This window comes from Aricia agestis, chromosome 17, assembly GCF_905147365.1.
Source record: "Aricia agestis chromosome 17, ilAriAges1.1, whole genome shotgun sequence".
NCBI classification, from domain to species: domain Eukaryota; kingdom Metazoa; phylum Arthropoda; class Insecta; order Lepidoptera; family Lycaenidae; genus Aricia; species Aricia agestis.
The window spans coordinates 10,537,154-10,606,254 of record NC_056422.1 but is presented as its reverse complement, the minus strand read 5'-3'; the positions used below and the strand labels follow the sequence as shown (position 1 = coordinate 10,606,254).

Sequence of the window (69,101 nt, the reverse complement as noted above, 5' to 3'; positions counted from 1 at the left end):
TATTGGTACTTCTGGTACTTACATAATAATACTTTTTTTATGAATTAAGGGGGCAAACGAGCAAACGGGTCAACTGTTCACCTCCTACGTATTTAATTTATTTTCTCTACTAGTTTAAGCCCTTATATAAATATTTAAATTATTTATAATACAATAAATTAATGTTATTATCATAATATTTTCTTATTTAGCATACTATTTATAAACTTAAATCATCTTGCAAGAATTGCTATATCAATCTTACGTAAGTTTTTTTTAATTAATTTGGCCCAACTTTCCAATTCGGGTCACTCTGATAAAACACTGCAGTGCTCCATAAAAATAATTGTCTATGTTATAATAGGCCACATTCCTAGAGATTACGGTCACCACAACATTTAATGATGTAGGATAAAGATGGAATTAGAACTAGAGTGATCTAGATTCTAAGTGACATTTTTACATCAATGTTTAACACAACTGCAAAAAAAAAACTCAAAGAAATAATATTAGGAAGAATTATCATCAAAATGATTATGAATTTTCCTGCAGTTTTATACAAAATCCATTTAATACCTAAAGTGTCTAATTTTTTAAAAGATGTATAAAAACGCTGTTTCACATCTATTATATTAGTAAGTAGGACAGCGGGGCTAAAATGGTCACATTTAGCAATTCCTCTCAATCGATTCAGCAAATGAATTGTCAAAACTGATAAACTGACAAAATAAATTGTCAAATTAGTACAAATTGCTAGACATGAATTGCAAGCAGACTTGCAATTCATTTTTAAGTTTATACTTAAACTAATTAAAACAAAATGTCATATTCAGCGGGGCTAAAATGGTCGCTTTTATTTTTATTGGCACATTCACAGTTTATAGTAATATACATTTATATGTATGTTACTATAAACTGTGAATGTGCCAATAAAAAAAAAAACAAGATGGCGTATTGGTTCTATATGTATTTATTTTACAACAAAATGTCATAATAACAATCTTATTTCCATAACGTTAAATTAAACATGCGAAAGACACACTCTGTTTACTTACAGTCATAACAGATGTTTCAATACTTCTGTAAATAGATGAATTTGGGTCAAAAGAAATGTGATATAACAAACGTATTGCATAAAATTTTGCGATGCTTACATTTTCATAATATTACATTTTTATAAAATCCGTACCGCTCTTTCTGTTACAAGTTACAACCAAATTGTAAACAAGTTATTTTGTGTTAATATAAATTATAATGTTATTAAGTATAACGTTTACATCACAAGAGCTTCCGCCTATGTTATCCGCCTAAGTTATCTTAATTCTAAAAATCTTCGTCAACGTAAAATCTAAGTAGATAAAAATTTTGGATTCTTGACACAGATGACACTTGATATTAGCTTTGTGTTGTTACTAATCTTTTAAGGATATAAAACTCGGTATTTTTCTATATTCCTTAGCAGTGCAAAAATCTGTTTGATAATAAAAAAGAACATTGTTAAAAAATACATCGAAGAAAGCAGTATCCAATGCATTGTCATCACACAAAAGAGTGTCCACATCTCAGTATACAATGGGACATTTAACTTTCAACCAGTTCTTCGACATCGTTACAATTGGTTACCCTACACGGGCAGGATAATTCGATTAAGTCCTGTCCTGAGTCCTTTGTCCTTTGATTGGATTCCTTAATCCTCACTAGATTCACATAGTCAATGTTACTATTATTAGTGCACACTATATTCTTGTGTAGTAAGTCGTAAGACGTGTTGTCCTGTATTGTTTGTTTGCTACTGTACCATCTTTTCTCTAGTTTACCGGTTCCGAAGGACGCTTAAACAGGTTCCTTTCATTTCGTTGAAGGTTATTTTGATTCAAATACCAACAGTACCTTTGCCTGGATAAACAATTGAAGACCTATAATATGTCTAGTGTTGGATAAGATTTTCAAGATTTTATCTTAGTGTCAGTTTTAAGATATAGATTTTTATTATGTGCCAGAATAGCACTTCGGGTTATTATTAAAGTTTTCTCCAGATTTACCACTCATTCGCGCTAACACAATCTGTTGGTTAACGAAACAAACAAAAAAATATTCAAATAAGAAATTGATATGCGTTTTTACTGTAACCTTAAATATTATTTCTTGAATGTATTACGATTTACGTGTAATCAATTGTTGACAAACCAAATTAATTAAAATAAGAAATAAATACTTACTAAATGACCCGCTAAACTTCGTGTCCTTTCCTGCCTATTGAAATATAAATTTTCCCTGGACTTTGCCAAATAGTTTCACCCGTTCTCGAGTTATAAAATCTTAAATTAGAGCGAGAAATTTAGAATTAGCAAGAGTAATTTTTTTATTAATATAGAAGATACAACACAATTTAATAATTTTGGTTGTGTCTAACGGACTACGGTAAATAAAGACATTTAAAATTACTACAGGCAATATTAATTTTGCCATAAAATACAGAGCTATTGTGTAAAATGTTGTAATAATGTAATTGCCCGTGTGGGAAAGTCAAAATAACAGAAACATTTTAACTTTTGAATAGGCAAATTGCGAACGCACAAAAAACTTTTTGAATCGACCCCATGCTGAACATTATCGCTACTCATTTTTCGAATAAAATTAATATCGTAGTGACAACTTATTTCAAAATAAGTAGGTAATATAGAGAGGGGACCGAGAAATCTTAGTTATGGGGTCCCTAAAATAGTTTTTTTAATATTCTTGAGCGCGTCAGATTAAGGCGACGCCTTGATAATTTGGCTGTAGCGATATCGATTTTTCTCAGCAATGACTAAAGCTAAGAAATTAAAGTTTATTGTCAGTATTCATCATGATTACCCATAGCATAACTCGATTGGTCAACTTTTATAACACAGAATAATCAATCAAAAAGACCTCTGTAAAAAAGGGATTCCTATTTTGCCAACAGAGGAGAGTGATTTAAGCTTCCAAAATTTGTACATAAATTGGTTCAAACATGTACACTTTAATTTGCCCATAGCTTAAATAAAATATATTTATGGTTTTTATATTACGGTATAATGTACACCGGCCATAACAAAAAAATACTATTTTTCTGTGGCTATAACTCCGTTATCGGCAGTTCCTTTCATTTAATACCAAAAGCAATTTACAATACCAGTAACCCAGATCATGCAATTACATGTAACGACACGATCGCATGTCCAAACTAACCTTTATCCGGCCTTGTCCACCAAAAAACTGGTCACATTCACTCCGGTGTCCGGACAAAACTTAGACGTGGTCACACTACGATGCGCCTTTGTATACGAAAAGATTTTCGTACTTAAGTATAGATTTTTATGCAATTTTAGCCGACTAGTAAACTACGTATACAGGGTGTAACAAAAATAAGTTAATAAGTTAAGTAAGAAACTCGTGACGCTCGGACCCTTGCCCATACAAAAGTGAAAAAAAATCTGCTACTTTCACAGTGAACTCTCTACAAGGAACAAGCACACACCCTAAAGCATTATCACTTATTTTTGTTACACACTGTATATCTGTTCTGTGCACTGTTACAACTGTTAAAAATATCGTCTTTAAACTCCTATAGACAGTAGAAACGTTTATACGTGGGAGAGCCATGCTTCGGCACGAATGGGCCGGCTTGACCGGAGAAATACCACGTTCTCACAGAAAACCGGCGTGAAACAGCGCTTGCGCTGTGTTTCGCCGAGTGAGTGAGTTTACCGGAGGCCCAATTCCCTTCCCTATCATCCCCAATTCCCTTCCCTTCCGATCCCTACCCTCCTCTATTACCCTATTCCCTCTTAAAAGGCCGGCAACGCACCTGCAGCTCTTCTGATGCTGCGAGTGTCCATGGGCGATTTTATATATTTCATTAAACTACTTAAACAGCTATTATAGGAAGCTTTTAACCAGCTATATACTTACCACATAACTAACAATACTACTTACTTATTAGCAGGAACATTGCGAAGTCCTAAAGTCCTCCAGTCCAGCCCTCGAAGGTTTACAACCAACGAAGCGCAGTTTAAAAGGAGGCTAACTAAATGTAAATTTATTCTTTTTGCCATTTCTACAGATTTATGATACAAATGAAATCGAAATTGGCAGTTAATAAAACCGGTTTAATTTTTATCTGCGATTATGATTGACTTTCTTCCATCATTAATTTTTATGAAACTTTTAAGTATCTTACGTGGACGCCTAAGAACAGTGCTTGATCTAGCCTTCTAGGTTATATCCTAGATTATTCTAGTTCATATTTAAATCTAAAGAATAATTTAGACTTTATTAACTTGATTGATGCTCATGCTATACATTGATTTTATTTTAAACTAGCTGTTGCCAACGACTTCGTCCGCGTGGACTTTATAGTTGTGCCCGTACATCGATTGAGTCGCTTACGCGCAAATCAGAAAAGTATATTGTGTGGAAACCGTACATTTTTCCGGGACAAAAAACATTCCTTGACCCAGATTCAAATTAGTATCCTTATTTTCCTGTTCTGAAGTATATCCAATCTCCATGCCAAATTTAATCAAAATAGATTAAATAGTAGTAGGCGAGAATCATAAAAGTTTATTGTGCGGGAACCGTATATTTTCCGGGATAAAAAGTATCCCTTGTCCTTTCCCGAGACTGAAAGTATTGCCATACTAAATTTCATCAAAATAGATTGAATAGTTTAGAGTTAGATTTTAGGCGATAGTCATAAAAGTTTATTGTGCGAGAACCGTACATTTTCCGGGAAAAAATTAGTATCCACACCAGAGACCAGCCATACATATATTTATTACTCTATGCTCCACACCAAATTCCATCAAAATAGATTGAATAGTTTACGCGCAAATCATATAAGTATATTGTGCAGTAAACAGTTATTTTTCCGGGACAAAATGTATCCTAGATGTTCTTTTTCGGGACTCAAAGTATCTTTATACTAAATTTAAGCAAAATGGGTCCAGCCGCTTACGCGTGATGTCATGACTACCCGAAATATAACATTCCGCGCAGCTTCGCCCGCGTAAATTAGATATTTCACAGACAAATTAGTCCACACAAAATAGCATATGATCCTTCACGTGGTCTACTTCTTACCTGTGCCAAATAACAGACAAAATTCTCCAGTAGTTCGTGAGTTCCCTTTCAATAATTTGCCCCGTTTTTTTCCACATTTTCCTCTATTTCTTTGCTGCTTTTAGTCTGAGCGTGATAAAATATAGCCTATAGCCTTTCTCGATAAATGGGCTATCTAACACTGAAAGAATTTTTCAAATCGGACCAGTAGTTCCTGAGATTAGTGCGTTCAAATAAGCCATTTCAAATAATTTCTCCCGTTTTTTCCACACTTTCCTCTATTTATTCTCTCCTATTAGTCATAGCGCAATAATATATAGCCTATAGCCTTTCTCGATAAACAGCCTATCTAACACTGAAAGAATTTTTCAAATCGGACCAGTAGTTCCTGAGATTAGCGCGTTCAAACAAACAAACAAACTAAGAAATTCTTCCGCTTTATAATATTAGTATAGATAATCCACTTTATAGTCCCCGAGCGCTACCTGTCAACCTTCGGCGCCTTTACGTTTTTTTTCTATCTTTTTTTTTTTTTTTCGGGCTAGAATTATCAGGTGAGGTAGCTTTCATTGGACACGACCGCATTCCAGCTGCTAATTTGGTAGAGCTTTTAGGGTTGCTCCTTCAACAACTTTGTTTGTACTATTTTATTAACCGACTTCGAAAGGAGGTGTCTTAATTCGACTTTGTTTATACTTTTTTATCTTGTTCGCGGTAACTTCACTTATGAACCGATTTTGATGATACTTTGTTAAAAAGTTCATGAAAAATAATGAAAATCTAACAAACTAAGTACGCCTGAAAAGTCAAAAGACAAAAAAACTTTATTTTTCCATAGTTTGTTGTTTATATTATTTAAATTATATATTATAATAATATAATAATATCATTACATAACAATAACATAAATAGTAGGCAAATAGTTAATAATCATAATATTTTATCTAAACGAGCCTGATTAGAATGACGACTTTTATGGAATATTCGTTTCATCTTAAATCTTAAATTTATTTTGTATTTAAATTTAATAATTTCAACTACGTTACCAAGTAGTATTCAAAATTTTAATTAAATATTTTAATATTACATATTATGTAGTTTTTTTTCAGTTTTACTACTTACTTTAATCTTTATTATAATCAAGATTTTAGTTAAAAGTAGCTGAGACTGTTTTATTAGTAGAGTCAAAAACATAAATCGAAGGCTACTTATTTAATACTTTCAATAAAAGTGCTAACAAAGGTACTTTTGTACCAATTATATCGTATTTTTCGCGGGTAGGCGATCAAAAAAGACAGACGCAATTTTATGTGCTCTGATAGTATTTATTTTCAATTAATATAATATTTGAGTGTTTATGTAAATATCCTAATGCAGTAATTAATTATAAGTTACCTGCGCCCCCTTTTCATAATCACACAATAATTTTCCAATTAATTTCATCACTTTCACATCATAAAATTTTTTCGTCAAGAACACTTAAAATTGCCACAAAATGGAGTCAATTAAGCAGTCAATCATGGATATGACCGAAATGTTTAACTCAAGAATGACAGATTTCCAGAAGGACCTTGAAAGTTCTGCACCACACTCAGAAAGCCCCACATCTAAGTTGTCATCGGACTTCAATATTTTCAAGGAGTTTGTACTTCAGGCGCTGAAGAGCTTGCAAGCCCAGGTAGAATTGTTGACAGATTCTTTGGATCAAATGGAGACAGCACGCAGAAAGAAGATGTTGCTCCTTCATGGCATCCCAGAAGACAAGGAGAATCTTCAGCAAAAAATTGTGAATCTTTTTGTGAACAAACTTCAAGTCACAGGTATAGATGTTTCCTCCATTAGCTTTTGTTACAGGCTGGGCCGTCCTAAGGAGGCAAAGTGTAGGCCCATTTTGGTTAAATTCAAGGAGTTCAGCCACCGTAGTAAAGTATGGGATTCAAAAACCAAGCTCAAACAGACTGGCATTACTTTAACCGAATACCTAACCAAGAAAAGGCACAACTTATTCATGGCAGCTCGGCAACGTTGTGGTTTGACCAAATCATGGACACGGGATGGCAGTATTTTTGTAATAGGTCCGGATGGGTCACGGCACTGCATACACAATTTTTCTGAGCTTGATAAGCTGCCAGGTATGACTGGTAATGCATCAGATGTGTCTAGTGAAGTTGCTCCATTGGGAAGTGTGCCTAAGTTTAAACAACCACCTGCAACAAGGACAAGGAAGAATATTAAAGGAAAATAAGTTAGTACTTACCATATTTAATAAGTATTCATACTACTCTGCTTATAGTATTTGCTTAAATATTTAATTAGTATTCATTTGCTATTGCTGATTACTGATTCATGCTACACTGCTTAAAATATTTGCTTTCAATCATATCAAAGCTTTCAATAATATAACTTTTAGCAGGTATATTTCATACAAATTTTAAATGTTAGAAAACATATAATACATTAGGATCGGTGCTATATTTTGTAATGAAATATACTTGCTTTTTCGCAGATTTCATGATTATAATATTATGATCATTATGTATTTGGCAATGTTTATACCTACTGTTATTAGTGCATGCTAAGTTGCATACTTATTCATTTCCTCTCCTGCATCTCATCTATGCTTTTTAATGCGGGTAGTATAGAGTATTTCACTGTGCTTTAATTTCTTTTTATCTGTAAATATTTAATAAGGTATTTGCTAAATATTTGTTTGGCGTAGAGATTATTTTTAGGTCAGACAAAATTGAACTTTGAAGGTTGTTAGCTTGACAGGTGACAGCTCCGTTGAAATATCAGTGACCACAGATAACATCAAATGAACTGTCAAGCTATGACAAGTGATGTGTTATAAGAAAGAAGAAGATTTCAATTTTGCATGTTTGGATTGATTAAAATATGTTTAGTTATTGTTTAGTATAAATTGTTATAGAAAGACATTTGAAGATTTATTACGTAGACTAGTTTACAAATAAAGTTAAGCATTATATTTAATGGAAATAGTGTAAAATGTAAACAACATTTGCTTCATCATTGGGGTGGGCCCTTGGTAGCTTTGCACCTAACCAGAAACGTATTTAGAGTTTATTTTAGTGTTATTGTATACTTTTTTTTTTTTTTTTTATATTATTATTTAGTATTGTATTATATTTATTTTATTATTATTTATGGATTTAAATTCAAGTAGTGAAAGTATTGATTTTACATCATGTTCCTCATCAAATTGCTCATTTTACAGCACAGAATCTTTAATCTCTCTTAATGAATCTTTGGCCTTAGAGTTTCAACAAGAATATAAAAATTTAAATGTTGTCCACATTAACGCACAGAGCATTCCAGCCCACTATTCCGATATGTTGGCGTTATTTACACCAAAATTAAACATTCATGCAATACTGATATCCGAGTCATGGCTTAAACCATGTCTCCCTTCCCAATGTTATGACTTACCCGGTTATCAGCTCATTCGCAATGACAGAACTGGTCGAACTGGTGGTGGTGTTGCAATTTATTTGCGCTCTGATATTTCTTTTTCCCACATAAGCTCATCCAATCAGCCACCACCAGTAAATGCTCCAGAACATTTGTTTATAGAAGTAACACTGTGTCACACAAAGGTTCTACTTGGTGTTCTGTATTGTCCTTCTTCCCAGATTAATTATTTTACAGCTTTTGAAAGTTTACTTGAAGAACTAACACCGGCATATAAGCATACAGTCATCATGGGAGATCTGAACACATGTTTACTCAAAAATGATACCAGGTGCAACAAGTTAGTTTCTATCGTAAACTCATGTAATATGCAATTACTACCTTTAAATGCAACCCATTGTGCTCCCAACAGTAAGCCATCTCTTCTAGATGTAATAATTGTAGCATCCTCGACAGCTATTTCCAAACATGGTCAGTACAATGCTGACATGTTCTCATGTCATGATCTCATTTTTGCATCATGCAAGATAAAACCGCCCAAACTGAAACATAAGATACGTATGGTTCGTAGTTTTATCGGAATCGACTTGGACAAGTTGCGTGTTGATGCAAAAAGTCTGGATTGGTCACCGGTTACTTCAGCTGATAACATCGATGATAAGATAGAAACTTTTACATTAATGATTACAAAACTATATGACATCCATGCACCACTTAAGCCAGTTAAATTAAAACATCTACCTGCCCCTTGGTTATCTAATGAAATTAAAGAATTAATAACTAGCAAACACCGTGCTAAGGCTGCTTACAGACGACATAGAACTGATGAACATCACGAAAAATACATCAAAATTCGCAACCGCTGTAACACTATGTGTCGAGATGCACAGAGGCGCTACATTCATTCGTCGGTAGAAAGTGGTGGGACAGCTAAAACTTGGAAATTTTTAAAGTCGCTTGGTATAGCTAATCGAAGTGGGCAGGTTCCAATCAACACAGGACTTGAGGAACTTAATAAATTTTTCTCATCGCCATCAACAGCATTGAGTGCGACTGACAAGACTAAGACCTTACATCAACTATCTTTGCAGCCTCCTGAAAGTCATTCTCCTTTTTGTTTCAGTCCAGTTACTTTCAGTGAGGTTAAGAAAAATATAATGTCGATTTCATCCAGTGCTGTTGGTAGCGATGAACTTGGTCGAAACATGATTGTGCCAATAGTAGACATAATTTGTCCCATTATAACAGATATACTAAATCACTCATTAATAACAGGTACTTTTCCAGAATCTTGGAAAAGAGCTAAAATTATCCCTCTGCCCAAAAAATCTAACCCACAATCTTGTAAAGACTATCGACCAATCTCCATTTTGCCATTTTTATCAAAAGTACTGGAGCGTCTAGTCCATCAGCAGGTTGAAAACTTCTTAAACAGGTTGGAATTTTTTAACCCCCTGCAGTCTGGATTCCGTCCTGGCCATAGCACCTCAACAGCATTAATAAAGGTTTAGAGGACCGGTTGGTCTCTCTAAGAGTTCACTAGAGGTCGGAGGAGTATAGAGTAAAACTCGATATACTGTGGTGAACTGAAGTGCTTTATTTACAAAAATGCGCTGCTTATATACAAAAAAATGAGTTAATTATTATTATTACAAAATGTGCAAAGGTTAAAAGATTGATTGTGATTGGCTATCAACATTAGAAAAGGACATACAGAAAGGGATACAAAATATTTACAGAAACATGAAAGAGAAAAAAATTGAATAAGAAATATTTACAAGGTTTTACGATTGCCGCGCGGGAAACTGGACGCACCGCGGCTCGCGGCGCTGGCATCGCCCGAGTATAAATATGGGCTCTCGCGGGCCGCGAATTCAGTCCGCGCGCGCATTCCATACCGACGACGTCTCGCTGCCGGTCGCCGCCGTGCCGGTAATAATTATAGTAGTGCCGCCATTTTGTGAAGATGGAAGCTCTGCAAACGCCATGAAGACCGTAGCCACGCTGCGAAGATCCCTCGCTCGACGTAGCCGCGATGTGAAGACGCGTAGTGTTGTTGCGAAGAATTCTTATTAGAAAAATGCCTTTTTCAAGGCCGGTTCATGTCCGGTATTATTACACGGACAGCTGTTTCTCTTGTCATTGCGAACGTACGTTCTTTGCAGAGCGATTTTCTTCTGTGTTTCAACTTCTATAACGAACGTATACAAAGACGGCGTGCGTTCTTTTCAGAGCGCGTTGTTTTCTTTGTTTCATCGGCGAACGAACGTAGGTACTGCTACAGTGCTCCCCCTCAAGCGAAGCGTACCGGCAGTCTGACGACACGGCCTGTTCTTGTTGTCTTCTGTGCTGGACTTGCTGGTAACTTCTGCTTGATCGGTGTTGCACTTGGTAATGGTTGTGAGGTAACAGGTAAAGGTAATGAGGTAACGGGTAAAGGTAATAAGGTATTTTGAGGTAAATTATTGGTATGTGAAGGTAAGGTAACAGGTAAATTGGTATTAGGTAAGTTGAGAATTACCGGTGACTGTTGTACATTGCTCGTTGACTCGCCGAGGTAATCTTCACTCAGTATGTAGGCGGGCTTCAAACGATCGATGGATACTGTTGCTGTGCGATCGGGTAGTTGTATTACGAAGTATTTTTCTTCTCGTCGGAGAACTTTGTACGGCCCGTCGTACGGTGTTTGAAGTGGTTTCCTTACGGCGTCGTTACGTAAAAATACGTATTCGCACGTAAGTAGATCACGATGTATGAAGATGTTGCGTTGGTTACCGTGGCGCTGTACATTGTTTTTCGGCTTGAGAGAGTTGATGTTTTTTCGTAGTTGCTCGATGTAGGTATGATCTAGGCTCGATGATGATGTTGTTTCGAAGAAGTCGGCCGGTAAACGTAAGTTACGACCGTAGGTTAATTCGGCGGCGCTGACTCCGGTGTCCTCTCGTATGGCGGCGCGTAGTCCGAGTAAAACTGTAGGTAGCTCGTCGATCCACGATGTATTACTGTTGATGAGTCTTGTTTTCAGTGAATTCTTGAGACTTCGATGCCAGCGTTCGATCATGCCGTTAGATTGCGGGTGATACGGCGTTGTACGGGTTTTTTCTATTCCCATACATCGAGTTAGGTTGACGAACAGCTGACTCTCGAACTGGCGTCCTTGATCGGTTGTTATTGTAGTCGGACACCCGAATCTCGCTATCCATTGTTCGTAGAATACTCTTGCGACGGTTTCGGCGGTGATGTCGGTGAGTGGTACAGCTTCAGGCCATTTTGTCGAGCGATCGATCATAGTAAGTAGGTATCTATGACCACTCGCTGTTGTAGGCAGCGGACCGATGATGTCGGTGTGTGTATGTTGAAAGCGATCGACTTGTGGGAATGTCGACACGGCGCTCGATGTATGTCGTTGTATTTTGCTTCGCTGACATTGTATGCAGGTTTTCGTCCACTCGCTAATGTCGGAGTTCATTGACGGCCAGAAGAATTTTTGCGCGATGAGTTTTCTTGATACTTTTGTTCCAGGATGACTTATGTTATGAATGGAATCAAACACGGCGCGTCGAAAGTCTTGCGGAATGTACGGCCGAACGTATTTTGTTGAAGTTTCGCATACAATCTTGATATCGGAGTTAGGTAGCGTAGTTGTTTTGAAACTTAAGTTTTCTTGGCTGTAGAGTGTAGGTAGCGTGCTATCTCGCTCTTGCGCGCGAGATAACTCTTCATAATTTACAGCTGACGGCGTGTTGATTGTTTCGATGCGGCTGAATGTATCGGCGACTATGTTGTCTTTTCCACTGATATGACGAATGTCGTGCGTGAATTCGGAGATAAAAAGTAGTTGTCGAGTTCTTCTCGGAGTTTCCGATGTCGATGTTTTCTTCTGTAGGGCGAATGTCAATGGCTTGTGGTCGGTGAATATAATGAGTTCTCGGCCTTCGAATATTTTTCTGAAGTATTTTACTGACATGTAGATAGCTTGAAGTTCGCGATCGTAGGTGCTGTACTTCGTTTGCGCTGTTGTAAATTTCTTCGAGAAGTAGCCGAGTGGTTGCCATTTGTTATTGTTGAATTGTTGTATTACAGCTCCCGCTGCGGTGTCCGAGGCGTCGGAGAAAATAGCGATCGGTGCTTTGTGATTCGGGTGGGCAAGCAAAACAGCGTTTTTGATGCTATTTTTGCAAGCCGTGAATGCTTCCTTCGATGTTTCGTTCCACTCGATCGGTGTCTTGTCTCGCTTTTTCGCATTATGTAGGTATGCGTGTAGCGGGGCTTGAATAGTGGCGGCGTTCGGTATGCTGTCTCGGTAGAAATTGAGCATGCCGAGGAAACGTCGCAATTCTTCTATGTTTTTTGGTAATGGGAATTCTTCTATTGCTTGTAGTTTGTCCTGTGGCGGCTTGATTCCGTCGCTGTTTACGGTGAAGCCGAGGAATTTTACTTCTTGTTTTCCGAGTACACATTTGGCTGGGTTTATCGTGATTCCGTTTTCTTCTAGGCGTTGAAGAACACACCGCAGATGTTGGCGATGTTCTTCTTCGCTGCTGGATGCGATCAACAAGTCGTCGATGAACGAGAAGACGAAGTCGTAGCCTTGCAGTATTTCGTGTATAAAACGTTGAAATGTCTGGCCTGCGTTCCTAAGGCCGGGACACATTCTCGGGAATTCGAATAAACCGAATGGTGTGATGATTGCTGTCTTCTCTATATCCTCTTCATGGACTGGTAATTGCTGGTAGGCTCGGTTTAAGTCGATCGTCGAGAAAATAGTTTTTCCGGCGAGTTGGAAGGTGAAGTCTCGTAGTCGGGGAATCTCACCAGGCCCGGACACCGGAAGGATTGACAGATTAACAGCTCTTTCTTGATTCGGTGGGTGGTGGTGCATGGCCGTTCTTAGTTGGTGGAGCGATTTGTCTGGTTAATTCCGGTAACGAACGAACGTAGGTACTGCTACAAAGGTAACAGACGATATTCGTCGTGCCATGGACAACGGCGAATTAACAATTTTAACACTGTTGGACTTTACTAATGCTTTTAACACCGTTGATCATGATATTCTCCTGCAACTCCTGGTCTCTATGAATTTTTCCCCTACCGTAGTGGGATGGTTCCGGAGCTATTTGAATAACCGTAAACAGCGTGTTGTGGTCGAGGATGACGCCTCTGAGTGGTCAACAGTCAAGGATGGAGTCCCTCAGGGCGGTGTCTTATCACCTTTATTGTTTAGTATCTTTATTAATAACATAATAAAAATAATTATTTTCTCCTGCTCTCACATGTATGCCGATGACCTGCAAATTTATCTTCACGCACCTGTTAATGACTTGCCATCAGCTATTGCAAGAACTAATGAAGACCTTAAAAGTATCTGCGCTTGGTGTAAGTCTCGTGGACTGGTTATTAACCCTGTCAAATCTCAAACAATTATCATTGGCAGTCCAGGGCTTCTGACAAGGGCTCAAGTTCATAACCTTTGTCCCGTAATGGTTGATGGTAAAATTATTCCATTCTCGCAAACCGTTAAAAACCTTGGGATTCATCTTGACTCAACGTTGTCTTGGAACAAGCACATTAGTGAGACCAGCAAAAGAGTTTTTGGTGCGTGGAGTGCGTTGAGGCGCTTCCAGAATTTTTTGCCGATCCCGACTAAAATCCTGCTTGCAGAATCACTCATATTGCCCATACTCGATTACGCTGACATATGCTTCACAAATATTACAGAAGAGCAGCTAAATAAACTTGAGCGCCTCCAAAACCTCTGCATTAGATTTATTTTCGGTTTGCGAAAGTATGATCACGTTTCCCAATTTCGTGTCAAACTCAAGTGGCTGCCAATCCGACTTCGGCGGAATGCTCATATACTGTCGTGTTTATACAGTATTTTATATGACCCTAAGACACCACCCTACTTAAAAGAAAGGTTTACATTTTTAGATGACAATGTTAAAACATTTCGAAACACTAATTTGTCACTAATACCACCCACTCGTAATACAAAATTTTATGACTCTTCATTCACAGCTCGTGCTGTCAGTCTGTGGAACAAATTACCCACATCTTTGAGACGTGCTCAGTCCTCCTACGTTTTTAAAAATGGCGTGAAGGAACATTTTTTGTCACAATTAGTCCATATTAACTCATAATTACCGATATTGTATTATTTCTATTTATTTTTTATTTGTACTTATGTATTATTTTGTATGTATGTATGTATATATATTATATTATATGTATGTATGTATTTGTAATATACTTATATATTTTAAAAAGTTTACACTTAGCTGTCTATGTAGTCACCTACCATCTATTACTACTGTTACTTTATAGTTTTACAATAAGGGTTGTCTGGAAGAAATCGCTTGTAGCGATAAGGCCGCCTTTTGTACTTTTTACTTTTATAGTTATTAAGTATTGTATGTCATGTTTGTTTTGGTGCAATAAAGTATTTTCATTCATTCATTCATTCATATTTTTGCCTAGCCATATAGAATTTCCACTTACAATGTTTAAAAAAAGGACATTATTTTTTGTTAATTTTTTTTTGTCGAAGTGGCACTGCACCGCGGCCCTGCGTCCGTTGCATACGTCCGTATCGTATTTTATAATAGACTATTCAATAATGAAAGGGCGAAGGGCGAACAAGAGTAGGATCTCGGCTTACACTTTTAACGTTTTATAGTAGTTTTTATGATCCTTATTCTATGCTTTTGGTAATTAAAATGAACCTTGTAAGTTGTAGCTCCGTTGTTGCAGCTTTTGACATACATATTGAGGAAACTTTTCTGCAAGCAGAAAAGTGGGAATATAGACGAACAATAAAGACATAATATAGAATCATTTGATTGAGCTTTGAATAATATAATTAAAGCTGTAACATTAAATACTTGCCAACTTACAATACCAATATAGTAGGCACCAAGGCTTCCTACTCCTACTTCTACCTTTCTTTTTGTTCCATGCGTGTCCTACTCCTAACTCCTAAAATATTATTTTTGGCTTGTCCCTTGGGTTTCCTCACCTGATCATATAAAAGGGTTTTCATTGTTGGATAAGTCATAAATTATTGTTATTTATAATTTTAGAGACAGCTGTTGATATTGTGAGAATATACGAAAACTAAAATATGACTAAATCATAGGACGCTTCCGTCCGTAGATAATGTCTAATGATTCATTGTACTTTGTCATCATTTCCTAATTAGTACTCCATCTGTTATCAGCACAAACATTACCTTATCTAGGTATTTTGGAATCACTGACCGTCGTCAAGGAATACATTGTTTGAAACGGCAAAAGTCGAGATGTGGTGAAAGTTTGTTTTGGCCGCAGCTGGTTTCTAATTTCTGGTTATCACTACCGAAAAAGATTTAGAAACTTGGTTTTGTGCATAGTATTTTTGTCTAAATGTTTCTCCTTCTGTTTAAATCTGGTATCTGGATAAAGTTTAACTAATAAAGTCATTAAATCTTTGAATCTTTGAAGTTAAAGCCTGAGCATGGAACACTTAGAAATTGACCATTGTACTATGTCTTTTAAAAGCCAACAAATCTATATGTATATATGTTTTTACAAGTATGCGATAGGAGTAGATAGCGTTATTTTCGCTTCTTTATGTTCCAATGACCAAACTACGTGTTCGATGACCGAGCTTTAATATCTATAATCTACATAACTTACTTCAAATGGTTAATGTCTGTCAGAACTGCTCCACGATCCAGCCCAAGTTTTGCAATACCATGCAGTATAGCCTTGTCGAAACCTTAGAGTTGGCGATTGACGTACTTTATTATATAAAGCGGACAATCGTTTATGCAATGACCTATGTTCCGTTCAAAATACCGACAGCCTTTCAGCGCGGCATGACGGCAAATCATAACTTGATTGGTTTCTAATACCGCTAACAATTTAGCGCTAACGGCTGAAGCAATTAATTGTTATGGATGATTAATACGCCATTTATGATTTGGTGTTTAGAGTTATATACGTGGGAGAGCCATGCTTCGGCACGAATGGGCCGGCTCGACCGGAGAAATACCACGTTCTCACAGAAAACCGGCGTGAACAGCGCTAGCGCTGTGTTTCGCCGAGTGAGTGAGTTTACCGGAGGCCCAATCCCCTACTTTATTCCCTTCCCTACCCTCCCCTAATTCCTTCCCATCCCTACCCTCCCCTATTACCCTCTTAAAAGGCCGGCAACGCACCTGCAGCTCTTCTGATGCTGCGAGTGTCCATGGGCGACGGAAGTTGCTTACCATCAGGTGACGCGTTTGCTCGTTTGCCCCCTTATTTCATTTAAAAAAAAAATCCTACCACTAGAACCAGCACCTACGGATAGAAATACTTACTAAGCAGCCATCAGCATCAGAAAAAGGAGCAATAAAACAACTATTAATATATAATAAGTTCATTATATTAGTTATACTATAAAACAATATTTTTAACAGTCTTAAAACAAGCGACTTGGGGAGGAGCGGTCAACGCCATATTTACATATTTACAAAAAAAAAGATCAGGCGCAAGTGAGCGAAGTGTAGGGAGGCAGAATGAGCACGGGGCTGGGCGGCAGCACCTCCCGTTGGAGAGTGGAGCAGGCGGATCCTCGCGCGACTGCCTCGAAGAACTGCCTTAGATCGCTGACAGAGCGCGTTGGAGGCGCCTGCAGATCGTGTAGAGAAGCTGCCCGCCTCGGCGTCGCCTCAGCCTCAACAGGCCGCGACAGCTGCTCGCTGCTTCGGGCCAAGCTGCCCCCGCTCTGGGACAGCGACTCGAACAGCGCTCGCCTCTCCCGCACGGGTATATACTGAGAGACCACCTCATGCGCGCTCGGCGAACACGACCGAGCCCGACTCTCGAGGGAGACCGCCTTCCGCTTCGCCGCTTCTATCGCGTATCTGCTTCTATCAGACCTCCCTGAACCCTCCCAGCGCTTCAGGTACCGGTGTGGTCCAAGCACGGATTCACTCCTAGCAGCTCGTGGCAGCGTGTGGTGCTGAGGACTAGAGTTGAGCTTGCTGCAGTTGTCGCACTTAACTATCTCGGCCTTACGCGGAGCGTCGACCGCGTCAATGCTTTTCAGGGCGTCCAGGGAGAGATCCAGGCTGCGGTCGGACGATGAATCATAGTCGTCGTCTTCTACGACGATGCCCTCGTCCGTGGCGGCCGGGGAGTGGTCTCTTCGGGGAACGAAGGTCTCGGGAGCCGTGATCAGCCTTCTCCTCGCCCTGGGCGGAGGCCGGGGCGGGCAGGAGGCCGTATCCGAGGCCTCTTTCTTTGGTTCTCGGCTGCGGGTGTCCGTAGCGGACAGGACATCGAGGAATCTCACTTGAGGGAGGGGTGTCTGGCCGAGGATCTCGACACAGAGCGCTCGCACCCACCGGGCGTATTCCGTCGCGTTACAAGCCTGCAACAAAAAAAATACGTTATTTCATTCGAATTTCAAATTTTTTGCGCTGACAACAAAACCAGCTTTTATGACTAGCTAGTCATAAAAGTATAATTTTAATGGGACGGTAAATATGATCCAAAAAGATCAGTTGGCTCGTAAAAATTTAAATGCAAATAGCTCAACCGCTTCGCGATGGAAGGGTGACGATTTGACCTCAAAACTAGTCGCGATTGTTCATTTGATCTCGGGATATCCTGTCGACACCTTCGCTATCTAGCCCTTCTCATGGTAATAGGGCCACTAAAGAATAAAGCACAAAGGGACAATGATTTACGCGCGATGTACTCTCGTCTATTCACAATTCTCACGGAATTTTTTGAGGGGATGTCTTGAAGACGTCATATTGTACTCTAGTGGTTACTTTAATCGTAGATTCTTTAACACATGAACCGGTTTTTTTTTTGTGACAGGACCCAAATTGTGAAAGCCCTCCTTTCTAGGTTAATAGATGATAGGGTCTTATTAGTAAATGCGACGATTTTTAATCCGCATTAATTATGAAACGGTACCAGGTTATGTAAGTCCGGGTAACCCGAAAGGTTTATGCAAAAAAACTTTCAAAAACGTCAATATGTGATAAAGATTCTGGCGAAATAAAGGCCTCCTTTCAAATTTTACATCCGCAGACCGCAAACGAGTTCCGAGACTGTCTAATTTCTATCTATTACTAGCTGTCCCGTTTCTTTGCCATATAAAGTATTCGCCCGTATTATTTTATTGAAGTGACTAAATAAGTATGTCACCATGGCAACGTCCATCGCTATCCCGTCGCACATACAATGGTGGCCGTCAGTCTCGAGTTGTAATAATTTACTATGATTTATTCAACAAATGCACTTATCAATATAAAAAGTACCCAGAAGCCGATTCTCAGACCCACTGGCATCAGTAAAGCCGTTTCGGAGGAGTACGCGGCCTAACATTGTGACACAAGAATTTTATATATAAGATAATGTTTCTAGCTTTTTATGTGTGTCTTCAATCAACAGATTTACTTTGGACGGTCTACGACGTATAGTTACGAAGTAGTTTTATAATAGACGGCATGTCAAGAAGAAGTGTAGTGAACTGGAAGACAGCACTTTGGGTAAGTATGTCCTTTTAGGAAGATTTTAAGATTTTTTTCTTTTGGATTTTGAAATCTTTGGCTATAATAATAATAATTATATTTCGTATTGTAATTTAAAACATTGCAATAGATATTTCCAAAAAGAAAGATATATCTAAAATTGTTGGTTAATAGTCGGTAAAACTTAATTAAAAGCGTGATAACAACATTGATTAATTAAGACTAAGTACCTATTGTTTTAACATGCGAGTGTGACATATGATTTTATTGTCTCTGGCACTTCGCACGCTCGTGACGACAGGCCACAGACAATGACAGATCCACAGACAAGAACCGATAGAACAAACTCTTTAGATTTATTTTGCCTCCGATATAATATTTCAGCCGACAACATAAGAGCTATACTCACAGAAACTCCAAGGTAAAGTTACTTTTAACATACAATTTGTTTGTATGTTATGTTGTCACGTCTTATTTATCGGTAAACAACGAGATTAGTCAAGCATGCAACAGAATAATTACTTAAACATTACGTCAAAGATCCTTTTGAACTTCACGGTAACATAAAAACACAATTAATTCAGCATTCTGAGGAATTGTTTTTGTGTGACAAAAATCATCTATAAATATATCATGTAGGTAAGCACCAAAAAATACAGTGTCATTTGACAAATGTTCCGACTTACGAATTAAAAAAATATAAGTAGGTAGGTAATTGTTATACAAAGTCCTTTAGATAATTTTATCTCTTTCAACATCAATATTTATTAATATTAAAAGTCTTTATAATAAAAATTAATGTTTTGAACAATGTTTGCAACAGCTGTCTGCAAAAATGTAGTCCTGTAATTCTATTATTTTTTAATATTTACAAATTGAAGTGTCATAAGTAATTCTGAATTCAAATTTGAAATTCGAATGATGCTGCTTTACCAAAACACCGCTAAGCTGAGTTTGCGCAAATGGCAGCTCAGAACTAAAGTCGTTATCTATTAATACAAATAAGTCGGGTTTTCCTTCCTGACGCTATAACTCCAGAACGCGTGAACCGATTTCCACAGTTTTGCATTCGTTGGAAAGGTCTCGGGCTCCGCGAGGTCTATAGAAATTTTTTTAGAAAAAACTTCAAGAGAAAAGCAGGAAAACAGGAAAAATCATTTTAGGGCAAAACAACGTTTGCCGGGACAGCTAGTGTATTATAATACTGACTATATACTATACTGTATTAAAAATAATAATATATTACTTCTAACAGGGTCTTTATGCCGCGGAAATAAGGTCATTTATCAAAGAAGCCCTCAGGTAAAATAACTTTAAACGCGCCGTATGTGTGTCAGTGAACACTTGCATACGAAGGTGAATGGGCACGTGGTCACTATTTATTATATCAGGAATTTGCCATTGATGTGATATAACTTCCATAATAAATGAATAAATATTTTCGCTATAATTTTATTTTTATCTTAATGTAAAAAAATATATATTTGAAAGACGTTAATCTTTGCAGACTTGCAGAAAGTACATTTAAATTGTTATGGTTATTATTCTAATTATCATTTAAAACAATACAGTAGCTATTACTCGAATTATAGTACTCAAGTATATCATATAATAGAATTATAGAATTATAGTACTCAAAAGTCAAAACACTATATAAAGATAGTGTTTTGACTTTTGAGAGAACCATAGATAATATAGAGTCAGAAGAAGCACGGCTGTCCCACATTTAAGTTCCTTATCAACTTCATTCACTAACAACATTTAGCAAGAAACGTATCATGCCGCACGATAGTACACGTATGAGACAACATGACAAGTCTGTAGTAACTAGTAATTAGTTTGCGCAATCTGACACTGCTTTGTGCACCTACCGTGTAATCATGAGGTGTAAGTTATAATGTAATCCGAAACACATCAGTTAAGTAGTCAGTATATTATTTTGCTAATATTGCAATATGAAGTGCGGACTCAGTACAGACATACATCAATCGACTGACTTTTGGAGTTAGACCAATCAGAAATAATAATAATTAGGAAAACATTTTTAAAGGGTAGGGCGCTTCTGCAGGCGTAGCATGGTCGCCATAGAAACGGATTCTTTCTACGGAAGAATAGACAAAGGAAATCCGCTATTTTGTCGACAAAATCTGTCAGTATGTCGATTCTTCCGTAGAATGAAACCGTTTTTGTGGTGACCATAAAAACAATACGTGTCATCACTCATCGCCCGCAGTCCGCACGCGTATCTGGTCCGCATGAAAGTTGCGGAGATGCGGTTGAAGTCTTATAATTTCATAGATGATTTTCCTGTCTTGCGGGCAACACGCGCGCAGCAGCTAGAAGCATGACGTTATATCCAACCGTACCAAATCCGCGCGCGGATATTCTTTCCCCGGACACCTTCGATCATAATATAATATTCTCCGGACACCCATTAAAAAGTATTTACGATTACGTCTTACCAATTTTTCCTAAAACATCTTTCTTATCCAACAAAAATTTGTAAAAATGATTTTGATCAAAGAAGAGAGAAAGTGTGTATGCTAAGCGAGTTTTTATCTTTCGTTTATTGCTGCCTGGCTAAAAATTTGGATTTCTCTCAACAAAAGTGTCCGGATTTCACCCGGACACTTTTCAAAAACCCGGCCGGACGCTCCCCAGACAGTTCAGACTAGGACAAACCCAGGGAAATCCGGACGCATGGCAGCCCTAATGACAGAAAAAGCGCCCAAAAGTACTCGGGTTCCAATGGATGCTCCTGTTACTTACGTTCTTTAAAATAAGCGATTTAAAAGTGGAACATCACTTTCACTACGACTTTGCACTACTTTGCCGACCTTGAATTTAAAATTGGTTTAACTTTACTCGGACCACTGATAAAGTCCCGACGGGCTGCAGGTTGCGTGTAACTGTTCTAGTGCATCTATTAATCCTACACCGATGGTCCGTCCTACACAGCCAAGGGCTCTGATCGACGGCCGTGAAATATCACATTACAATGTCAACACGTAATGTGCAATATGATAATATGCATAGTTGCATCATGTCATATCCAACATAGGAATTTAATGACTAACCTACTTACGTACCTGGATAATAGACCTAAGACAGTAGTAGTTATGTAGCTTGTGCAGTTTCTTTATGGTTTAATGCAATGTCATAAATCATAGCTAAGTTTAACAAATCTACAACGTGTTAAGATCGCGATAAGCCAAAACTTCAAAACGGCAGCCAGCTTATTGTTTGTTAAATAGTCAATTAATGCTACCAAAATACGTCATAATTTACATTTTAAATATCCTACCGAAATACCCTAATAATCACATGTCCTAGTTCCTACTGAAACGTCCCTCATATTTCACCCAAGTGGTGTCTTTAGTCTTATGACAAAACGCATTACGGCTTACAACAATGCGCATGTCCATGTTGAAGATGTCCTACCAAAACACTATGCTATTCAGATGTCCTACCGAAACACCTTTCATTTGTCCTACCGTAATTCGTCTCCAATTAAATATCCTACCGAAACACCATGCTATTCAGATGTTTTCTGAAAACACCTGTCATAAATGTCCTACCGTAATTCGTCTTCAATTGAATGTCCTACCGAAACACCTCTCATTTGTTCTACTGAAACCCCTCACACATCCTACCGAAACCCACCTGAAACGTTGCGACCGAAGTGTCATCCCGTAGCCGCGACAGCTGGAAAGCGTTGGGCAGCTTCGCGGCTCGCAGGTGGAGGTGACGCAGCGGGAGCCGCGCTGCCGGCCGCCGGGGCAGCGTCCCGTCCCGCCACGCGAGCAGACAACCGCCGCGGACGGCGGCGCGAACCCACGCCCAGGATACATCATCGTCGTTGTAATACTGGCGGAGAACACCTGGAAAGAGGGGTGAGAGTTAGATGATGGTAGGACAGATGACAGTTTAGTGCTGCTGGTGGTTTAGATAGATGAGATACATGATAATAACATTATAGTTTCTTGGGACTATTGTAACATCTGATACGCCATAGAAAATTGGTAGGACTGAAACGGTATAGTAAGTAACCAATGACACTCTTGGATTAAGAAAATACAAGTTTTTAAAAATGATAAATTATTATTAAGTCGTTATGAAAAACCTGAAGTAAGTATAATAATTATGTAAATATGTATACTACATACTAACAAACAATAATTATTCATTCTATTGCAGTGTAGTAGTATATGTATCTAGTAATAAAATAAATTTTTCATCTAGGTTAATATTAAATTTAAATTAAGTACATCCTAATTAAATTTGAGGTCTTAATCAAAAATTCTAAATAACTTTATTGCAATTATTTCGAATAACCAAGTTACCTAAATACGATACTTCAGTTCATTGACCTCAAGTTGTTGACTACATCATTTCCTCGACCGTACTACAAAAAACAACGCTGCAAAATACTAATTAACCTTGAGTGACCGTGACAATGAAATAAGGAAGGCAAACCTTTGAATTTAACCATTTAAACTAAGTATTAAGGATATCATAAGATTTAAAATAAAAAAAATCGTTTGTTGTATTCCCATACAACAAAGTAATTTTATCGGCATTTTTATCGGCCCCCCATAAGTAAGTATGTATTTTATTTTGTTTTTAGTATTTGGTGCTATAGCGGCAACAGAAATACACAATTTGTGAAAATTTCAGAAGTCTAGCAATAGCGGTTTTTGAGTTACAGCCTGGAGACAGACGGTCAGACGGACGGACAGACGGACGGACAGACGGACTGACATCGAAGTTTTAGTAATAGGGTCCCGTTTTTACTCTTTGGCTACGGAACCCTAAAAATACGCGTGGCGGTAAAGCTATTGCAGTTAGTGTAGTCTACAGTCTACACCAGGGGTCACCAAATGGCGGACCGCCGACCCATTGTGTGCGGACCAAGCATTTCGAAGATGAACTTCGTTAAAAATAAATTTCGGTCTCGACTTACTGATGAACATCTCCAGAATTTAATGTCAATAGCTTGCACCAATTTTATTCCAAACAAGCAATAAAAATTGTTAGTTTTCCCATTGATATGTAAACAAAATATATTTTTTTACAATGTGTGTGGACCGCGAAGTACATTTCATTCCCTAAAATGGACCCCGAGTGAATCTAATTGGTGACCCCTGGTCTACACTCTACAACTCTACAAGCATACTTCAAAAGTAGAGCAAAGTGTGCGCGTACGGCAAAATCTTTGTTGGCCCAATAACATTATAGATGCGAAATTGTCTGTCTTTCTGTTACCTCTTACAAACAACTAATTTAGAATTTTTGTTACGCAGATTTTCTCAGTATACTCAGAATATCTAAAGAACTGCAATACTGCAAAGTCTACTATGATATAAAGATATAAACAGTATTGATAGAGAAGGACAAAACTTTTTTTGGCTATTTGTGCGGGGAACCTAAAACATACGAAGGTAACACTCGCAAGGAAACAGTTTAAACTTTAAACAGACCATTTTTCCCGCATAATAGTTAGCTGGAGCTGACATTCTAAAACTCCGTGGCCTCGAGAATCAAGGCGAAAAGGTTTTGTGCAATACGTTTCCGTTAGCACACGAGATTGTCGCATGTTTGAAGGAAAAGTTAGGACAATTATAATGTTCGCGACTTTTTAAGCCGAAAATACTTAAGCGCGCGGGAACCGTTAATTTTTTCAAGGTTACATTTCAATGTCCTTTCGCTGCACTTGAACAGTTTTACAGTACAATGTACATAATTATATCATATTTAGTTAATTTGTTTAATGATTTAGGCGTGAACGTTTAGGGACAGGCTGTAGAGCCCGGAGATTAAATTTTTATAATAGACTTTTTTTTAGAGCAGAACTATACAGCAACACAAAATGATTATGATGACGACGGTGCGATATTTAACAAAAGTGATACAGGTCGAGCAGATCGAGCAATATCGCCAATTTTCCTATCACGTTTGTAACGAGTTAGCGCTAAACGAAGTTTGCGTGCGCGACGATGTTAAAATTTTCCGCATACAAGTCAATTAAAGTCATCACGATATTGCAACAGCTTTACAGCTGAAGAAGAGTTAAAACTACTTACTTTTAAATGTAGGAGTGCCTACTGCCACTGATTACTAAGGGTGGGTTGCCCCAACTTACTTTAACTTTAACCATAAAAAAATGTCACATGAACTGTCAAATTCCTAGTAAAAGTCCACAATGGACGCCATAATATTTGACGATAACCTAAACGGAAATGCTTTACGCATCCCCGGCAAATTGGGGATATCGGCCGAGGTATGTGGGACTCCTGCTACCCACTACAACCCCATGGTGTTCCACTCATCGCTTAAGGCAGAGTTGCGGGTACGATAGAACCTACCGCAACGGTCCAACCCACCCTAAATAGTTACTTCTACTGCCGACTATTAAATGCTAAAAAGGGCCGCCTTGTTCTGGCGATCTAATGTTAAGGCACCCACCCTACAGCTGCAGTACTCCGCAGGGTAATTTTGTATATTGCGACACAAAATGTTTGTTAAAGTCAGATATTGTGCAATATTTATTAGGGGGGGGGGGGGGGGGTATAATTTCTTTAACCAGGTACTTATACATTGTCTATTTCAAAAGTAATTTTCGAAGGTCTTCGGCAAATCGTCTTATTACGACTTCTGTTAAAGAATCGCTCATAATTAAGTACTGGATATTTTTTCTATGAAGGTACTACATTATCTATAAAAGTACTACATGAGATACTAAGATACTTAGTAGGGATCATCGTCATCATGATCCAGGGTACGCCCATGTCAAGACTGTATCAAAGCTTGACTGAAAGTTAATGGACCTACATTTTTTCAAACAAAACTAAACTTTTTAAATTTCCCGTATTATGGCGTAAAAATAAACAAACCTGAGATAAAACACCTACCTGTTCTCGCGCGATAAGCAACTTTTTGCTTGAACTAAGTTACGGATAACACCAAGTACCTAAACAAAACGTATCTCATACGTATACTATCATACAATATTTTTCAATATTTGATAAGGTAACATTTGTTTTAACGAGGTTTGTACGTGACGTTTGTCTGAACTGTTTGATTGTTAACTTTTTGAAGGTCAGACCGGTCTTTACGCTTTACGGTCAGTGGTGACTGGTGAGTGGTGACAAAGATGAAGAATTAAGATTTTGTGTTATTTTATCCTTATGGCCAAGTTGCGCAGCAATTCGTTTTCCGTTTAAAAGATTTTCCGGGATACAAACTATTTTGTATGTAATTTTCCGGGAATCAGAGCACCTTTGTTTTAAATGTCATTAAAATGTTTTTAAACGAGACAGTACTTCAGTCCGGACCAACGCCTACAACTCTACAAGGCGCAGGTTCGGCCTCATATGGAATATTGTTCTCATCTCTGGGCAGGGGCGCCAAAATACCAACTGCTCCCTCTGGATCGTATCCAACGAAGGGCTGCTCGAATTGTTGACTGCCATAGTGTTTCAAACAGCTTGGACCCCCTGGAATTACGCCGAGATGTTGCTTCACTCTGCATCCTCTATCGGTTGTATCACGGGGAGTGCTCTGAGGAATTGTTCGGAATCATATCACCTGCAACTTTTCGCCATCGTCCCACGCGAAAAACATACCATCCTCATCACCTTGATGAGTGGCAGTCTTCCACAGTGCGTTTTTCGCGTAACTTTCTGCCGCGCACTGTAAAACTCTGGAATGAACTGTCACCAGCAGTATTTCCGGACCGATACGACCTGCAAACCTTCAAGAAAAGAGCGTATACCCAATTAAAAGGCCGGCAACGCACCTGCAGCTCTTCTGATGTTGCGAGTGTCCATGGGCGACGGTAGTTGCTTACCATCAGGTGACCCGTTTGCTCGTTTGCCCCCTTATTTATGAATTTCCCAAAGTGGGCGATAACGCCCCCTTGTGGCCGCTGTAGGCCTTAAGGGTAAGACACCCAGAAAACATGGGCGCGTTGTGTAGAGGGGGGAGGGGGTTGGTGGCCATGGTTTATAGTGACGAGAGCTGACAGACAAACAGAAACATATTTTTGAAAAATATCCAGTTAAATAAAAATTTATTACTAATTTTGTCAGTCTCGCTATAACTCGAGAACGGCTGAAGCGATTTGGCTAGATGGCTAGATTTTAGTCTTGAAGAATTCGTGGAAGTCCGGAAGATATATCGGGAGGGAAGAGATACGAAGTTCACTGGGAATATTATTTTAGTATCTACTAGAAGTTTATTAAGGTTGGGTTGCACCAGAGGTGTGGTTAAAGTTAAAGTTATGGTTAATAGTTACGGTAAATTTAACTTTAATTTTAACTTCTTCTTCTTTAACCTTAACTTTGGCCGGAGAAATTGACAGATGACAGCTGGTCCAACAAGGTTATAAATGAACGTGGGCGGGGGAGCTGTTGGTAAAGGAGAAATGTCATAAATGGCGTTTTTGTATGCTGACAGCGTTAGTTCCTTTTTTCGCCACGTGCATTTAAAAAATTGTCGAGCTCTATGGTAATGGTTAAATATGGCGTTTTGATGGCGTTCATTTTTAACTTTAACCAAAGATTTGACATTTTGCATTGTAGTTAAAGTAAAAGTTAAAGTTAATGTTACAGTTACACCCGGTTTCTGAAAGGCCGATCAACACTAAAATTAACTAATCGCCTGTTAAATCTCTTGTCAAGTAACAATTGGGTTGCTAGAAGCACGGTTAGTTAGTTTAATTTGATCAGCGCGTCAAATCAAAATGATCACAGATTAGTTAATTTTCGTCTGATCAATGTTTCAAAAAGTATCATATTTGAAATTCCCAGAACATTTTTGAAAGCAATGACAGTCTGCAATTCCTTCTTTTGACATTTAATTTGCATTTTTGATAGTTAATAGTGAAGCAATGAACGAAAACAAACAAATCGCTAGTCAAATTAAAAATGATCATAGATTAGTTAATTTTCGGCTGATCAATGTATCAGAAACTCAAACTGATTTGACATCCATGTTAAATAAACAGCAGTGTTAGTTGATCAGTGATTTGACAGACCTTTCAGAAACCGGGGGTTATAGTTAAAGTTAGTTGGTGCAACCCAACCTTAGAAGTTAATAAAACGTTATTGAATAGATTACTGCCTGTAATAAAACAGTAGTTGTAGTGTACAATAATTTTACTCATAACTAATAAGTAATAGTAGTAGTCATCGAAATTAGCATTTTCAACATGTAGGCGAACAATTGCACCTATTAAGTAATTACATCGTTTGTCATTTAAAAGCCTGATTATTTAATTGAACTGCATTCTAATCGGTTTAGCAACAAATGCTGTAATTGTTTGTTAATTTATTTGAAGTGCCATCTTTAATTTGTAAATTAGGTTTATTTTTAATGCCTAGTGTGTGCCTGTTGTTAGGTATTTTCTGACATCTACTGTATCATAATATTATTATAAGTAAAGATATTATGAAAGCATTGCGAATCGGATAAAATATGATATTTTTTTCATTTGAATGTATTCCAATTTCAAAATCATTTCATCATTCTCGTGAAATTTCCTCCTGTACCTGAGTAGTCACAAATCCCAATACAAAAACCGAAAAAATCGTTTTGCCGTCTTTTGATTTTTTATACAAAATTCTTCATCGATTTATAAATATTATCGTTTAATGGTGCGTGATTTAGGGTCAAACAGCTGAGCCCTTTGTGAAGACCATTCTTTAGGGCCCAGGGCTCAGGGGTAAGAACAAAGGGCACAAGGAACCGCAAAAGGTTTGAACTGTGAAAACCAGCGAGTTTTAAAAAGCCCTAAGTGTTAAAATGTAGTGGTTGTGTTAACTGATAAAAATCTCTATGGAAAAGCTGCAATGGTCAATGGTCGATGGTGTTAACTGATAAAAACCTCCATGGAAAAGCTGCAATAGTCAAAATAAAAAAAATTCCATTTTTTTTCTGACTAAAAACTTATTGTTTTGAGATGAGACCGCGCCAGGTCAACCTACTGTTTTTTTTTTCAAAATGAAGATTCAGACTTCTGCAAAACTTAGATCTATTTAACGCAGAGTTTTTCAAACTTTTTTAAGACGTTTTAGTATGAAATAATATTTCGCGATTATTTCTAAGGTTTTTACATTCAAGATTTTTTACTGGCTGTTGCAATGCTAACAACATTGACTTTATTATATACATATTTGATATTACTAGCGTACATATAAATCAATGGCTAACAATAATTAAAATGTCACGTACATTTATTTGGTCGACTTTTTTTTTTGCAGATCATAATGATTAGGATCTGAGTTACAGCAAATGACTGTGTTGTATTTGCGTAGTGACTGTGTTAGTTTTGATGCAAATCAATATAATAATCACGCTATGACAATGATATTTTTTGCGTGTGAATGACTGATCACTCAGATCGGCCAAAGACCTCATTGGGCTGGTCACCAGATGTGCCACCATGTGTGTTCAGCAAATCGAGGGTTTTGTAATGTTTTGTTTTAATTTTTGTGTGACGTAGGTTTACTATATTTGAATAATTATAGATTTTAAAACGTAAATACTTAGGTACTTATAGGTTTTGCTATTTTAAATTTTTACTTACAATTAAGAAGTTGTCTAAACTTCTATGGGAAAGCCTGTGGCACGTTTTAGGTAAGTATTTCTGTCGTTTCTAAGTTCCTACTTAATTCATAGAATTTGTAGAAACCTGCTTATTTACTCATCTGTTTAGTCATCCATCATCATAAAGTCATCAAAGTGTGTGAATATACTTGTAATTTTAATGGTTGTTTCCAAAATATTCTTCCTTGTCAGGTACCATAGCCTACCTGAAACTCTAATACTGGGATCAGCTGGCGTGGGCACGGGGCCCGGAGTCAGCTCGGGCCGTAGTTTTCGCAAGCCGGCCACCACCCGCGGTGCCGGCGTATGCTCACCCACTAGCATCGCCCAACACACATCAAAACATCACACATCACTTCACAATTCATCGTTAAAATATATAAAACACCACAAAACATCCATCAAAAAATATTGTTGTCAACGTTCAAATGTCAGATCGATTTGAAATTCGAATAAGTTCGTTTATCGCGCGCCAATCATCACGCGTTCAGCCGCCGAGCCGGCCTGACTGTGAATGTCGTTGGATGAATGAATGCGTAAAGTTGTTTTTGTGTTCCCCACTACTGTCAGAAAATACTATGGTTCATAAAACATGTCACTCTGCAGCGACATCTATTTACTGATAGCTTTGAAAAACAAAACTAAACATCATATGCTGTTGTGCTGCCATCTAGTGATCAGTAGTATTACTATTAATTTTAAAAGTGGGGAAATAGATGGCGCTTATATAGATAAACTGCCATCTAGTGGATGTATATAAAACTAACATTGCAAGTCGAGTTGTTTTGTACCTCTAATAATAGATGGCGCAATTACAGCCAAGCAACTTTTTTGTTACATTGTTACATAGATGTCACTATGGCTATGTATTTTTTTAAGGAATGCTTTAACAGATGTCGCTACTTGTTTCAAAAAAGCATAAACTTATAATAAAAAAAACATAGAATGAGTATTGCAAAGCAAAGAAAGTCGTTCAGGCAAATCCGTAAAAAGTCAAACGCTTTTTGAAAAGTGAAAACCAAAATTTATTCACTGGGTCGTGTTTCCTCAAAAATTTGATTTAATTATTTGATAGCCTAATTATTGTAAATTTTGAAAATCAAATGAAAACTTTTGCCAAAAGTCACTTTTAGAAAGTGAATTTGAGAGAGTAAAATTATTGTTTCTAGCTAATTTGTCTACGAAAAAACATGCGTATTTTCTTTTGTTTTGACTAATACACTGGAAAGTGGAAAATCTACTTTTCCTGCGAGGTATGAGTGGCCTGTACTTCTCTTACCCCTGCAGTTTAACCACCGACAACGTGGTTGTGTGGTCGGTGAGTTTAACTAAAATTTTATAAAGTTTGGCATGGAGATTACAATCTAATATTTTTTATGGTCACTAATACTAATCAACCAGTATTATTTTAGTTTTGTTGATAATTCTAAAATATAACCGTTAATTAGAAAATTCTGAATTTGAAATTTAATATCTTAATAAGTGATAAGTATCATCGGAAAGGTAAGATGGGGTAAATGAAAAGAAAATGTTATTTTAAATCATGTGTAATATGTGTTATTTTAAGTCATAGGTAATCACAATAATAATAATGTAATACAAACCTACATTTCGGAAGACATCGAGATCAAACTCATGGCACTATACAATAATACTATTAAATAAAGCGTAAACATTAAACAACTAACGACTATAAAGGAGTATTACAAAAATACTGTCCAAAGTAAATTCACAATAAAATCTTAAACTATAAGGCACGTATAACGAATTAAAGCTTTCTTGGAAGAGAATTATCACAATAGTTCTACCAGGGTCTCCATTTTTCGTCGGCGGGGGGCGAGTTGCCCCTTTGTTGGTAATAGAAGCCGCGCTCCCATTCTCTCGGCTGATTGTACAATTTGTGTCTCATCTCCTCTTGTCTGACACCCTGGTACTCCGTCGGCGGTCGCTCCGCTTTTTGCTCGAAAATCCGTTTCGCCTCCTCCTGTTTTTTGTACTCCTGGTATTCAATCAGCTTTCTCTTCTTCTTGGGCGGCAGATTGCTGTAGTCCATCGCCAGCTCGCGCTCCGGAGGCGGTTCTGGTTTCCTCTCTGGTATTTCTGGAGACACTCGTGGTATCGTCACTTCAGGTTTGGAAGGTGACCTATATTTTCGTAGATCCAAGGTGTCGTTTGCGTATGTTTCTGGATGAATTGGGTCATTTCTGTATCTGTCTTCGTAAGGTGCTTGCTCGTGTTGGTCCGTCACAACGTCGTTCCCTCTCTTATCCATGATGTGTTGTCTTATCTTCTGGAGAATCATGTCTTTTGCTTCCACTGGGACTCTGTTGAAGTAGTTTCGGCTCACCTCGTGCGGTACCTTGTCCACCGTCGTCAGAAGGCCAGGTTTGGTCCGGGCGTAGTGTCTGGATGTGTTTTCGGAGTAGATTGAGTCTTCAGCATCCGAGGAAGACCGTTCTTGATCGCTGTAGTAGTGCTGTCTATCTGACAGAACGGAGGAAGGAGAGCCGGGAGGAGAGAAGGACGGTCTCTCCGGCACTTGGATGGACAGCGGCTGCGAAGTGATCAGTCTGGAGAGATGCCCGACTAAATTCTGGCTGACCTTCGCGTCTAATTCGGGTATATTCATGATGAATCTACAGGCCTCGGCGGCACACTGGCCGAAGCCGGCCTGAAACTTCTTGGCTTCCAAAACCGGGTCTTTGGGGCGATGCAGCTTGGTAAGATGGTTGACAGTTAGTTCAAGGATATCCGCCTTCTCCAGCTTGCTCAAATTATCGTCGTCGATCTGGTGACAAAAATAAACCATTGTTTACAACAGCATACATAATTTAACGACTAGTTTTTACAGCTCGCCTTAACCGTAAGTCTATTAAGTTTTTTGTTGTTAAAGTAACCGGTTGCGCGTACAATTATGTATTTGTTTATGGATCTTGTTCGATGCGTGGATTAAACGATTAAACGTACACATTAAAGTTTATTTACCGTTTTAATGAGAACAATTAAGAATATTGAGCTGCTCACTTCTTTTAATTGGATCAAAATTGTAAATCTGATTAAGTCTACATTCTACACAGTTAAAAACATATAAAATACTGTAATATTTAATTTGACAAATTTAAACTAAAGATTAATTTTAATTAACACCACTTAAAACACGAAGTAAAAGAGCTTAAGGCTCAGACTTGAAGCTACTTAAATCTTATTCTCAAGATACACAACGCAATCTATTTTTGTCTATAGATAGTAAAAAATCCTTACCTCCAGTGCCCCAACCATGAGGTCTTTGAGTTCATCGAGGCATCTATTGATGCGCGCGCGCCGTTTTCTCTCCAACAGGGGTTTTGTTATCTTCTTGTATTTCGCAGTCTTCGACAACGGTGCCGGTTCGGGCGACATCTTTGTTTATCTGTTAAAACAATTACTTAATTTAAAAAAAAAGAAAATAAACTTTTTAATCTAAATTCTAATGCCTCTCAAATTTTGAAAGTAAAAAACAAGTCAAAATATTCGATATTCAAAATCCTAACCTTATCGCGCTCACTTGTGAATGTAAACTGACTACACGCGCGCGCGCATGCCTCCGTGTGTCGGATCGTACTGCCCTGAAAGAAGCCAGAAGCCTTGCGTCCCTTCCCCGTCCCTTCGCCCTGCCCGTGCCCTGCCCGTGCCCTAGCCGTGCCCAACCGTGCCCATTCATCGCGGGGCACGTGGGTCCTGCCACCATACCGCATACTTTCCCAGGCTCGGCTCCGAGAAAAAATTGTTCCTCAAAAATGCCCGCGATTTATTTGTGTCGACCATTAAGATAAGTGGTCTAGATTTAAAGGAAATTCTTCGTTTAACGAAGGGAATTGATATAATATTTTATATATTTTACAGCAACTTCTGAAATATTTGTTTTATGCGGCATAATTCCATATTGTTCTATATTTTTCTTTTCATTTTCCGATGTGTTTTAACTTGCAGTTTTTAAAGACAGTTTTTAATTTTATGATACAATAATTTAAATTAACTAATGACGAGTAAACCTACCGTATTTATTTGTTAATAAATTGTTTTTATTAAGTATGAATTCAAATATTATGTATGCCTGTAATGGGTAGGTTGCGTAACAATTACTATATTATGTAATAGGTAGAAATGTATTATGAATTCTTTGGCGCTAAAAAATAAAAAAAATAAAAATATTCACAGTCGAATCCTCTGAAAACCTCCTCGATTTTTGGAAGTCGGTTAAAAAGTAAACTGCTAACTAAGCATTTACGTGTAAATTACAATGTAAACAAGTGAAGTGCTGTAAATGGTGTGATAAAAACTTTACACAAATTCATGCAGATAACTTTAAGAGGTGCACTTAGCCTGTAAGTTTAAAAATTGCATGTTTTCAGTATAATTATTGTGCCAATCCAATTGTATGTGTAGTTATTATTATGATTAATAAAGAATTTTGAAAAATAAACAAAACTCATTAACAATGAAACTATGTACTTATATTAAATAATAATAATATAAAATATTATCCATATAGACAATAGGTTTGAACTTTGAAATAATAGGTAAACAGACACGCTTGTCGGCAAAGTTTAAGTAAAATAATACCGTTATTTTAACTATTTAAGTATTTTAAAACTGGCATACAAATTATAGATTATAAAATTTAATGGTTCAGAAAAACTTTGACCATTCCAAATTTAAAAGGACTCGCGCCAAATCTACCTGAATATTACAATGGCAAAGGACTGAGTTTTTTATGCCAGTGTCATGCCGACAAAGGAACTAGCCTTAACTTACACGGTTATCTTAAAAGTTAAAATAACATTGTACCGTTATACTAATGCCAGTAATAATTGTTTATTACTAGTTATTAGTGTTGAAACATTGTTAAAATAAGTGTGCTTTTTCACAAACATTTTTACAAATATTTCAGCCTTCAGTAAATAAACACCTTGGCTGAAGTCTACTGGCGCTGCCAATCTATACGGGATGAGGGGAATATCCCACCGTTTGATCTCATACAGCGGTGGCGAAACTCGGCAAATGATAAAGCAGTCGATCTGTGGTCGGAGCGGCTCGAACAACCGCGAGTCAGCATTGATATACTATCAGCTCTACGTCCTGCAGGCTTACTATCAACGCATAATACGATTTATTTTAGGACCTAAACTGAATGGCATTTGATATTTCGTACCATCAACTTCGTTTTACGAACCAATTTAGGTCGACACCTAAACTAAGCCGCATTTGAATATCATTCGTTCTTTTTCTAAGTAAATTCGTACCATCACCTTACTCTAACTGACGTTCCAGCCTAAACAAAATCGCTCAACTGTCAAAACTTGCGATTCAAAACAAGTTAGTAATTTTGATGCTGATTTTGATTCTTTTGTTGTTAGTTTTAATTTTTACTTGTTTAAAGTGAAAAAAGCAGTGAATTTAAGTGTCGCGAGATTGGTCGCGAGGTAAAAACATGAATTGGTATCAAATAGCATTGATTTCGATAGTTCTACTAAAAGTTAAAGTGCAGTTTTATTCGTAGGATGTGTGACGAGGAATTGATACTTTTCGAGTTCTTGGAAGCCGATAGTGAGGAAAACTCTATGAGGAGAAGGAGACTCGACGCTCGAGCACAATTCGACCCATTCGATTTGGAAGATAATGAATTTATAAAACGTTATCGTCTTTCCAAAGAATTGGTAGTCGGATTGTGCGACGAGATAAGACCGGCGATGAAAGCGCCAAGGAGGTCCACAGATATATCTGTAGAAACAAAGGTAAGGCCAATATGCAATATGCAAAACCTATGTCACACAATTAGTTGCTTTAAATGTGTCCTATTTCTCACTTTGATACGTAAGAACTTGGTAAGTATCTATAAAGCAGTAAGTACTATTATTTTTTTTAGGTTTTAACAGCGTTATCATTCTACGCAACTGGCTCCTACCAAAGACCCGTAGGAGATATAAGTGCGCACTCAATGGCACAACAGACAGTTTCTTCAGTGATTGCTCAAGTGACTGCGTGTATAGACTCTGTTGAAATGCGAAAAAAATACATCACTTTCCCAAAGAGCAATGACGAAAGAAATGAAATTAGAGTAAGGTAAGTAAATAAATAGACATTTTATGAAATAAGTCGTAATTTTCATTTTATAGTAACTAACATACTTATTTAATTTTTCAGGTTTTATCACAAATTTGGCATACCAGGTGTTGTGGGATGCATTGACTGCACACAAATTGCAATAGTCAGGCCGAATAGAAATGAGGAGCGTTATTTTTGTAGAAAACACTATCATTCCCTTAATGTCCAACTTGTAAGTAATACCATAATATCCTAATATTTTCTTTCTTAATATAATAAAATAACAGGAACATACTTTCTAATTAATCTCACATCAACTTATGTTTTATATTCTAAAAATTATCACACCTAGTCTAGTTTCAACTTAAAAAGAAAACAAACAAGAAACCATCTTAAGATATTGAATACATAGAAAATATTAAAGTTCACTTAGATCTATAATAATACTTTGTATAATAAAACTTTAAATAATTTCAGACCGATTAGTCAAATTATCAATTAAAAAACAATTTCTTAATTTTCTAATCTTACACAGGCACATAGGAACAAAAAATCAACAATATCTATAACTCAAAACTGTATAAAAAACTGCTTTTCCCTACTAGCTTTCCACCTCAAATTTCATAAAGAACCTGAAGAAAAATATGTTATTCTTCCTTGGATATCAAAATACATATCAACTTAAAATTTCATCAAAATCGGTTCGTCCGTTCTGGCGTTAAAACACAGCATACAATTTAACACACATTTACTTTAGTATTAGTTTGTGAGTGTCGTAGAGTCTGTTAATCTAATAAAAACCTTTTAATTTAGTATTTTTCTTTGAATTGCAGATTTGTGATGCAGATATGCAAATTATAAGTGTGGACGCTAGTTTCGGTGGAGCTACACACGATTCTTTCATTTGGAATGACCACCCTATAAAACAACATCTTGAGAATTTACAAGAATCAACTTGGTTGCTAGGTAAGTGAGAAATATAAATCATGAAACAATTTATTCATTGGTGACATTTGATAGATATGTAATATGTATTATTATTTTCAGGTGATTCTGGATATCCCCTAAGGAAATATTTAATGACCCCGATTGTCAATGCTATCCCGAACACACCTGAAAGCCATTACACAGACATGCATGTTCGGGCTAGGAATGTCATCGAGAGAACTATTGGTCTCCTAAAAGCACGCTTTCGCTGCCTTCTCGTGCATAGAGTTCTCCATTACAAGCCACGGGTTGCTGCGTCTATTGTAAATGCTTGTGTTATATTACACAACATTTGTAATAGAGCCAATCTTCCTGCACCACAATTAAGTAGTAGGGAAATAATGGAGGAATCACAGATGCAATTAGGTGTTGCATTTGAAGATCAACCAAATACCAGTAGTAATAACCAGGCACTTCAACAAGGAGTTGCTACAAGGAACCAGTTAATTCTTCGGTTGTGGGAAGCTCGCCGTTCCTGAAATATAAAATTATAATTTATTTTTACATATAGTTTTTATTTAGGTATATTTATATTGTTTTAGTTTTTAAATGAATTATAGAGTGGAAAGACCCTGATTATTTTTTCTACTACTTATTTTTACACTATATACTTATTACACTATACTATAAACAATATTAAATATTACCGTGATCGCAAAACTTCTTTTATTTCTCTGAGCTCCTGAACCAATTGCTCCAGCAAAGTGCTTCTACGCTCCTCCATTTCAGCTCGTCTATTTGACATTTGCACAAGCAAACGCCGAGCTGCTTGCTGCGTCATAGGTGGCTCCGCAGGCACCCTCCGGCGGCGGGGGGAGAAGATTCTCCGCGGCGGGTGGGTGGTGCGCTCGCGGCGCGCGGTGGGCGACCTGCGCGGAGGAGTCTGCGGCGCGCCCGCCGAGGGCGACTCCTCGGCCTGCGCTGCACCCGTTGCGTGTGCTGTACCTTCAGGACCGGGAGCATCATTTGGTGGAGGCATTATTGTGCTGGATGGTCCTGGCACAGGTTCTGGCATTAAAATGCTCTGAGACACCTCAGAACTTTCTACAGCTTGTGTAATTATTATCAAGGGTGTCTCACTCATCTCAGCATCAGTTATTCCAACTTCAGTGACCTGAAAGTATTTTTTTTAAATAAATAGATCAACAACAATAAAATCTAAGTTTTTCATCTGATAAGTATATTGGTACCTTCACTAACACAACTATTTTATTTAATAATTATTAAATAATAAATAACTATAACTACACAAACAAGTTGGATATAAGTAGTTGTAATATTTGTTGCCACTTGTCACACATTTTCTGTTGTGGTGCACACAAAAGTTGTAAATGAAAATAATAAACAAATAAAGGTAATTATACCTCTTCAAATGGCTCCACTCTTGCTCCTGGTACACCTTGACCAAAGTCTTCTCCCAACAAGTTTAAAAATTTTTTTTCTATTTCATTCATTTCCCTGACTTGGGATGGGCCACCTCCGGTCCGCTGCTGGGAAACCCTCAGCGCTGCTGTCATTTTTTTTAATTTTGATTTGTAATCATTCCAATACTGAAAATTAAGCATAAAATTAGCATCATAATTCATTATTTGTATACCATAATAATAAATTAATAACAATATCACTTTTACAGAATACTTGAATGTTGTCCTCTTTGGAATAGTTCAAATTCTTATGCTATGATTACACTTTATGTTTGACTTATAAAGTAGGTAATTTAAATACTGTATGTATGTATGACTATGTACCGTCGAGGAAATTGATTCCTAGGTAGTTGACGGACCTAAGTAATCTTGTCGGCTTATGTCAATTCAATGATCGTCGGATGAGTTTGACTTAACGCGACCAAATTACTTAGGTCCGCCATCTGCCTAGGAATCAACTTCCTGATAGTACATACATATTATATACTTACATATTACATAGGTACCTATAGGCTATAGGTACTCAGTAAAATACTTACTTTGCACCATCCTTTCCAGTCCTTTATGGCTCCATCTCCATGAGAATTTAAAGTTTGCGTAATTTCCTCCCACATTCTCTTAGAGAATTCCCTAGCTTGAGCAGTTTTATTGAAACCTGTGGCAATATGCCTATTTCTATTTAGGAATTCCCACAACTGCTCAAGCTGGGCGTATGTGACCCTGCGACGCGAAGGAATTCCACTGTAAAAAAAAAACACTTTAACCACTTGAAAACACCCAGTCGGTATGCAGTCCCGGCTTGAAAAAGTTTAGATAAGAACTATACTGTTTATGCGTTTGTATTAAACACATGAAATCGCATTTTATGAATAACTAAATATATTTTAATAACTTACCTCATTATTATTTCAATCTTTTACACAAACAATCACAACTTATATACTTAATGTAGTATTCTCACTATTCTATTTGTTTACAATATTTCGAAGTCGCCGCCACCAATTCTACGCTACACTCACGTCCAGGGTTGCCAGGTCATTTTCAAATAAATACCGAACAAACAAAAATTAATTTTATTTTGTTTTTAGGATTTGTTGTTGTAGTGGCAACAGATATACACAATCTGTGAAAATTTAGAAGTCTAGCTATATAATAGCGGTTCTTGAGATACAGCTTGGAGACAGACAGACGGACAAACAACGAAGTCTTAGTAATACCCCTAGGTTCCCGTTTTTACCCTTTGGGTCCGTACCCATGGAATGGAACCCTAAAAAAGAGTTATAATAATAAGAAATAAAATAATAATTATTAACTTATAATACAAAAATACCGAACCGTTCGGTAGAATACCGAACACCTGGCAACCCCGCTCCCGTCACGAATTGTCACACAACACCCGTTCAAAAACTTGATAAAATTTTGTGTCCGGTACAAGAACTATAAATAAAATATTTTTTTTTATAATATGTAAGTATATCATTAGAAAATTTGTGTCACTTTATAACTAGAATTTATAAAATAATACCAACTGTATACAATATTATGAAAACGATACAAAGTTTTAGAACGCGGCATTCGAATCAAGAGAAACAGCCTATTCATTATTCTCGTTGTCTCTTTCCCACTTCGACCTTGGGATTGCGGATCAGAGACAAAATGTGTTTTTTTCAACGATTTCGTTCGTTCTTTTCGGCTCCGTAACGTTTCAATTGAGGCGCGGTTTTAATAAGGTGATGGTACGAATGTTAGCGATTTTGTTTAGGAACCCAAATTAAACTGCTCTGAATTTGAGTCGTCTTTTAAAAGTTGATAGTAGGCCTGCTGTTCTAAAAGAATGGGTGCGTAGGAAGTTTGGTGCTTTGACGTTCCGCCTCACACAGGTATTGACTGGACATGGTTGTTTCGGTCGGTACCTGTGTGAGATAGTTAAACGGGAAGAGACAACAGCCTGTCACCACTGTATTGAGACATGTGACACGGCCCAACACACGATTTCGACGTGCCCTGCATGGGACAACCATCGAACGGACATGACAAATATTACCGGACAAGACACAACGCTCTCAGCATTAATACGTGCAATGCTGGAGAGCCAAGATAAATGGCGGGCGGTGGAGAACTTTGCGGAAGCAGTTATCTCCGCCAAGGAAGAGGCCGAGCGCGTGAGAGAAAGGGCGGCGCGTCTTGGTTCACTTCGCTCGAGAAGGCCTAGGCGAAGACGGGCGATCAACCATGATGACCGCTATGTTCCGCCTTAGGAGGGGAGCTCGGGGTGGCGGCGTGGGGATGCCGTTACCCATGGAACCGAGTCCCCGAGTTGGTCGCGATGCACAACGTACTCCTGTGCATCGCAACGTAAGCCATAAATGGCTCATGCAAGCCCATTGGGGCCTCTCTTGGCCTCGGCGGGGCAAAAAGCCCCAACAGAGAAGAGCCTGCGCAGCAGCAGGCGCTCGCCGGCGGAGTCGTGGTGTAGGCTCACGCGATCCCGCGGCCCGCCCAAGGCGCATAGTGGAGTACCGCCGAGTTTTTAGTGGGTAGGGGCTGCGTCCACCACCATCTTCGGACGCAGCAGAGACCCACATACTTGCGGATAGGACCCCATCCCCCGCAAGATGCTTAAAAGCATTTTCTCGGCGCAAAAAAAAAAAAAAAAAAAAAAAAAAGGAGTAAATAAACAAATGCTTATCTATTTATTATAAATGCTGTTTAATAAATTTCTGTTGTTTTGTGGTCTACAATTTTCATCAATACATTTTAAAAAGACCTGTCATCTGGTATACAATATACTTAAGTACTTGAATTATTCGTTTAGGCGAGTCAGCATTTTTAATTAGTTCTTCAATCTTTTTGAAGTTGAAAATTTAAAAGTCAAATAATATTTTTGTTTTTTCAGGTACTTGCAGTTTAAGTTAAGTCTTATTTAATGCAATTTAATATAGTATTTTCTATATCCTTTTTAACACCTCCGTGGTCCAGATTTTGTCCACGCCCTCCGAGTCAAGAGCGTGACTCTTGATTCGGAGGTCGTGGGTTCGATTCCGCGTTGGAAACATGTTATTTCCAAGTTTGGTTAGGACAATGCAGGCTGAACACCTGATTGTCTGACAACTGAGTCAGTAAGATGATCCGTGCGTCGGATGGGCATGTAAAAAGTCAGTCCTGCGCCTGATCTCTCGCCAGTCGTGTCGATCATCCGTCCCACTGGTTTATGAGAGTAAAGGAGAGTGCTCTTGTTTACTGCGCACACACATTGGGCACTATAAAAATACTCATGCGTAACTGGCTTGGTTTCAATGAAACCAGCCACCGTCACCGAAACCGGTGTGGGAGTTATTATCCTTTTAAATGTTTCGTCTCAACTCGCACCAAGCTTGAAATTGAAATGTTGAAAGTTGAAATTTAATGTAAGTTTCAACTTTCAGCAAGGCATGCAAAATACTATAAATCTTTGCTACGCTCATAATGTGAGGATATCTCGATATGTAGCTCGATATTTTATTTTATGAATTTATTTTAGTTTGAATAAGTAACTAAAATAAATTCATAAAATTTATTTTAGTTAAGTATACAACAATTTTGTTACATTCTGTATGGGTGTAACAGAAATAAGTGATAATGGGTGTGTATGTGTTCCTTGTAGAGAGTTCACTGTGAAAGTAGCAGCGCTGAAAGACCAAATTTTTTTTTCACTTTTGTATGGGGAAACTCGTGGCGCTGGGGCTCTTGCCCATATAAAAGTAAAAAAAAAATTGGTATTTCAGCGCTGCTACTTCTGTTACATGCAAAATCTATGTATAAAAATTAAAAAGTCATAAATTATCCCTTTAAAAGTATGTAATATAATACATACGTGGGAGAGCCATGCTTCGGCATGAGTGGGCCGGCTCGACCGGAGAAATACCACGTTCTCACAGAAAACCGGCGTGAAATAGCGCTTGCGCTGTGTTTCGCCGAGTGAGTGGGTTTACCGGAGGCCCAATCCCCTACCCTATTCCCTTCCCTGTCCTCCCCTATTCCCTTCCCTTCCCTCTCCTATTACCCTATTCCCTCTTAAAAGGCCGGCAGCGCACTTGCTGCTCTTCTGATGCTGCGAGTGTCCATGGGCGACGGATGTTGCTTTCCATCAGGTGACCCGTTTGCTCGTTTGCCCCCTTATTTCATAAAAAAAATAATAATAATCCCACAAGAACCCCTATCTTTTCGAATGTTTATCAGTGTGACTTCCTCACTGAGGTTGTATTGTCTAGTGGGTGGTAACTGGTAAGACTAAACAAATATACAAATATTGATAACGTTCATAAGTCACAACGAGAGTCATTCACGAGTTGTTTGTTGACACGACCCTTAATTTTTAAGAAGAGTAAAGAATTTGTACAAGAAGAATGAAACTTGTCACTTGAGATTGTAGGAACTACAATTTGGAGTAGGTAGGTTGACGACGTATGAAATTGTAGGAAGCGTTTTTATTGGTCAGCGACCATAATAGTTTCATTATTATTGGGGAGGGAATCTGGAATTCTTCCCACTCCTCCTATTTTCTTCTGATTAATTTCGTTGCGGGTCCCAAGACAGCTTTAGCATGTCCCTCGGGCTCCCTGAGATCATATCAAAGGGTTTTCGTGGTTGGATGCCGCTGTCGATCCTGGGACACAGGAGATACAGTGGTGGGAATGTGTGGTGGGCCAAAGCCCGTTAAAAAAAATAGTTTCATTATATAATTTGGTGTCCGCGCTTTTATACAAAAAATGATTGCTAACTAAGCGCTAAGAACGAAACTCGAAATTTACTTGACTTGATCCTGTAGCTACTTTACGCGGCCATAAGCACTGAAAGAAGCTAGCTTTTCATTATTTTTTTTCAAATACATACTTCAAATACATCTTTCCTCGATAGAATGCATCTCTTCTTGACAGTTTTCCCACTTTAAAAGCAACAGTGGCAGCTGTGGATTTATGTTTAGGCAGTATAGGCCAGGCGGGGGCGGCAGCGTCCTAGAATGGCGGCAGAGTTCGTACATAGGGGCGGCAAAATAAAATATAAAGTAAATAAAGTGTAAATAAAGTAAAAAAACTCATTATTTTTTTTATGAAGTAAGGGGGCAAACGAGCAAACGGGTCACCTGATGGAAAGCAACTTCCGTCGCCCATGGACACAATCAGAATAGCTGCAGGTGCGTTGCCTACCTTTTAAGAGGGAATCGGATTACAGGGTACGGGAGGTAAGGAAGGGAATAGGAAAGGGAAGGGTAGGGAATTATGGGCCTCCGGTAAACTCACTCACTCGGCGAAGTTTGGCGCAAGCGCTGTTTCTGTGAGCCCGTGGTATTTCTGCGGTCGAGCCGGCCCATTCGTGCCGAGGCTGGCTCTACCACGTAACAGCTCCGGCCCTGGGCCCGTACCACGAAACGGTTTTGAGACTCAAACAATCGTACGAGAATGTTGCGTCCTACTCTAACAAACGTGAAATGACGTTGTTAGAGCAGGACGCGGCATTCTCGTTCGATTGTTTGAGTCTCAAATCGGTTTCGTAGTAGACCTACTGATCAGTAGACGATGATCTCAATTGATCAGACCAACCCAAAATCCAAAACACACAACTATTCGAAGTTATATCTATGTAGTATTTTGCAGTAAACAGCCAGATTGCATGTTTGTTTGTTAAGCGACATACAGTTAGTCTGTGGGAAGATCGTGCGGCGCGCGGTGTTCCCACGTGTCAACACTTGGTAATGAACTTGTGGGTTTCGAATGTTACTTATACAGTTACGCCTTTATTAGAAAAATAAGGAACTCCAACAAAGCAATAATAACGTAAAGTGTAACCCCCTTGTTTAAGCGTTGTGTAAACTTGTATGAAAATTACAGCAGCGTTATACAGGGCTTATATGTCAAAAAATTATATTATTAGTACTAGAAGAAATTCTGTTAAGCTGGAACTTGGCCTGACACGCCGTGTCTAGATCTTATGCACCCTCTATACACGCTGTCACAATATTAACGTAGGAGAGCCATGCTTCGGCATGAATGGGCCGGCTTGACAGGAGAAATACCGCTGGCTCACAGAAACAGCGCTTGCGCTGTGTTTCGCCGAGTGATTGAGTTTACCGGAGGCCCAATCCCCTACCCTTTTGCCCTTCCCTCCCCTATTCCCTACCCCCCCCCCTAACCTATTACCCTACTCCCTCTTAAAAGGCCGGCAACGCACATGCAGCTCTTCTGATGCTGCGTGTGTCCATGGGCGACGGAAATTGTTTTCCATCAGGTGACCCGTTCGCGCGTTTGCATATTATTTCATATTAAAAAAAATGCAATATGGAATTGTAATACTGTGGTCTGTGACGCTGTATAACTTTTAAGAGGGTAAATGTTTTACGTTTTATCTATGTCTGCTACGTTACAAAAATCGCTTGATGACCAAGCAACATGTACAAGGATAAAAATTAAAATGCATTTTTATTACGATGACACCTTGAATGCACACTGCACAGTGCGTTTTTTTTATTAGTATAACTTTAAATTAAGAAAAAAAACAACCCCGGTTCAAACATTTTAAGTACTTATTCAGATCAATGAAGATAATTTTTTTAGCACTGAGCGGGCTAATGATGATGAACTATAAGGTTGGGTTGGGTTATATAACTATAATTTTAACTTTAACTATAACTACAGTGTAAAACGTCAAATCTTTGGTTAAAGTTAAATATGGCGTCCAAGGACGCAATATTTAACCTCCGCTCAAACGTATATCTGAAAATTTACTATGTTTTACAGTGTTATATTTTTCCTGTCGATTTTTACGGATAATTAAATTTTTTATACCCTCAATCCCGTTACCTGTAGCTTCAATAAAAAGAAATATACGCAACAGACATCTGTGAATTTCTCCGGTTACAGTTAAAGCTAAAGGACGCCTAAAGCTAAATCATTATTGTTATCACAGTAACAGCATTAAAATATTGCAATAAAATATTGTAATAATCGAATGGTCAACGAAAAGTATACTAGAAGTATAAAATAATATTAATGATCCGTTTATCATCCTTGTAATTACTTTCCAGAAATTGATTTTTTTTTTTAATTTAGTTCCTCCCCCTAACATGATCAGGGCTTGTTAATTCACATAATACAATTTTTCCCAAATACATTTCCTGTTTACGACCTACTTATGAATAATTTAAAATTGCCAATTTATTACAATGTTCAAATTAATACTTAATTACAAATAAAATTTCTAAAATTAATACAATATCAATAGTAAAAACTCAATAAAACAGTGGCACGATCCAAAAACTATCCTAATATCTCAGCTGTTAACCTATCAATAGAACCTAATTAGTATCACAGATTATAATATTGCTATTTCTCTTATAAACTACACCCACGATCGTTGAATTTGCAGGTTAATTTGCTTCCATTATAATATTATTTATGAATTTACTTTTACATACATGACATTTATTGCCGACAAAAGGGTCACTATAAAAGCCTACTGAGATATTGCTTTTGATATCAAAATACAGAATGATTGGTGAAACATGTTCAATACTCGAGGACGTGGTATTTGGCTATTATTTGAGTTGAGAAAAAAATTAATTGATCACTCAGGGAGCGCATGCCGCCGCGCCGGCCGCATAGTAATTTACTAAGTGTCCATGATTAATTTATTTAAAGGAAAATTTAGTCAAAAATCAATTACTAATTTTATTACATAATTATAACGAGAATCGAGTACCGAGTTTGATCATGTCTCACCAATCATGCTGTATATTCATTTCCTTAATATTAAATAAGTTTTATATGACAAACTTTTTAATATAGCAGGGCAATAAAAGTAGCGAAAGAAGCTTGCAGTATATTATGCATAATTAATTTAGTTCACATAATGTAATATGATAACGAGCCATTTCGTTGTAAAATCTTAACGAGGTGACTGTTATAACATTGTTAAAGGATGTAGTGCAACTATAAAAATGTTTTTATAAAAAGAAATGTAAAATTTATGTTTTAGTACGACATCGTTTATTTAAAAAAAAAAATTAGTTCTGCAATCATCTGCAATCTCCATAATATTAAAATATGACCAATAAAATATTAAAAAGTAATTTGTAAATAATTATAGTCCAAACATTTTCTTTATTTTACTTACTGTTTTCTAATGGACATACATAAAAAACCTTTTTTAAAAGAAGTCAGGTTAGTCGTCCTAAAACTCGTCCCAGACTTTTTTTATAAGTACTTATCTATGGGATGTAATACCTACGGGATTTGATTTTCATTAACGGGAATACATAATATCATTATGAAACTGATTATGAATCTTTTGGGAGAGACTTTTTGATCTACTATTTAAGAAGCACAGACTTGATGTCAGTAGAAAAGTCTCTATTTATATTTTTGTGGACACAGAATAATAGGGAAATGGACATTTCTCTTTTATTCTGTATCTTTAATTAGCATTATTAACTACATTTAAATCACACAATTTAGTGAATTGTGCTTAAAGTTTTTGAAGCGACAATAATTTAATATTCTTTCCCCTATAATGTGCATGTCTTGCATAAAAACTAGTTGCATACTTGATACTACTCCATAATGTTTGGAGCCTTTATTGACAGCAAACTAACATATTTTGCTTATTACAAAATTCTTGTGTCACAGTGTTTGTGCGCGATCTCCTCCAAAACGGCTCAACCGATTTTATTGAAATTTTGTATATTTCGTTAGGCCTGAGAATTGGTTTTTATCTACTTTTTATATTTATACTAGAAATAATAAAAAAAAAAAGATGTTTGGCCGGTCCATAGTTGAAATATGAAATGTATAAGAGTAAGCCCTATATTTATAAGCGCCAGCCCTATTTTTCAAGGCAATCTGTTTGTAAGAGATCAGTGGATGGAAAATGTAATAAGCGACATCCTGTATTCACAATTTTACAGCCCATAAAATATATTACGGTTAAGTATAAGTATAATTTAAAGAAATAAGAATTCTGACCGTCGCATCTCAATACATTTTGGATAATCTCTTATATGTTAGAAAGAACATAAATATTTTCAAAAAGAAAAGTGATAATCATAATGTAAATACTAGAAATAAGAACAAGTTAGCAATACCAATGTTCAGACTAGCCAAAGTAAGCAAATCCTTTAAAGGCCAATGTATACGCCTATACAATAAAATCCCAGAAAATGTTCAAAATCTACCTTTAAACAATTTAAAAAAAGCAGTTAAAGAACGTTTGTGTGCTAATGGCGGCTCTCGACATAGGCGAACGCGTTGGCCAACGCGTCTGCAGACGCGTTGGCCCAATGTGTAGAACGGGCGTTCGCGCGTTGGCCGTAGGTATTTAGACGTTGGCCAACGCGCGAACGCCCGTTCTACACATTGGGCCAACGCGTCTGCAGACGCGTTGGCCAACGCGTTCGCCTATGTCGAGAGCCGCCATAAAGCGTATTATAAAGTCAATGATTTCATCGAGGACAGCACACCTTGGGAATAGGGTGGCTCCATGCAGGTTACTTTTCTTTTATTTTTGTTACATAGCTGTAAGACATAACATTGTAATTTTCCATTTTTTTAGTAAAAGATGGCCCCGTGCGAGTTTCTTACGCCGGTTCTTCTCGGCGGGGTAGTTCCCGAATCGGTGGTAGGCAACGTAGTTTCTTCGTTCGACTTTAAAAAAGTGTATCATGATACCCATTTTGAATAAAAAGATATATTATTTATTTATTTATAGTGTTGCATCGGGATACTAATTCTACTATCTTGTAGCAATATTAATGCAGTTTCGTTCTTTGTTCGATCCTATTAAAAATGTGTGGTATTGTTGGTAGGTACTTGGTGTACCTTAAGGTGACGCCGCGTTAAAGTAGTAAACCGTGTTGAATATTTAGATCGCTTGTTTTCTATGAGATCCCGGTCCGGCCTCTCATAGAAAACAAGCAATGGAACAGCAAAAAATGGAAAGGGCGTAGCGACAAAATGGTTTTTGTCGCGTAATTTAAAAACCATAAATGCATTTTACATAAGATATGGGCAAAATAATTAAAGTGTATGCTTGAACCAATCTATGTACTTTTGGTAGCTTATCACTCTCCTCTGTTGGCAAAATAGGAATCCCTTTTTTACAGAGATCTTTTTGATTGATTTTTCTGTGTTAAAAAAGTTGACCAATCGTGTTATGCTATGGGTAATTCAAAGACGAAGACATGATAAATACTGACAATGAGCTTTAATTTCTTAGCTTTAGTCATTGTTGAGAAAAATCGATATCGCTACAGCCAAATTATCAAGGCGTCGCCTTAATAAGACAATGGCAACCGGCGAACGTGTCTTAAATCTTTTTTTATGAAACAGCAATTATTCAATCGACTTCTATATATTTTAATGCATGGTCAACGATTACTCCGCCGTTCTTGAACCGTTTTTCAAAAATGGTTCTGTGTAGTGTGTAGTCATATAATTTATTACTTAATATTATGGACATGGATTCATACCACGGCAGTCTGGCCCCGTGCTAAGTTCTATAGAAACTTGTATTACAGGTACAATTTAATGGTACACCACAAATTTCATAAAATCACCAAACATTTAGGCGCCAATGACTATTATCTTTAATATCAGTAACTGTACACTAATTGATATGGTATCTGAGAAGCCTACTGGTGAGCTACAGACTACGGTCACAGTATAAAATATATAAATAGTATATTAACGGGCGCCTTTATGCCACTCCTAAATCCTAATGGTAATTGACCCCTAATGGTCTTTTTAGTTTAGTTTTTTTTAAGACAAAAATAATTAAACACACATTCAAATTCGAAATATTTTAAATATGTAAGGGCTAATATCACCAAGTCCTAAGAACAGGCATGATGACTATTTTTTTTTGCTTATCGGTAATTGAAAGACACTTAAAAAATAGAAACATCGTTGAAAGAATGACTCTGATAGCTTAAAAATTCACCGAGATTCAAATATCTTATAAAAAAGACCTGCCAGAAACGCTCCATACAAAGTGCTACGAAAGTATGACGTCAGTCTTTCGTAGTTTGTACGCATCGGGAGACAACTTTGTTCGACAGGTATATTAAATATTGCGTTTATGAAAGTGGTTTCATAACAAAAGTTGCTTTTAATTTCATAAGTTATCGAATTGTATACAAATATTAAGAAATTTAATTGAAAAAAAATTCGACTTGAATATCCAACTTTGAAGGCGCATAACAAAAAAAATACAAATGCTATCAAGCTGAATTTTTGGGAACACTTATGTTTTACCGTGATTACTTTATTTTATTAACAAAATTCGATAATCTTTGACCTTGTCATCATCCCTATTAGGTGTCAAAATCTAAACAGACGGGTCTATCTCATTCAACTTTTGAGTCTTTTTTTTTTGTTTCCTAGGACACTCTCTGGAAAACAAAAAAAAATTACATAGGGCATCTGGAAATCAAATTCTTAAAATACAGAGTCTACTTTCATACTGAATTGTTCCATATCCTGATTCTGTATTTTAATAAAATATATCAGCTCATATTAGATTTCGTTACACTTTCTACACAAAATTGGTAACATAAACTGCCGTTCTCTGAAGTTATGTAAAATCAGACTTATCGCGTGCGTTAACTCGCTCAGCCTTGACTCTAGTATCTAGATTCTAGTATAAAGATATTCTACTGTATATGATTTACACTGTGGTACAGTCTACAGCCAGTAAAAACAGTTCACAGAACTAGTTCGAGGCGCCCGTGCACTTAATTGATGGACTTCCCTGGTGGTACCGTCAACAAAAAACAGTCTGGAAAAGTGGCCAATTTTTTTTTACCGGCAGAAAAAAAAAACATAAGGCATATCGAAAAGAGGAGGACATTAGTATGAAGATGTAGGAGGTGAAACAGTACAATTTTTCTTTATTTCCTAAAGAAGATGTATTAATACCGTTGATACCCGAAAACGTTTAGAAATTAACAGAACAGTGGGGCTAAAATAGGGTTAGTGGTTACAAGCTATTTTGGCCCCTTTAACCCCAACATTTAGGCGCCAATGACTATTATCTTTAATATCAGTAACTGTACACTAATTGATATGGTATCTGAGAAGCCTACTGGTGAGCTACAGACTACGGTCACAGTATAAAATATATAAATAGTATATTAACGGGCGCCTTTATGCCACTCCTAAATCCTAATGGTAATTGACCCCTAATGGTCTTTTTAGTTTAGTTTTTTTTAAGACAAAAATAATTAAACACACATTCAAATTCGAAATATTTTAAATATGTAAGGGCTAATATCACCAAGTCCTAAGAACAGGCATGATGACTATTTTTTTTTGCTTATCGGTAATTGAAAGACACTTAAAAAATAGAAACATCGTTGAAAGAATGACTCTGATAGCTTAAAAATTCACCGAGATTCAAATATCTTATAAAAAAGACCTGCCAGAAACGCTCCATACAAAGTGCTACGAAAGTATGACGTCAGTCTTTCGTAGTTTGTACGCATCGGGAGACAACTTTGTTCGACAGGTATATTAAATATTGCGTTTATGAAAGTGGTTTCATAACAAAAGTTGCTTTTAATTTCATAAGTTATCGAATTGTATACAAATATTAAGAAATTTAATTGAAAAAAAATTCGACTTGAATATCCAACTTTGAAGGCGCATAACAAAAAAAATACAAATGCTATCAAGCTGAATTTTTGGGAACACTTATGTTTTACCGTGATTACTTTATTTTATTAACAAAATTCGATAATCTTTGACCTTGTCATCATCCCTATTAGGTGTCAAAATCTAAACAGACGGGTCTATCTCATTCAACTTTTGAGTCTTTTTTTTTTGTTTCCTAGGACACTCTCTGGAAAACAAAAAAAAATTACATAGGGCATCTGGAAATCAAATTCTTAAAATACAGAGTCTACTTTCATACTGAATTGTTCCATATCCTGATTCTGTATTTTAATAAAATATATCAGCTCATATTAGATTTCGTTACACTTTCTACACAAAATTGGTAACATAAACTGCCGTTCTCTGAAGTTATGTAAAATCAGACTTATCGCGTGCGTTAACTCGCTCAGCCTTGACTCTAGTATCTAGATTCTAGTATAAAGATATTCTACTGTATATGATTTACACTGTGGTACAGTCTACAGCCAGTAAAAACAGTTCACAGAACTAGTTCGAGGCGCCCGTGCACTTAATTGATGGACTTCCCTGGTGGTACCGTCAACAAAAAACAGTCTGGAAAAGTGGCCAATTTTTTTTTACCGGCAGAAAAAAAAAAACATAAGGCATATCGAAAAGAGGAGGACATTAGTATGAAGATGTAGGAGGTGAAACAGTACAATTTTTCTTTATTTCCTAAAGAAGATGTATTAATACCGTTGATACCCGAAAACGTTTAGAAATTAACAGAACAGTGGGGCTAAAATAGGGTTAGTGGTTACAAGCTATTTTGGCCCCTTTAACCCCACTAGGGGTAGAATTTTAGAAAATCCTTAGTGGATCAGGAAAGGCAAAGCCTTTGTCGATTCCAACAAGATAGTATGCAAGTTTCTAGCTCTAACGCCTGTATGTTGGAGAGCCATGCTTCGGCACGAATAGGCCGGCTCAACCACATGAATACCACGGGCTCACAGAAAACCGGCGTGAAACAGCGCCTGCGCTGTGATTCGCCGAGTGAGTGAGTTTACCGGAGGCCTAATCCCCAACCCTATTCCATTCCCTACCCTCCCCTATTCCCTTCCCTTCCCTTCCCTACCCTATTACCCTACTACCTCTTAAAAGGCCGGTAACGCACCTGCAGCTCTTCTGATGCTGCAAGTGTCCATGGGCGACGGAAGTTGCTTTCCATCAGGTGACCCGTTTGCTCGTTTGCCCCCTTATTTCATAAAAAAAATGTTGATCTATCAAAAAAAGATAGACACTTGTTACCCTAAGTTCTGAAATTGATCGTTATAACGTAACGTAGATATTTCCATCTAAAGTATTTTAATTACAGTATACGTTTATTATTAGAAAAATCGTAAACTATTCTTAGCCATGAATATTTTATCTAACTCAGAAATAATTATCCGGTATGTAATTTAAGTTTATCAAGATGCGATGTGCGTCATACATTAATGGCGGTGTGATTTACGTTAGAAATACATAATAATCATCATCTAAGAAGTTTTATTACCTGTTTGATGATAATTAATTTAAAGTGCTTAGGCACGAGTTACTGCAAAGAAAGACGGCCGCTTTTGGAAGCATAATATTATAGTCACCGTAGAAGGGTAATCTTTCTTAGAAAAAGAAAGAGTGGATAAAAAGTCGGATTGGCGAAGGACATTCGAAGTTAGGGCCTCTATTTCTTTTTCTACTGTAAGCCTGAAATCGAAGAACTTTTTTGCAGCCAGTACCTGTTAGTGATTCCGAAGCTATCTGTCAAAATTCGCTCCGGCCGGAAATCTGAGCGTGGGAACGGCAGGCGATCACTTTTCTCAATAAATCGCGATATTTAATAGCGATAACTTTTTATTTATGTATCGAGCGCAGTGTGGAGCGTGCCAGTTTTTAGAACGTTTTTAAAGTTCGATGAACGGTCAATTTTAAATTTAAATATGGAATTGATTTGTTTTTTTATTGATGACATTTTTTTGTGCTTGGGAATTGATATTGAAGGATTTTGTTTCAGGTTTAATGATCTTTGTTTGCCCGTGAGGCCGTGAAGGACCAACAAGCGATTACGAACTTGTAGTGTGTCTCTACACACTACAATTATTTTTTCGATTTTTTATTGCACCTATTAAAAAAAATCTGCACTTTGTTGTACATCGTTGTTTTTGTATTTTTTAAGAGTTTCAGAAAAAGAATATAAAAAAAAGTTCAGAATTTCTTTATTACAAATTTTTAAGTTAATAAACAATGAAATTGTTGATAAATTTTTTTTTGTTTTTATAACCATATTGAGGACAATCAATCATGATTTTTAAGAGGATTTTTTTTCTAAAATAATAATTTAAACAATAGAAATATTTAAAAAACGATTATAAACAATAAAAATTGTTATTAAGAAAAATTTTTGTTCCTAAAAATCATAACATTTTCAAGAGAATAAAGGTAAGAAAAAAATATTTTTAAAAGAATCGAAATATTCCATTGGTTTATAAATTTTTTACTAGCAAATGGCGGAAGAAAAAATTTTTTAAGTTAATACTTGTCCTTCATTGATATCAAATCAATTACGTGATAATAAATGAAACAACTTTTTTTTGACAATATTACGTGGATTTCTTGTTTTTTGTTAAAGTTAAAAAATGACATTCAAACAAAGTATTAAATTTTTTTAAACTTTTATGGCGTGATCTTGTTAAGTATGTTTATATCAAGGGCTCCACGAAGTGAAAAATTTTACGAAAATTATTTAAACGTTTTCTTTAAAGTACAATGAGGACGGAAGTTCGAAAAAATTTCGTTAGTTAAAATTTGTCTAATTTGTTGAAAAATTAACTTTAAGTTAAATTCCCAACGGAAGCAAATTATTTGAAGTGTTCGGAATACACCATAAGTTTTTGAAAATTTTAAGTTAATATTTAATACCTTTAAAAAAATAATCAGTGTGACGTGCTCGGTTTTGAAGCCTCGCGCGCTACCTAAAAATGCTGCGCGGAGGCTTACTTTCAGCGTTAAATTAAAATTATAAATAATAGAGATAGAATTCCGGGAGTTGGGATTTTTTTTATGGAAATTTCCACTTCTTTAAGAATCTTTTTTAAAAATTTCTTAAATGTTAATAGTTTCGGAGTTTTTAACAAAAAACATAATACTTACCTTTTTTTTTTTGCAACCTAATTTCTTATAACTTTTGCAATTTTTTGTGTACTAATGCACGCTTCCGATACATTTTTCTAGACGTCTTCCCGAATCTAATGAGCTATCGCACGTATTTTTATGACCCTTATCTCTATATTTCGCCATTCTCAACTTATCGCTTAGACTACTGAGCTCCGCTATCATATTATGTCCATCATAATTTAAAAAAATATAATTCAACGTGGGAAAGATCTCGTGGAAAATATGAGTTACTAGCTGTTGCCCGCGACTTCGTCCGCGTTAGCATAGTAGATCACATCCCAAGTATTATTTATTGTACAAAAATATTCAATGTACACCATTGACTTTCCTACGATTTTATTATATAAATATAGATGTTCCGCGCTGCTTTGCTTGTGTAATTTAGGAATCTCTCGCAACCATACATTTTTCCGCAAAAAATAGCCTTTGTTCCTTCACGTGGTCTATTCTTCATGGTTGCCAAATAACATAAAAATTTCTCCAGTAGTTCTTAAGATAATAAGCAATTTCAAATAATTTTCCTCCGTTTTTCCACATTTTCCTCTATTTCTTTGCTCCTATTAGTTTTAGCGTGATAAAATATAGCCTATAGCCTTTCTCGATAAATGGGCTATCTAATACTGAAAGAATTTTTCAAATCGGACCAGTAAGTAGTTCCTGAGATTAGCGCGTTCAAATAAGCCCTTTCATATAATTTCCCACGTTTTTTCTACATTGTCCTCTATTTATTCGCTACTATTAGTCTTAGCGTAATAAAATACAGCCTATAGCCTTTCTCAATCAATGGGCTATCTAACACTGAAAGAATTTTTCAAATCGGACCAGTAGTTCCTGAGATTAGCGCGTTCAAATAAGCCCTTTCATACAATTTCCCCCGTTTTTTCCACATTTTCCTCTATTTCTTCGCTCCTATTAGTCTTAGCGTGATAAAATGTAGCCTATAGCCTTTCTCAATCAATGGGCTATCCAACAGTAAAATATTTTTTCAAATCGGACCAGTAGTTCCTGAGATTAGCGCGTTCAAACAAACAAACTCTGCAGAATTATAATATTAGTATAGATAAAAATAAGTCAGGGTTTTTAAATTTTAATATTTCAAATGTTTGATGTATGACAAACTTAATTAAACGACAATGTTATATTATTATTACCAATTTACTAAATTGACAACATATTACATTATTCTTACTTCACAAATTGTTCTCGCTTACATGGAATTAATTCCTGGATACAAATAGCAATAGGCGTAGCAATAGGCCAGTTAATTTGAGAATTAGCTTTATCGATTCTCAACATATTGAATGTAAGTTAGTTTCACAAGAGACCATAGTAAGTAAAATATGATCTCTAATTTTACGTTGGCAGTGTAACCTAATAGAAGCACGTAGAAGTAAAGAGTGTAATCCGCCTTACTGAAAAATCTTGAGGTGTTTATATTAGCTGGTAGAACAGTAGTGGCTCTTACGACGATTACCCGACATATTTGAAGAGGTAGCCTCCCCGCTGTTGTTGTATGTGAATGTGGTGTTTATGTCTGTCGTGCAGCACAGTAGAGGCTCTTATGAAGCTAACCCGGCAGATTCAAGGAGGTAGTCTACGCCTTGTTGTTGTATCGGAATGTGGTGTTATGTATATCTGTCGTGTATCACGGTAGTGGGAGGCGGACGCGAGTATCTGTGCCGACCGTGGGAAAACTATCGCCTGTGGCAAACGCTATGCAGGGACGGACTCGGCGTATTGAATTAGAATTTTGGAACGTATTTCCTTATCGTGCGTTGCACCTTGCGGGGGCTAGATCGAAAAAGTTGTAATGACACTTTATTATTAGTACCTGCATGGTAGGTGCAGAGGGCGTTGATAGTATTCCTATTTCCTGTGCGTCAACTAGATGACGGTTTTTGAGAATAAACCGACGCGTTGTTGGGCGTCAATAGATGGCGTTTTTGTTAATATTTTTTTTTTGAGTGTATAATGTATATGTATTCAGGTTTGTTGAACATAAGAAATAACTTCGTTCCATTCGGGTGTCCCTTGACACCTCTCAAGTTTTTTTTAATGTTAGATTTATTTTTGGTCTGTAGTTTTCTAATAGTTTTCCACTAGTATGAACTTCTAATAAGCTAGGGAGTAAATTGGCTCTACACTCTACAGTATCTCTACATTCTACGGTTATAGTATTTGGACGATACAGTTAAACTGAAGCGTTTTACGTTGATGATTAGGTACTACAAAACATTATATGAAGGAAATTATCATCACAGGCTAAATTACACGTCACACTTCTTAAGGTACCTTATACTGGCAGTTGGCACCAACTATGTGCAGTGCAGTGACTCAATTTCGAGTGCCGGGTACATGTAGTCTTTTCTCTTTTAAAGACCTAACTAGCTATTTGACCGAGCTTTGCTCGGTATTCGATGACAATGACATTTTCTAAAAATGATTCCTATCTAGATCGATTTATCGCCCCCGAAACCCCCTGTATACTAAATTTCATGAAAATCGTTGGAGCCGATTCCGAGATTCCAATTATATATACAAGAATTGCTCGTTTAAAGATATAAGATATGTTTTCAGATTCATCCTTATATAATATGTTACGCTTAAATACTGAAATCGCTCACTGAGCGGAAAAATAGCTCACCATTTTTCCGCTCACTGAGCGTTTTCGGTCTTTGAGCGTAACATATTATACATAATATTAAGGGTTAACTAAGCCTCTTTTAGCTGGCATATTATAAGATAATACTGCGTGAACGCAGTAGTAGCAAAGTATGAATACTTTCATACTATAATATTATAAATACGAAAGTCTGTCTATCTGTTACTTCTTCACGCCCAAACCGCTGAACACATTTTTCTGAAATTTTTTTATAGAGATACTTTGAGTCCCGAGTATCCTATGTCCTTTACATAGGATACCATTCATCCCGGAAACTTGTACGTAATAAACGAATTTTGGGACAATGGAGTTGCAGGCATCATCTAGTATCATAATAAATTCTATCGTAACATAATCTGGGGTACCTCCGCCGAGACGAGCTAAGCGAAGCGCAAGGGCTCTACCTACCATTTCTCGAATTTAAAATATTTTATCTAACTCGTAGTCCGTCCCTCGTCGCTCGTGTAAGAGCACGAGCGCGTGACGGGCGGCGGCGGCGGCGCGGCGGTGGCGCGCGACCGAGTCACGACGCGCGACTGACGCAACCCGCAACCTCAACAACCTCACTACATCCCACAACCTTAGCAACCTCGACAGCCTCACTCGGACACTTTGATATCTTATTTGCATTAGCCGGATACTTTTTGCAACCTGCGCAACCTGTAACCTCTCGCAACATCAACAACCTCACTATATCCCGCAACCTTAGCAATCTCGACAACCTCACTCGGACTGTTTGATATCTTATTTGCATTAGCCGGATACTTTTTGCAACCTGTGTAACCTGCAACCTCAATAACCTCCCGCGATCTGAATAACCTCACCAACACGGATAATTTGATAACTTTTTTACATTAGCCGGATGCTACTTGCAACCAGCACAACCTGCAACCTCTCGGACACATTCTGTAATGACTTGATTAACTGTTACGATCGGCGATGCGCAATGGACGGAACCCACAACCTAAACAACTTCAACAACCTCTAAAACCTCTGCAACTCTGACGATGTTACTTATTTGCATTACGCCTGATAATTTTTGCAAACTGTGCGGCAATCTCCCGGAATTCAGTAACTTGGGCGATGTGATGACTTACTTGTATAATGAGTAATGACGGATGCTCAAATAAAAATAAAATAAAATTCTTTTTGCAACCCTCACCAACCTCCTCAACCTTGGCAACCCGGACGATGCAGGTTGCAACTGGATATAATGCAAATTATCAAATTTGCATTATGTCCGGTTGCAACCTGCAACTGCCCGGATACATAATATTATTTGATGACTTTATGACTATGCATTTATGTGTTGAATGTGATCCGCAACCACTTAGGTGTTCTTGCGTTAGTACGCTATTTTATTTAACTATACAGGAATACATACAAGCAAAGAAGATATCGCAAGTCGCAACCTCTACACTTTGAAAAATATCGCAACCTTTAACTTTAACAAAGATTTACTTAACACTTTTATAATCTGCAAGTCCTTTGGTTTAAAGCAAGCATCCAAGATTTTTAGCATTCGGTGATCAAATATAATATTATTTGGGCTGATTCAGTAGTTAACATATAAAATGTAAAAACCCTTTTAATTTACTTATTTTGTTGGTTTCTCCCCAAGATCATTTTAAGAAAGAATCTTTAATTTGCCAATAAAGTTTGTACGACATTGGACTAAGGTCGACCTGTGAAATATTCCGTTGACTCACTGTCTACTCAAATATGTATTTGAATATCGGCTTTTCCAATAGCTTGTCGATTCGTGTGAATAACGAATTTTATATGCTTCTAAAAGGAGAAATGATTAGTAAATTTCTTTGTAAAATTTTTGGTCCATTTTTATACTTAATAACATGTGAATCACCTTTTCTTGCGATGCTGAGCCTCCAAATGCGCTAGTTAATTAAATGTCATCTAATATGTTAATCAAGCTTTGTAGTAAAAGATACAAAAACAACTTCTGAAAGAGTCCTAAACTCCGAAACCTATATTACCGCAAGTCCAAAGGGGGTTACCCCTTTGGACTTGCGGTAATATAGGTTTCGGCGGAAAACTACGTAAGCGATATTTCTACTGGATAGAGATAGAGTCGGCCCATTTATGCCGAAGCCTATCCCGCGCTATTTCTATGGGATAGAGATAGAATCGGCCCATTTATGCCGAAGCCTGTCCCGCGCTATTTCTAGGGGTTAGAGATAGAGTCGGTTCATTTAGGCCGAAGCCTCTCCCGCGTTATTTATATGGGATAGAGATAGAGTCGGCCCATTTAGGCCGAAGCCTCTCCCGCGCTATTTATATGGGATAGAGATAGAGTCGGCCCATTTATGCCAGAGCGTCCCCCGCGCTATAGAGATAAAGTGAGCCCATTTATGCCGAAGCCTCTCCCGTGCTATTTATATGGGATAGAGATAGAGTCGGCCCATTTATGCCAGAGCGTCCCCCGCGCTATAGAGATAAAGTGAGCCCATTTATGCCGAAGCCTCTCCCGTGCTATTTATATGGGATAGAGATAGAGTCGGCCCATTTATGCCAGAGCGTCCCCCGCGCTATTGAGATAAAATAAGCCCTTTTATGCCGAAGCCTCTCCCGCGCTATTTCTATGGGATAGAGATAGAGTCGGTCCATTTATGCCGAAGGCTCACCCGGTGTAAAGACAACAGTTTTATAGGCCATTTAGCATAATTAGTTATTTTCATTTCCATGTTTATGGTTTTCGTGACATATTTTATGTACTTTTCATGACTTGTAACATTGTTTTTATAAACAATTAACATAAATGTTTACAAAGTTGCAGATTTGTAGAAGTTACTTTATGTGTAATTAATTACATTTTATTGAAAAGGCTTGGGTAAACCTATGTCTAAGATATTATAATGTATAGGTGTTTTATTTACACAATAGATTGCCCTTGTCTGCCAAGTCGACGTACAAAGACAGAACTTTGCATGACTACTTATAAGAAATAATGTTTCCATTAATTAATTTTATGCACAGTTATGATGATGATAATGATGATGATTATTCCTAGTTTGGTAAATAAAAATGTTTAACACATCGACGGGTGCAAAGTAAAAAGAGTCATCTACAAAACAGCAACTTTTCAGGAGAGCGCATAATAGGAAAAAATGCTCCCATTTTGTCAATTTCCGATCAAATTTATTGAAATTTTCATCATTGTTTCATTATTTATTAATGAATCCACATGTATATTTAATTTCTTCTAATTATGTTTAATTTACGAGATATTGTAGTTGTCTGCATCTACATTGCGCTTGAAAATATGACAACTGAGTTAACTACCACTTGGTCGTTTCTACGTGGGAATTAAAAATTATATTTATTAAAGTATTTTTACCGATTACTAGTACGATTATCAGTAAGTACGTAAAGTGTAACACTTTATATTATTAAAATTATTATTAAAAGTAAGTTATATTATTAAAATATGTAGTTAAACGTTTTACATCTTAAACACACCAAGTTCAGAACATAATTGCGTAGATATCTTTTTCTACGTTGTCGATTCGGTGCAAGGTACACGATTTAGAAGGAAGTTAAAATATGAAATACTAGCTTTTGCTCGCGGCTTCGCTCGCGTGGAATTTGAAAATCGCGTAAATTGCAAATATTCCCGTAAGCTCCCTTAGAAACATGATGTTTTTCCAAGACCAAAAGTAGCCTATGTTACTTTTCATCCTTTCAATTAAGTTTATGCCAAAAAACAATACGATTTGTTTCTTCGTTAGAGCGTGAAGGAAGGACAAACAAACAAATAAATAAATAAACATATTTTCCCATTTATAATATTAGTATGGATATACTTAGGAATCATTCATTTACTTTCGTAAAAATCGTATTTTCTCACAACAAAAATGAAATTCTGTGTCAATACTTTAATTATTTTAAACTAATTTAAAAATTATTCAGTATCATTATCAGTACAGGAACTATGTTGTAAATGATTATAATTTAGGCAGAGGCTTATTAAGTCTTTGTACTTGGCACTTGTAAGCATGATGGGTTCATTATAACATCATAAGCATCGCCGGACGTTTTACACCATCGGAGGGGTACATACGATTTTTCAGAACACAAAATGAAATTTTATTTCAACGATTTCTCAATTGCTTCTCGTGATCACAGAGATCCCAAAACCGGTCAAAGATAAGTTAATAGAAAAACTTCGCGAGAACTTGCAAATGCCGGGATATGATGTTACGCAGGTTGCAATTTACCATTTCTGGACTGATGTAATTGTTTACCTAAATTTTGTCGTAATTTACGTCTCGTATCAATACACGTGTCTTTATTTCTCAATCGCCTTTTCTTTAGATCAATATTTAACTGACGTCTTTTTCTACCGTTTAACGAGGAAGGCGTAGAACATTCACTTGATGCCTCCACTGCCGAAGAAGCATCAATGGTGTTGTCTATAGAAGATTTAAAGTTTGAGAGGGACAATATACTCGATGGCCTGCTTGAGTTAATAAACTCAAGCAGGTCATAGATTATATGAGATCAAAGTATCTGTTTAATAAAAAAGAATATATAATATTTTGATCTAATACTGATAATGGACGCGGCGGACTTGAAGTGATGAACTGAATTCTGAGGGTGTTGGCGTATTTGTTAATTTGCTGAGATCGACAAATTTTCAAAATCATTTTATATTTCAGACTGAGAGTGAACTGGTGTGACTGGCCTAGAGTATTCAGATCATGGGGACTTATCTTACAAAGTTAACTTATATTCATTTGTCTTCATCGGTGACACATCAAGGTTTTCTATAAGATGTTCAATAATTTCATCGGGCAACACAGTATTTTGCTCGATAAATCTATCACTTATGTTCTGGAAACTTTCAACTTCTTTAAAAAGTCGTTTTGGACTTTCTGAACATGAAAAAACAGTAAAAAATAACAGTAACAAATTAGAAGTCAATTAATATAGCTAACAATAAGAATTAACATAAATAGGTACTCATAAACATAATAAACAATACTAATTTGCAAAAGTAAATTGAGACATCTAAATCACAATCGCAACGTAGAAAAAGCTATATGGCAGATAGCCGCTTATGCCGCATAACATGACCCCCGCGCGTCCCGCGTATAGACGACCAGCGGTAGTTATCCGCATCTACATCGTGCAATTTCACAAAACAAGAGTAGATGTCTTCTTTTACGTGACAAAAGTACCAAAAATAAGGTGATATTTGAATTTTTGTGTTTGGTATGTTGTAGAACATGATATTTTAAGCTAGTTTCTACAAAAAAACGAAAAACTCAAAATTGCAGATGACTTTTTTTACTTTGCACCCGTCGACATATTTAGGGTTCAGTATAATATTCAAATGGAAATCAATAATTAAATACCTTTTTAATTAGTGTTAGGTTACTTTGGTTATTTATGATCTAGTGAAACGAATATGGCCGGATAACTGAAAACGTAATTGGATGAAGTGAGTAAATAATAATTTCAAATTTTTCATTTTTTTACATAAATAAATGCTTTGAGACCAGGAAAATGATAAGAAATAAAAAAATAGGGATATTATGTATAGCCGGATATGTATATTAGCCAGATGATGAAGTAAGTAAGTGACAAGGTTTGTTCGAATTATAAGGAAAAAAATATTAATTGTCCTTTTGTTATAAAATATTACTTATCCATTTCATCCACTTAAGTCTTCAACTGTGAACACGCTTAATTAGAAAGAAGTGAATATAAGTATAATTGATATTCAAAAGATTAAAAGATACAAAGAAAAAGGTACTCAAACAGTTTATGCTTAGATTTCTACTACGTTTGAATATGGATTAGTAAATTAATTAATAGTTTTAATTAAGTAGGTCTTCATTTAATTAAAAAGTCGTTTAATTCAAAAGTGGAAAGGACATTCGCACTTAAGGTCTTCACACACGGTCAAATATTCGACACCAACATCGCTGGAACATAATATATGAAATCTACATGAAGATCTATATTTTATTGCCTCACGCCCAAACGCTGAGCCGATTTCGCTGAAACTTGGTATAGGTACATATAAACTTGGTAAGATATTTTGAGCCCCGGGAAAGGACATAGGGTACTTTTTATCCCCCCCCAAAGAATGAACGGTTTTCGTGCGATTAACGAATTTCTCCGCAGCAGAGTGGAGGGCGTCATTTAATATAAATGCAATAAGTTATGCAATAAGTTTAATGAAATTACCATTAAGAGGGCGACTAACCCCAAAAATCAAACATCGTTCTTCTCTCTTCACACTCACGCCCATCTTTCATATGCCAGGTGAAAAAGAACGACGCGGATTCATCGCCAAATTAGTTTTTTCTCAATAATTCGATAAATATACAACATTTTAAAAATCCGCTAGGTCGATCTCTCAACGATAGAATTTTATACAATGTGTTAAAATATTAACTTAGTTCAATGCACGGTTATGGCAATAAATGAAAAATTCGTGAAAATTAGATGTATCTTTGTAATTTTTTTCTATCGAGAAAATTTTAAGATATCGTGTTTTTGCTCAGATCGAATTCTCGGAAATATAATGTAGTATCTAATTTTAGAAAATGAAACAATTCGGGGCTTATTTTCAAGTATAAAAATGAATTATAAAATCGACAATTTATGATTAGTCGCCCTCTTAAGTTGTATACATACAATATGTAAGTTAGAAACGTGACGACCTTAATTACATTTGCTGGTAATTGGTTTTTAAAAGTACTATGTGTTAAATAAGGCTAGAGATTAATCTTTTAATACACCTTCTCATTGCCCAAGAGCCAGCGACAGCCAGACAATCAGTATATAAAAGCTGAAAGTTTACCTGTTTATGACCCTCATAGAGCCGTAAGAATGACCAGCAAATATGGAGTTTCAGTCGCGGTTACTTTAGGCGGTATCCAGTTAATCTTCGATAAAGTATAAAGCTCAATTTTTATTTTATTTTCTTCGGGATAATTGTTAGAATCTCGTCTTCCATTACTGCACATTTTTGACAGTTGCTTCCCACTGTCAAACGCCCTTAAATTTGTTAAAGTTTTAGATTTTGAGGTGCTCTGGAAGTCATGGGAAGCAACTGTCAATAATGTCCGACAGTTAAAGACGGGATTCCTACAGTTACCCTGAAGGAAAAAAGGGAAAAAAATGAGCTTGACAGCTCGACAAGAGTCTAGCTGTCGTTGGCTCCTACTCTATCATGCAACTATTAAAACATGTAGCTTTGCTCACCTATCTTCAGGTTATCTTTATGTTATAAATTGTAACACAATATGATTTATAATAACCACACATTTTTCGAAGACAAAAATTATTCTATGTTATAATAATATAATAATTAACCTAACCTTTATTTTACTAATAGTACCCGGATGACCGAGCTTTGCTCGGTATTATAGCAAACACTCATTGACTTCGTGTTACTTAATAACGCCATCTGCTGGTCGTTAAAACAATTATTTGCTAACAAAATAGTATTATTATTCGCCAATAGATGTCAGGAAGGGTCATATTTTTCAGTTAATCGATTATCGATAAAACACGAATAAAAAGACATTTTCTGAAAATGATTCCTAGCTAGACCGATTTATCGCCCCCGAAACCCCCTATATACTAAATTTCATGAAAATCGTTGGAGCCGATTCCGAGATTCATTTTTCATTTCATTCATTCATATATATATATATATATATATATATATATATATATATATATATATATACAAGATTTGCTCGTTTAAAGATATAAGATTTAGGTACAAGTTACAACAAAGATACCTTTGCCTAGTTTGGAGTCCCCTGGTAAAATAATAATATTGTAATTCCTAACGCAATTTAAATTAGTGGACACTCGAATCATGTAGTATGTTATTATAAGCAACCTATTCATTTGTGAACTCCTAATATTTATGATGTTATGTACTTTGTCCGATGAAAACAAGGAAAAGTTAAAAAGTATGAGTGTTTTCGATAATAACTCATTATACAGTAATAATCTAAATCTCCTTGCCTTTTTTCACGGGATTTTTTTTATTCGTTATCTTATTACATAATGCTTATAACTATTTGTATAAATTATGCTTTATCTTTCTGTAATTAGAGATATCTTCGCCATAATCATTAAGATGTCTCGACAGTTTTCACCGATATTTTTCCTTATAGACAAAAATGTAATTAATATTGGTGATGAATCAATTTATCAGGTTATTAAATAAGAATAATTGAGGAACATAATATAAAAATAATAACGTCTTGTTGCTCGCAGGTCGCAGCTTTGTTGAGCTAAGGTTCGTTAAATTTTCCGGGACTGAGACTTTTCCGGCACTTAAAGAATTTTCGAATGAATTTCATCAGAATCAGTTAAAGAAACAGCTTGAGAGTAAAGATGAGTAAGGTCATGGGCGTACCCAGGTTCTGGGCCAGGGGGGGCAAATTAGATTTTATATAAGATAGGTGCTATACAAAGTTATATAAAGAATAAAAAATTATTCATATTTTTTATATAATTTCTTTAACCAGGTACTTATACATTGTCTATTTTAAAAGTATTTTTCGAGGGTCTTCGGCAAATCGATTCATTACGTCTACGAAAGAATCGCACATATAATTATTTATAAGTTTTCTATGAAAGTACTAGATTTTCGATAAAAGTATCTACTAGATAACATACTTAGTAGGGACGTCGACATGATCCAGCCCCCCCCCCCCCCTCGGTACGCCCATGACTAAGGTGATTGAAACTGAAAGACAGACGTATTTTACTTACATTTGGCTAGTATGGGTCCATTGGTTTAATATCGTATTTTCTAAAAGTTTTGATCCTAAAGGCAGATTTCTTAATTTTTTTGCTATGCCAGACTTGCTAAGCAAGTCGATTTGATTACACTGTAAAGTTGGAACTCAAATATTGAGTCATCCCCTTTTTTGCCAAGCAAAAAGTACATTTAAAAGGCAATCTTTTGAAGTTACGAAAACCTAAATATTATATTTGTAATAAAAACTATAAGATTAGTTCCGACTGTGATCCATTCGAAAGGGTCTTACGTAAATATAGTCGCCGATTCCAATCATGATACCTTAAACTTTTACTTTTTTGTTACGATTTCGCCTATAAATTATACTATTCGTTACCTGTGCCAATACTGATGGTGTTTTGGATTCTTAAATTACTTTTAACCGACAACCAAAAAGGAGGAGGTTATAGCTTTTGTAATTTAAATGTGTAATGCAAGATGCATTTAATATGTAAAGGTTACAATCACATTGTAGAAGACTAAGTATCACACTTCACAGTAATATTCAGAACAAAGGTTTGTAAGTAGGTTTGTTACTTCTATACGCAAAACTGACTAAAGGGATTGTTCCAATAAGGTATTGTTGAAATAAATAATTGGCCAAGTGCGAGTTGGACTCGCGCGCGAACGGTTCCGTACCATTATAGAGCAAAATCAGGCCAAAAATTGTGTTTTTTGTTGGCAGCCCCCTTATTTTTTTATTTTATTGTAATATTATTACTAATTATTAAATTAAACATATAACTAAGGACTTTGAGAAAAAATCCAGTACCTACCTGTTGCTATTATTGATTTAGAGCAAAAAAAGTCAAAAAAAAGTCGCGTTTGTTGTATTGTATAATAAAATAATTAATATTAATTTTATTTTGTTTTTAGTATTTGTCGTTATAGCGGCAACAGATATACATAATCTGTGAAAATTTCAACTCTAGCTATTACCGTTCTTCAGTTACAGCCTGGAGACAGACAGACGGACAGACAACTTAGTAATAGGGTCCCGTTTTTACCCTTTGGGTACGGAACCCTAAAAAAGTATTTAATTAATTTATTAATTAAACACGTAAAAAGCAAGGAAAGACAGTATTGAAAAAATTGAATCTCATGTTGCAGTTACTGAAATAGTAAAAATATTTTGTATTTATGTACTTCAAAATTGAGTTCCAAATTCCATACGAACATACATATAACATATGTACTTACATATACAACGCAAGTTAAATAAAAGCATTAAAAAAATACAAAGAAGGTCAATTTTACAAGCATGAGAAACCAATTTTGTTTAGGGATATACGACCAATTTTTTATTTTAGGTTTGTACATGAAGTTGACTTTATAATCATAATTATTATTGGTAAATATACCTCTTCTTGTTAGTACGATAGAAAATAATATAGGTAATATTAATTTTTTTACAAACTATGACGTGGTCTTATACTCTCTCAAAAAAACTCAAAATCACCGGACCGTTAAAATATCGTTAATTGGTCCAACCGTGGTCCAACGTGGTCCAACCGTGGTCCACCCTATTACCTACCTGTCTCAATTAAAGACGCACGCGCAGGCTAATTGGTCTTGCGTGCGCTGCCGTGGGAACTCCGGCCGGCGGTCCGTGGTCCTAAATCACGAACAATACTCATTATGGTCTTTCTAGAACAGTACTGATTTTCGTCGTATCTTCGTAGATCGTAATTTCGTATTTGATGGCCGGTCGTTGCCTTCTTGAAAACTAAGTAAAATAGTATTATTTCAATGTTTTTCGTCAGTCGTGGTTTTGATACTCCATCTTTTTCTCCATAGACCTTGTGTGTTTTTTCATTTCCGTACATTTTATCTAAGGTAATATTGTTTTAGGTTATGTTTAATTTTCTGTTGGCACAATAATTTTCCGCTTTAATAGTCAACACTCAAGTTACAACAATGTAAAAATTATAATACCTATTATAGATCGACTTTTGTGTCATTATAATGCAAAAAAGGAAAAAATTAAAAAAGCTTATGTCGGCTCCGACTCACTATGGGGGCGACGATTATAAAATACTATCTACTTAAATCAATAATATTTTACTAGCAATGTGACTGCATTATTTACTACATATTATTATCAGCTTATTAAATAACGAGAGACGAGAGTAAGTACAACATACAACAATGTCGTAAAGGTCGGCCATGTTGTTCTTTGCGATTATTACAGTTTTTCCTAGAACTCGACGGAAGTAGCCAAAGTTATTTAATAAGAGTGTTCCGGTATGGTTCTGTTACTTCTGTTGAGTAATAAGTCTAATAACTAGCTTAATCGTAATTCGTTTCATTGTATTTTTTTACAAAAGAGAGACAACGACGCTTGAGAGATATTTGAGATAGAAAGAAAATATCTTGAAAATCCGTACAAAGCATAAAAGTTTTGTGTTGTAAAGGGGGCGTCCACAAATTACGTGTGGTGTTTAGGGGGGAGGGGGTCGAGTCAAATCTCATCTAATCTCATTGGGGAGAAGGGTGGTGTCGGAAAATCTCACGTAATTTTTTCTCAACAAAATAATACTATTTTGGTCCATTTCATCCAGATTGTACGTATGTTTAAGATTTAATCGTAAGCGTTATACGATTAAGATCATTCACAAAGTCGCTCGAAAGAAATTCTACTGACTGTCAAACCAAACGTTTACGTAAGAATCCCACATTTTTACAAATCTCACGTGAGATTTGGGGGGGAGGCGGGGTTAAATAAAATCTCACGAAATATCACCAGGGGGTTTGGGGGTCAAAAAATTCAAAAGAACTGCAGACTAATGTCATATGTAAGCTAAGTAACTTCAGCCAGGGGGGGCTGAAGAAATGATAGCTAATTATCTTTTTTAACCGACTTCCAAAAAGAGAAGTATATAATACTATGTGCGTCTGATTTTTTATGAAATAAGGGGGCAAACGAGCAAACGGATCACCTGATGGAAAGCAACTTCTGTCGCCCGTGAACACTCGCAGCATCAGAAGAGCTGCAGGTGCGTTGCCGGTCTTTTAAGACGGAATAGGGTAATAGGGGAGGGTAGGGAAGGGAAAAGTGTAGGGGATTGGGCCTCCGGTAAACTCACTCACTCGGCGAAACACAGCGCAAGCGCTATTTCACGCCGGTATTCTGTGAGCCCGTGATATTTCTCCGGTCAAGCCGGCCCATTCGTGCCGAAGCATGGCTCTCCCACGTCGTTTATATATTTGTTTATTTGCTCTAACTCTAGCCTCTATATTTTCAATTGCTATTAGACATTAGTCTTTTAATTGATACCTAGGCTTTATTTTAATTACTACATTTCACAATCTATATTCAAATAACCAGTAGTCTTAATTGCGATCATAATGATGAAATCGGCGCTAACATACGCAATTCTCAGTATATTATACTGCACTTTATAGAACAACATTCCTATGTATTGCTTACTGCTATTGTAAATACATAATGTATGTTCTATAGTACTAAGAAATAAATTAATAAATACCTATACGCTACACCTACTTAAGGCCATCCCCTGAGCAAACGACCTTGACCATACATTTGCCGCGTTACCGAGGTCGCACCAAAATCCCATTTTTTTACTTATCTTAGTTCAAAATTGACCAAAAAAAAATTCTAACGCCAAATATGTAGGCAATGAAATTGTCTATCTATTGGCGTGTGTTTCAAATAAACGTAATT

At 36.7% G+C, this 69,101-nt stretch overlaps 5 protein-coding genes across 9 annotated transcripts; 2 read left to right on the top strand and 3 right to left on the bottom strand.

Moving 5' to 3' along the window:
* The first annotated feature begins 6,559 nt into the window (after positions 1 to 6,559).
* LOC121735495 lies at positions 6,560 to 7,724 on the top strand. The gene is made up of 3 exons (XM_042126341.1): positions 6,560 to 7,271; positions 7,326 to 7,333; positions 7,631 to 7,724. The coding sequence occupies exons 1-2, from the start codon at positions 6,560 to 6,562 to the stop codon at positions 7,328 to 7,330; spliced, it is 717 nt and encodes a 238-aa protein (XP_041982275.1). The 3' UTR covers positions 7,331 to 7,333; positions 7,631 to 7,724.
* A 9,172-nt stretch (positions 7,725 to 16,896) lies between these two features.
* LOC121735482 lies at positions 16,897 to 30,120 on the bottom strand. Its single transcript, XM_042126323.1, has 3 exons — positions 29,818 to 30,120; positions 22,667 to 22,884; positions 16,897 to 17,889 (listed from the first exon to the last, which is right to left on the bottom strand). Exons 1-3 carry the CDS (start codon positions 29,933 to 29,935, stop codon positions 16,999 to 17,001), a joined length of 1,227 nt encoding a protein of 408 aa, XP_041982257.1. The 5' UTR covers positions 29,936 to 30,120; the 3' UTR covers positions 16,897 to 16,998.
* A 1,057-nt stretch (positions 30,121 to 31,177) lies between these two features.
* Positions 31,178 to 33,207, bottom strand: LOC121735486 (protein hairy-like). Its single transcript, XM_042126326.1, has 3 exons — positions 33,142 to 33,207; positions 32,873 to 33,020; positions 31,178 to 32,399 (listed from the first exon to the last, which is right to left on the bottom strand). The coding sequence occupies exons 2-3, from the start codon at positions 33,008 to 33,010 to the stop codon at positions 31,416 to 31,418; spliced, it is 1,122 nt and encodes a 373-aa protein (XP_041982260.1). The 5' UTR covers positions 33,011 to 33,020; positions 33,142 to 33,207; the 3' UTR covers positions 31,178 to 31,415.
* A 1,526-nt stretch (positions 33,208 to 34,733) lies between these two features.
* LOC121735487 (putative nuclease HARBI1) lies at positions 34,734 to 37,727 on the top strand. 5 transcript variants are annotated; one of them, XM_042126331.1, is made up of 6 exons: positions 34,734 to 35,061; positions 35,151 to 35,385; positions 35,517 to 35,713; positions 35,795 to 35,927; positions 36,529 to 36,661; positions 36,743 to 37,274. In XM_042126331.1, the coding sequence occupies exons 2-6, from the start codon at positions 35,152 to 35,154 to the stop codon at positions 37,159 to 37,161; spliced, it is 1,116 nt and encodes a 371-aa protein (XP_041982265.1). In that variant the 5' UTR covers positions 34,734 to 35,061; position 35,151; the 3' UTR covers positions 37,162 to 37,274. The 5 variants fall into 5 exon arrangements, with proteins under 5 accessions (XP_041982265.1, XP_041982264.1, XP_041982262.1 ...); XM_042126330.1 differs by having other exon boundaries at positions 34,734 to 35,073; XM_042126328.1 differs by having other exon boundaries at positions 34,734 to 35,073; positions 35,139 to 35,385.
* A 313-nt stretch (positions 37,728 to 38,040) lies between these two features.
* On the bottom strand, positions 38,041 to 39,007 carry LOC121735682. The gene is made up of 3 exons (XM_042126584.1): positions 39,003 to 39,007; positions 38,646 to 38,847; positions 38,041 to 38,232 (listed from the first exon to the last, which is right to left on the bottom strand). The coding sequence occupies exons 1-3, from the start codon at positions 39,005 to 39,007 to the stop codon at positions 38,041 to 38,043; spliced, it is 399 nt and encodes a 132-aa protein (XP_041982518.1).
* Between the last annotated feature and the right edge of the window lie 30,094 nt (positions 39,008 to 69,101).

Bases quoted from the DNA above. Each gene is read 5' to 3' on its own strand.
- LOC121735482 (XM_042126323.1), bottom strand. From the start codon at position 29,935: ATGCTAGTGGGTGAGCATACGCCGGCACCGCGGGTGGTGGCCGGCTTG. The intron at 22,885-29,817 runs GTAGGCTATGGT...CCCTCTTTCCAG, and splicing joins TCCCAGTATTAGAGTTTCAG to GTGTTCTCCGCCAGTATTAC. The intron at 17,890-22,666 runs GTGGGTTTCGGT...TTTTTGTTGCAG, and splicing joins CTTCGGTCGCAACGTTTCAG to GCTTGTAACGCGACGGAATA.
- LOC121735487 (XM_042126331.1), top strand. From the start codon at position 35,152: ATGTGTGACGAGGAATTGATACTTTTCGAGTTCTTGGAAGCCGATAGT. The intron at 35,714-35,794 runs GTAAGTAAATAA...TTAATTTTTCAG, and splicing joins AGAAATGAAATTAGAGTAAG to GTTTTATCACAAATTTGGCA. The intron at 35,928-36,528 runs GTAAGTAATACC...TTTGAATTGCAG, and splicing joins ATTCCCTTAATGTCCAACTT to ATTTGTGATGCAGATATGCA.
- LOC121735486 (XM_042126326.1), bottom strand. From the start codon at position 33,010: ATGTCGCCCGAACCGGCACCGTTGTCGAAGACTGCGAAATACAAGAAG. The intron at 32,400-32,872 runs GTAAGGATTTTT...TTTTGTCACCAG, and splicing joins TCATGGTTGGGGCACTGGAG to ATCGACGACGATAATTTGAG.
- LOC121735682 (XM_042126584.1), bottom strand. The intron at 38,233-38,645 runs GTAAGTATTTTA...CTTAATTTTCAG, and splicing joins ACTGGAAAGGATGGTGCAAA to TATTGGAATGATTACAAATC.
- LOC121735495 (XM_042126341.1), top strand. From the start codon at position 6,560: ATGGAGTCAATTAAGCAGTCAATCATGGATATGACCGAAATGTTTAAC.